This window comes from Oncorhynchus nerka, linkage group LG9b (assembly GCF_034236695.1).
Source record: "Oncorhynchus nerka isolate Pitt River linkage group LG9b, Oner_Uvic_2.0, whole genome shotgun sequence".
In the NCBI taxonomy this organism is placed as follows: Eukaryota; Metazoa; Chordata; class Actinopteri; order Salmoniformes; family Salmonidae; genus Oncorhynchus; species Oncorhynchus nerka.
In genome coordinates, this window is record NC_088424.1 from 16,360,833 (window position 1) to 16,432,921 (window position 72,089).

Sequence of the window (72,089 nt, forward strand, 5' to 3'; positions counted from 1 at the left end):
CGCAGAAAGAAAGAACATCAGCCAGAGCAGCGTGATATTATCCTTCCGCAGCATATCATTTTCTCGGAGGCGTAGCCCACATTTTTTAAGCTTTTACACGTGTTCCAAACTTCAGATAGGACAACAGGCGCTGATGTGAGAAAGCATGAGCAGTAGGAGCACAGCGCAAAAATCTAATTATGAGAGAAGAGGAAGGAGATTCCACCGCCCCAGGGACCGCGTTGTCTTTTATAGCTACACCCGCTCTATCCAATTAGGGCAGTGCAGGCTCGATCTGACCCAGGATGCTGCTCCCTCTGACCCGGGAAATTCGGTTGTCCTCAAGGCCTACTCTCACCGCCTTTGACCAAGCTGTTAAAAGGTATCGACAGTCATGGGTTAGGTTTACCCAGCTATTCTCAGCCACAATAGCCTTGGTTACCCCACTGAAGACACCGAACTAGGCTACAAACACTCTGCTGATTAATTGTAAAACACATAGCTTACATTTGCGTCTTCATAAACTGGAATTTGTTTACTTTCTCTGTGTACCAATGCATGCCAAATATCTGACCATGCTTAATGGGGAGAAAATAATACGAGTGGAAGTGGAATCTGCACGAGCGCATTTAGGGATTGTGGACCTTTCCAGTCCGTTACTTTGACGCGCTGGCTCGATGCGCGGCCACTATCACAAGCGGGCAGAGCGCGCGCGTTTGATTTGCCTCAAACGCCACGGTGATATGAGCCTCGTCTCGTGGCACGGATTCGGGGGGGGGGGGGGGGGTTAAATGTAGAACAGAACAATACGTTGTTCGTCGTCAATCCAGGTTGTTTATTTCAAAGCATCGCTGTAGCAGTGCGTGGTGCAAATGTTAAGCGTATGTTCTCATTGCGCACATCTCCACAATCCTGCTAGATGTAATTTATGTTAGTTCTCTTGACTGATCAATTCTAAGGGTTCGCCTTTCGCCATCTCGGTTTGTAAACTCAGCTCATATAGGGTCACTGAGGGGCTGAAATCAGACCAACCCTTTAGCTCTGAACATACAGTATTAGCTTGCTGCTCTCAAGGGACAACTTCCCAAGGCAATGGCATAGGAATGCCACTCAGACCATGGCTCTGAGTAGGAGCATATAACTTTGGGCTTGATTATGGTTAACTCGTTTTTTTTTTTTTTTTTGTAGACCAGTCAATGCTTAGACCAAGGTCTCTTTTCCAGATGAGCCCTGTGTAGCACCGCAATACACATTCAAATAGAATAAGCACATTAAACTACACATTCGAATACATATTAAAATATACGTTATCATACACAACAATACACGTAAAGCAAAACACAATCGTAAAAAAACAGACACATTCTTCAGTAAAAAGGTCCCCTAACAATCATCTGATATGCCCTAGAGGCACCAATTCCTAAATTTTTAAAGTGCATTGTAGATCATTCAACACATAAAGTGCAAAAAAGAAGAAGCAGATCTACCCAACTCAGTGGAGATCAAACGGATCTCCAGAGTTAGTCATCCCTGAGCCCTGGTCCAGTAGGCCTTACAGTAGGTTATAAGGTAAGGTATGGCGAAAGTTTATGCAAGATGGTTTTATAGACAAACGAGTGCAATGCATCGATCTACAAGACTTCAAGGAGGGCCAGCCCACATCTTGATACAAAAAGCAATGATGTGCACTGAAACTATCTCACGTACTAAAGTGCAATGCGCTATGATAAACTGCACCCAATGACTTCAATACAGTCCCTTCTGCATTCATATAGACGATATCGCCATATTCAATAAGCAGAATGAATGTTGACTGAATTCATCGTTTTCTGCTCTTTAACGACAGACAGAACCAGTTTCTATAGAAGAAGCCTATTTGAATTCTTAATTTATTAACTAATTAATCAACATGCTTTTTTGAAAGATAGCTTTTCAACAATCCAGATGATATTTATAGGGGCACCGTCCAAAGTACATATGCATAAATCATTAGATATGTGATGTGGAAATTAACATACACTTGTTTTTAACTGTATTAAGTTCCAATTTCAGTTCAACAAATGCTTGGCGGATTGAAGCTCTGACAGAGCCTGGTCAGCTGTGGGGGCAATAGCACACCACAGTGTCATCTGCATACAGGTGATTATATTTTTGATTTTTTACAGATAAACCAATATTGTTAATGTAAATAGTAAATAGTAAAAAGAACCGGACCAAGAATCGATCCCTGTGGGACACCCTTTGTTATGTCCAGAAAACCTGATTTAACGCCATCAGTAAATACACACAGTCCTTTAAATCATTTTCAAATCAGCTGCATGCAGCCTGGTCCAGGCCAATTGATGAAAGCCTCTAAATTAGTAATGAGGGATCCACAGTGTCGAAGGCTTTAGACAGGTCAGTAAATAGGTCTGCACAATGTTTATTTTTATCCAAACAATTAAGAACTTTTTTTTTTTAAGTAGCAGAGATAGTACTATGACCTGGTCTGAAACGTGACTGGTGTACATTTAGAATACATTTAGTAGTTAAAATGATCTAAGTTGAGTATTTACCAAGGATTCTAGGAGTTTTGTTGGCAAGAGAGTTAGGAAATGGGGTGATAGTTATTTGGGCCACAAGGGTCACTACCTTTGTAAAGGGGGAGTATATTGGCCGCCTTCCAGACCCTGGGGATGGTACCAGAAATAATTGTAAGGTAAACATTTGTGTTAAAGATTCTGCAATCCGAGGAGGATCAAGCTGCAGCAAGAAAGGACCAAGCAAATCAGTCAAAGTGGATCTTGGACAAGGCATCTAGCACATGACAAGAAGAAAGTTGTTGAAATTAAAAAATGTTTCACTGATGTTAACGGAACTTCCATTGAGCCAACTATAGGCTGGGAGAACGGGTCAGTTAAACCACAATTTCTTTCAAAGAAAACAAAAAAATCCCTACAATGGATAAATGTGTACAGTATTTTGGCTTATGGCCACATCCATAACCAAAAGCAACATTTTGGGGTGATAGTGATATTTAGAGAACATGATGCCACAAGGGTTGATTTCACATACTGTATGTAGCCACCATTCCCCCTTTTTTCACTCTGTCACACTTGAAGATATTGTAATGAGCAATGTCAATGTCCTTATCCAGGAATCAAGCCATTCACCCACGTCTCTGTGAGAACCAAAATATCTGGGCTCGTGTCATGCAAGAAGTTCCATCTTTGACATCAAACTTTGTACGTTGATATGTAACAACCCAAGTCATCTGTGTGATTTGTAAACAGCATGGGTATCCATATTATTTATGGTAGTTGATATAATAACACTGGACAAGCTTACCACAGTGGCCTCCTCAATTGGGCTAACAGTAACAGAGCTAACTGTGGAATTCAACTTGATGGTCACAAGATTATTAATGACAATGCCCCTGGAAATCTGTAGCAGTATGATGATAACGCTGTGCAATAGTGGGAATGGGAAAAGTTAACTGAGCAGGGGTTGGGCTGTTTTTGAGTCAATGCTATGACAAGCCTATGACATACACTACATGACCAGAAGTATGTAGATACCTTCTTGTTCGAACATCTCATTCCAAAATTAATGGGCATTTATGTGGAGTTGGTCCCCCCTTTGCTGCTATAACAGCCTACACTCTTCTGGGAAAGCTTTCCACTAGATGTTGGAACATTGCTGCGTGAACTTGCTTTCATTCAGCCACAAGAGCATTAGTGAGGTCGAGCACTGATGTTGGGCGATTAGGCCTGGCTCGCTGTCTGCGTTCCAACTCATTCAAAAGGTGTTTGATGGGGTTGAGGTTAGGGCTCTGTGCAGGCCAGTCATGTTCTTCCACACCGATCTCGACAAACCATTTCTGTATGGACCTCGCTTTGTGAATGGTGGCATTGTCATGCTGAAACAGGAAAGGGCCTTCCCCAAACTTTTGCCACAAAGTTGGAAGCACAGAATCGTCTAGAATGTCATTGTATGCTGTGGCATTAAGATTTCCCTTCACTGGAACTAAGGGGCCTAGCCTGAACCATGAAGAACAACTCCAGACCATTATTTCTCCTCCACCAAACATTACAGTTGGCACTATGCTGTCGTGGCAGGTAGTGTCCTCCTAGGAAGCGGGATTCAGGAAGTGTGATTCATCACTCCAGAGGACTCGTTTCCACTTGCTCCAGAGTCCAATGGCGGCAAGTTTTACACCACTCCAGCCGATGCTTGGCATTGTGCATGGTGATGTTAGGCTTCTGTGCAGCTGCTCGGCCATGGAAACCCTTTTTATGAAGCTCCTTTCGAACAGTTATTCTGCTAACGTTGCTTCCAGAGGCATTGGAACTCAGTAGTGAGTGTTGCAACAGGGGACAGACCATTTTTACATGCTTCAGCACTCAGCGGTACCGTTCTGTGAGCTTGTGTGGCCTACCACTTCGCAGCTGAGCCGTTGTTGCTCCTAGACATTTCCTCTTTACAATAACAGCACTTACAGTTGACGGGGAAGCTCTAGCAGGGCACAAATCTGACTAAGTGACTTGTTGGAAAGGTGGCATCCTATGACGGTGCCACGTTGAAAGTCACTGAGCTCTTCAGTAAGGCCCTTCTACTGACAATGTTTGTCTATGGAGATTGCATGGCTGTGTGCTCATTCTTTCATATTTGTATGTACAGTACAGTTGAATTAGATCTTTAGAAAAAGGAAAGGCACTGTGATACAATATATTTTTGTATCTGTGTTTAAAAATATTAACTTTCTTTAAAACCTCTAGGGCTCTATTTTAGCAAACGTAACACTAAGTGCAGTCGGTAACATAAATCTAAGCACAGTCGGTAGCGCTATAGGTTCAGCAGTGTGTCAGAAATATCTTTGCTATTTTCACTATCACAATTATTGGCGCAGTTGTGGGTGTGTGGAGGCTTGGCCCCACATTGGCCAATCAGAACGTGCTCCATGGTGAAATATGTGGTTGCTTCAAGTTGTGTATTTACAGTCTTTTATGTACTGCCTTGGAATTAATTCCAATGTCGATGTTAGTCCGTTTTAGTTTGTTAAATGGCTTACAGAAATGAAATTCCAAAATGTAGACCTATCTTTGCTAAACACGTTAACGTGAACCCATTTGCTGTCCACATTGGTCCAAATAGTTGCATGACTTCAACAGCATTCACACTAATATAGGGGCTAGGCCTACTGTAAATTGCATTATGGCTGAGCATGTACATGCAAAACATTGTCAATAAGCAAGATTCAATGAATTATTGATAAGGCCTAAAATGAGAACGAATAATTCTAACAATTAAACGGAAAACAAGCCATTTTTACAGGTTACAGATACCTTCTAAATACGAGATTCACAGGTATTCGCCAACGTAGCCAACATCATGGAGGGGGTATGAGGAGGGGGGGTTACGCAGGTCCAAATCTGAATTTGCATTGCCAAAATAATGTGGGCCTGCCTAAAATGCAAAGATTAAAAGGGAATGTCGGCTCACTGTTTTACTCCTCTCAAACTTAATATTTTAATATAGTGATTAAGATTCATTTCCAAGCCGTCTCAGGAACCAAACCCTTTATCGGCTGTATTGACTACTACACGATTGCATTGGGCAGACAAAAAAAGGCTTTTTTTGAGAGGAGGGGGCGCTACGCTTGGTTATTAATCAAATAAAAGGAAATGTGGAAAAAACATGTTTTTATGTTTCTAAATACGAAATTTATAGGCACATTAGGCTACCCTTGTTCCACGCACATATGGGCGGTCTGCGTCACAGCTGGATGGGCTGCGTTTCCTCTGTCAAAATTCATGCCATAATCAACTGTGACACTGCTAAAACTAGCTTTTAGTTAGTCTTAAATATCCCTATCAGCGCTGCCTGAAATTAGCACTTTAGATCATGTTTTTAATGGCACACCTCAAATATTTCCAACCCGCCCTTCTGACCAAAATCAAGCTGATATAAGACAGGTAAATTGCCGAACCTGGTGTTAGGTCTGGAAATGCTAGTGCGGCAGTTTTGACAAGAGGAAATGGCAAACTAACGTGGGTTTGACACTGACGCTGCCTTAACGCCAGCCGAAAATAGAACCCTTAGAGGCAGAGCATTCTACAATGACATGGCTCTATACATAACTGAGCAACGCATTGAATCTGTTTTTGGTTTGGGTACTGTTAAGAAACCCGTGGTGGCGTGTCTGGTGGGGTATGTATGTTCGTTTGGAGTGTATGCAAATAGATTACACAAGTGCTTAGGCATTTTTCAACACACAACTGTTTCTTAAAAAGGCTAGAAGAGAATCAGTCAATTTCTCCATAAACGTAAACCATGAAAGACTATCATGCATGTTTATGATGTTAGTTCTGTGTGTGTAGTTCAGGGCAAGGTGTGCTGCTTTGTTTTGGGCCAGCTGCAGCTTTGCTAGCTCTTCTTTGTGGCACCTGACCATGTTACCGGACATTAATCAAGATGGGATGATAACAGAGCCTGAACAACTAGTACAGTTGATCTTTGTGTCAAAAACTCAGAACATCTTTTAATAACTTTATTGTTCATTATTGTGCAATAACACAAACAAACCTCTTGTTGACTAAAACACCCCACTCAGAACAGGTTCTCTGCCCATGCATGTTTTCATAATTGTTAAGTTTATATGTCAAATGTAATGATTTGTCTCTTTCTACATACACACATGTTATCAAAGACACAAACACACACACTATCCATTCCACCGGGCCTTTTAAGTGTCTCTTACGTTCTGTGGCATGTGGCGTGTGCCATGTATAAGGCCCTTCTGGAATTGATCCTGATTGGACCTCACAGGAGGAGATTCCGGCCTTCCGATGACCCACACTTTGAGATGTTCCCCCCCCATCATAGGCAGCCCTCTTCTGCATCCCCCACCCTGATCCCCTCCTGCTTCCAGTGTCTCATTTTAAAATGTTGAGGAGGGGGAACAAAATTAAAGAAATTGTAGCTGAAGGTTTCACAAAATCACTAGCAGGTCCGCGAAAGGTCCATATTGAAGTTTTCCTGGATTTTCCGACTGTCAAAACATCTCTCTGCAGCATTGCCTCACGGCCAGCCAGCCCGCCAGACAACCCAACCCCAGGGCTCAGAGTTTCCTCTCCTTTACTCTACTCTTCAAAGTTAAATCTACTCTTTGTCGTTCAAATTCAAGTCCAAATCGTCTGTGTTCAATTTCTCCTTCCCTCCTCCTCCTTCGCCCATGAACTCTATGTAAGGGTCCTCCTTTTGTGCACTGTTGACAAAGCCCTTGAACAGGGGCATAGCCAGGAAGGAGTAGAAACCAATGACAAAGCTCTTGAACAGGGGCATAGCCAGGAAGGAGTAGAAACCAATGACAAAGCTCTTGAACAGGGGCATAGCCAGGAAGGAGTAGAAACCAATGACAAAGCTATTGAACAGGGGCATAGCCAGGAAGGAGTAGAAACCATTGACAAAGCTCTTGAACAGGGGCATAGCCAGGAAGGAGTAGAAACCAATGACAAAGCTCTTGAACAGGGGCATAGCCAGGAAGGAGTAGAAACCAATGACAAAGCTCTTGAACAGGGGCATAGCCAGGAATGAGTAGAAACCAATGACAAAGCTCTTGAACAGGGGCATAGCCAGGAAGGAGTAGAAACCAATGACAAAGCTCTTGAACAGGGGCATAGCCAGGAAGGAGTAGAAACCAATGACAAAGCCCTTGAACAGGCGGCATAGCCAGGAAGGAGTAGAAACCAATGACAACGCCCTTGAACAGGGGCATAGCCAGGAAGGAGTAGAAACCAATGACAAAGCTCTTGAACAGGGGCATAGCCAGGAAGGAGTAGAAACCAATGACAACACCCTTGAACAGGGACATAGCCAGGAAGGAGTAGAAACCAATGACAACGCCCTTGAACAGGGGCATAGCCAGGAAGGAGTAGAAACCAATGACAACGCCCTTGAACAGGGGCATAGCCAGGAAGGAGTAGAAACCAATGACAAAGCTCTTGAACAGGGGCATAGCCAGGAAGGAGTAGAAACCAATGACAAAGCCCTTGAACAGGGGCATAGCCAGGAAGGAGTAGAAACCAATGACAAAGCTCTTGAACAGGGGCATAGCCAGGAAGGAGTAGAAACCAATGACAAAGCTCTTGAACAGGGGCATAGCCAGGAAGGAGTAGAAACCAATGACAAAGCCCTTGAACAGGGGCATAGCCAGGAAGGAGTAGAAACCAATGACAAAGCCCTTGAACAGGGGCATAGCCAGGAAGGAGTAGAAACCAATGACAAAGCGGATATAGAAGTAAGCGTTGTCGCAGGACGTCCTGGGGTCCTCAGCCATCGGGGTTGGGGTTGTGATGGGCATGGGGAGGGAGGATGATGAGTTCTTCTAGGAGGATCTTCCTGCATTGGGAGAGTAGTGCAAGAAGCAGGGAAATAGAGATGAGAGGGAAATAGAGATGAGAGGGAAATAGAGATGTAGGGAAATAGAGATGAGAGGGAAATAGAGATGTACGGAAATAGAGATGAGAGGGAAATAGAGATGTAGGGAAATAGAGATGAGAGGGAATTAGAGATATAGGGAAATAGAGATGAGAGGGAAATAGAGATGTAGGGAAATAGAGATGAGAGGGAAATAGAGATGAGAGGGAAATAGAGATGTAGGGAAATAGAGATGAGAGGGAAATAGAGATGTAGGGAAATAGAGATGAGAGGGAAATAGAGATGAGAGGGAAATAGAGATGTAGGGAAATAGAGATGAGAGGGAAATAGAGATGTAGGGAAATAGAGATGAGAGGGAAATAGAGATGTAGGGAAATAGAGATGAGAGGGAAATAGAGATGTAGGGAAATAGAGATGAGAGGGAAATAGAGATGTAGGGAAATAGAGATGAGAGGGAAATAGAGATGTAGGGAAATAGAGATGAGAGGGAAATAGAGATGTAGGGAAATAGAGATGTAGGGAGAGGATAAAATAAAAATGGTATCAAAAGTATCCAATGGTGGAATGAGAGACGATGAAGAAAGAGTCCTAGAGAGAGGAAGACTGTGGAGAAAGACGTGCAGAGGGAAACTAAGAGAAGGGGTAAATGGAGAGATAGAGGGTGAAGTGACGACACAGCTGCATTGGGAAAGGAATGTTGTTCCTAACCTGGCAGCTCTCTGACACTGGATTAAGAGGCATTGCTGAGATGAATTCCACTTACCACCCTTACCAGTAAAAGACCATGGCAGCTACAGGGCAAAGTTCCTCCGGGCAAAATATCAGAGAGAGTTCAGTCTATCAATTATGATATAAACATGGTTGAATTGTCATACTGATAAATGTCACTAGGCTAAAATAGCATACACACACCATGCAGAAAAGTCATGCCAGATCAATGTATCCTTTTTAGCTTTTTGCCTTCAATCATTACTTTGCTTTACCCAAAACATTGATCAAAGCTTATTTTTCTTTCTCCCTCTTCCCGCTCTATCTTTCTCTAAAATCAACGATTATTCACTCCTCCCTCCCTTTCTTCTGAAACACCTCCTCCCCTTCCTTCACTTTCTATTGGAGGGCCGGGAGGCTGCAGGAGACTGGCGTTGTTGTCAGCTCCGGTCAAGTACTCTACACATTTCAAAGAGTGTTGGGGTCAGGGGTTAAGTTGTCTCCAGTGTGTGGCTGCTTGAGTGACACTCTGCTTCAGAGGAGGCCTTTGGCTCCTACTTCCATTGTGTTCAACAAGTTAAGCACTTGTAAAAATAGTTTGCAGAAGGACTAAGAAAACAGTGGAATGGTATCTCGCCTTGATCTCTCAACGTTAACGTTCGAGCTTGGACACACAAGTAAACATTAACACGCAGCCATACACACTATTGAAAATAAACACACAATGTAGGAAAACATGCACACGCACAGGAAGATGTATGAACTTATACATGGACACACACACACACACCATATAACATGAGTGACTCTGCCAGCTGCATACACCTGATCCCTGGATCCCCCCGTCAGAGAGAGAGAAAGAAAGAACGAAAGAAGATGAGAAGAATGAGAGAGTGATAAAAACACCGATATCCATAACTTGTGAAGTGTCAGACAACTGGCTGAGTGTTTTTCTTTCTGCCAGGGCGCTGGGATCGGAACGTTTTGCCCTCTGAACCCCATGGGTGCCCCAAATGGTGCCCTATGTCCTAGATAGTGCACTACTTTTGACCAGAGCCCCTTTTAGTGCACAATCTAGGGAATAGGGTGCCATTTGGGACGTGAACGCAGTCTGAACCCCAGTCTGAATCCTAGAGAGACAGTGGCAGTGACTAATGTCCCAGTGTGTCTGTGGTGTTGTGTTTAGATCGTTTACAGGGTGCTCTGTTTTACTCATTACGGGTGTGAAGGGTCCCCCGGGGAGGAGGAATTTGTCCGAAAGCGGTGTTTATGAAAGGGAGTATATTTATGAATGAGTCAATGTGCCTTTAAAGTGTTAGGGAGCCACTGTGCTGCAGGGAGAGAGAACATGAGTGGATGAGAGGCACCGACCGACTGTCTGTCATCAGTCATAGAGAATGCTTGTTCTTAGACCACAATAAAAACATGTTCTATGCTCAATTCGCTTTCGTGCGTGTGTGTGTGTGTGCGTGTGTGCGTGTGTGTGTGTGTGCGTGCGTGCGTGCGTGCGTGTGTGTGTGTGTGTGTGTGTATAGGAATGGGGTGAGTGGGTGGCAGATTGTTCCACTTATTTTTCTTGGAAAACAAAACATATCTTATTGCAGGAAAAACTGTAGTTTCCAATATGGATACTTGAAATATGAATGAAAGAGTGGAAGTCCTGAATGAAAAACTCAATTCTGAATTTCGGTAAAGAAAGGCAGTGGATGGTCACTTGGGACATTGCTCTGTTGGCTTGAGTTCCCTTTGTTTAATACAGTTACAGTATCTCAGTGTTTCTTAACCTTGGTCCTGGGGACCTAAAGGGCTGATTGAAACGATCAACTCATCATCAAGCTTTGATGATTTGAATCAGGTGTGTAGTGCGAGGGCAAAAACAGAAATGTGAACCACTTTGGGTCCCTGGGACCAGGATTGAAGAACGCCGCAGAGTATCTAAATCAGATGTACCTAAATGTAGAGGTCCTGAATGGGCAAGTAATCTGTTCTCAGTAATCTCATCAATGACATTTACCCAAATTCAGAACTAGTTCATATCTTATCATAACTCGTAGTTAGCTAATATCTGTACTGACATTTTTCAGGACATAATCAAAATTGTGAAGCCCATAGACGGTATGGTAAAGACAGACACACATTGGTTTGAAATAAATGAAAACACTTCAGCCTGTACACATTTTTATATATTTTATTATAAATAGTAAATAGTGCTGCATTTGACACGAGACATATTAAAACACAAATCATCTTATGCAGTCATAAATGAAAATGATATATGTATACAAAAGAAACAAGGCAGAAAAAGAAAGGTTTGATTTACTACTAACAGAGAAGAGGTGGACTGAATAAATACTAAATGAATGAGAGTGGTATGTTTTACCAGGTCCAATTTACACTTGATTGGACTGTGACTGGTAGCCTGGGCCTGTATTCACAAATTGTATCGGAGTAGGAATACTGTTTTGCCATTTTCATCATAACTAATATGATTATATGGACAGGAGGGACCTGATCCTAGATCAGTACTCCTACTCTGAGATACTTTCTGAATATAGGCCCTGGTCCTACTCCAATTTCTTCTCAAATCTCCCATTGAAATCAATGCAAGGTTTATGCAAAAGTCCAAGCTACCTGTACGTGCACAGATCTTGTGTTAGGATGATTCTCGCTTCAAAGTGATCCGTGCAACCCAGCTACCATTGTTTTTGCTCAAAACAATATGGATTACAAAAAGGATGTAGTCAGTTAATTGAGGAGATTGTTATACAGGGATGTGTCAATTCATTTCATCTGAGGTTTGAATGTATTGCACTTCTTTGGGTTGCAGCAGCTTCCGTCTACTACAGTATATTTCTCTCTCTATCATCCTAGTTGGGTGAAAGACTGTCCAGACCTTCACTGTCCAGACCTACAGTACATATGCTTAGAGTCATTTTTACAAATCAAATTGATGGCAGTTTTTCTTCTCCTGATAGAACACATTTAATTTCCCCAAATCATATCAAATAATACAAAGTCTCAGCACGCAGTATTTCCCAAAGACATTGTGAGTGCCTTTACATAGAGCATTGTGGCTGAGTGAGCGGTGTGCCTATTGCAGGTCCATACATCATCCTTATGCCTCGGGATTGTGCCCTAAAACCTTATTTTCCTCCCTTCATCACAATATACCCTGAAAGCACATCCATGGAAGGAAAACTGTTTACCCAGTCCTCTCCCACTCTCTGCCACTTATTACAAATCAAAGGCAGAGTGTTGAATGAGTGAATGTGTTTTTTTGTTGGGGTTTAATTCACTCATTTTTTTTTATCCTCTTCTTCTCCTTCTCTCCATTTATTTTTCTCGTCAAGCATGGAGAGCGAGGCGTGCTTGGTTTTCGGAGCATGAAGTGAAGCGCGAGCGGGGCGAGTGCCAGGTAACTAGAGAGGGCTTCCCCTTTGGTCCTGATTATCCCATTGAGTCAACCCTCCCCCTCACATCCCAGAATCCCCAAAACAACCCCCTTCCCTCCATCTCTCTGGGTTGTCCCTTCTCCTCTGGGGCTGGGTGGGGAGAAGGCAGAGGGGGGAAGAAGAGAGGAAAGGGGTGTGCTCCAGAGTTGACTGTCGGGTTGACCAGAGATCTCATCCACTCCTGGCCATGGTGGGGCTTCAGATAATGAAAGGCACCTGAGAGAAAAGGAGAGAGAGAGGGGAAGGGTTGGAACTGTTCTCCATTGGGTTTCATGTCACTCTCTACCTCCTGTGTCGGGGAAACATCATGCCTGATGAGTAAGGAGGTAAATAGTGGGTGAGAGGGATGAGAGCAGTGAGAGGTGGAGAGAAGGGAGGGGTTGAGGGAGTTAAAGAGAGGCAAGGAGTGTGAGGCAGATCTGGGGCTTTTCCCTGTGGCTGTACTGTACTGTACTGCCTGCCCTTGCTGCGTTGGTCCTGGCTGTGGCTCTGCTCCAGTGATCAACAACAACTCAGACTGCATCTGACCTGCACAGAAACACATGGTTCTAATCCCCGCCTGCCAGAGGCCATTTCGCTCCCCGTTAAAAAGGCCCCCTCTCAAACCCACCCTCCACCCACCCCTCTCTTACCAACCCCCTACCCCTGCGAGCTGCCTGCACACAGGTCCCGAGCCAAATTAATGACATCAAGATGCCGCCACTGATGGACCAGTATACACTACTAAACATGTGGCAGTGTACCTCACCCCCACCCCACTAACTCTACTACCCCCCCCCTGCCTGTCAAACATGTTTTGGGGAAGCCGCCCATTTGATTTGGGGAGGTATCTTTGTTACCCAGGGGTCATTACATGGCTAGGTGAGTGAGCGGAGGGATTGGTGGTCCAGCTCATCACACGGGTCGTGGAAGGTCACAGGCTGATGGTTATGGGGGAGGCCCCACTGACATACCTCTGTATCGGGCCACGTGGATATATGGCGTGGGTAAGTGCTTGAAGGTAATAGTAATGTAAACCGAAGTGCCCTCTGGACTACTAGCCGTGCCTCTGACATACATGTAATGTCACAGCCTGATTTGAGAGCGTGATTCAAGAGGTTCATTCATCATGTTGGCCTTTGCAATTAACGTGGGTTATGATTCTGAAAACCTAAACCTTGAGTATGGTCTTTAATCATAGGAGACTATATACCGGTATATAGAAATGAATGGAGTTAGTATACCTCTAATGCTAATCTAATGTGTCTTTTATACAGGCATTTAAGCAGAATTTTCTTTTCAGAATAACTTACAATCAATTGCATTCAAATAAAAAAGGGATAAAAATAACTAATACACAAATACTTTTAAAAAAAACGTTACCAACAACCACATGACTAGAATATCATTGCACATAAAACTCCCATGACCCACCTTGCTCTGTCCATACTGTCCGTACTGGTATGAGGGGTGGTGGTCCATAGCGTAGGCTGGGGAAGTGTAGGTGGGCGGGCAGTAGGACTGGGAGTTGGGCAGGGTGGGCATGCTGGTCAGGCCTGGCAGACCCTCCAGGCCCCGCTGGGAGCCGTGGCAGCTGGCTGCCATACCACCCCCGGGCTCCATCCCACCAGTCAGGGGAGAGAGGGCAAAGTCACTCTGGTGGCTAGGCTGGTGGGGCACTCCTCCCGGGTTCAACAGCCCCATCACCTGGAGAGACAGAGGAGAGAGGTTAGAATGGAATGGATTGTGGTGGGATACAGTGGAAGAGAGTAGAGTATCGTAGAATGTGGTAGACATGAAGAATAGAGAAGGATAACATTTAACAGAATACTTTTTCTCATACAGGTTACGCAAGTTTCATTTGTTCACAAATAGATACAGTTGAAGTTGGAAGTTTACATACACCTTAGCCAAATACATTTAAACTCAGTTCTTCACAATTGCTGACATTTAATCTTAGTAAAAATTACCTGGCTTAGGTCAGTTAGGATCACCACTTTATTTTAAGAATGTGAAATGTCAGAATAATTGTAGAGAGAATGATTTATTTCAGCTTTTATTTCTTTCATCACATTCCCAGTGGTCAGAAGTTTACAAACAATCAATTAGTATTTGGTAGCATTGTCTTTAAATTGGTTAACTTGGGTCAAACGTTTTGGGTAGCGTTCCAGAAGCTTCCCACAATAAGTTGGGTGAATTTTGGCCCATTCCTCCTGACAGAGCTGGTGTAACGGAGTCAGGTTTGTAGGCCTCCTTGCTCGCACACGCTTTTTCAGTTCTGCCCACACATTTTCTATAGGATTGAGGTCAGGGCTTTGTGATGGCTACTCCAATACCTTGACTTTGTTGTCCTTAAGCCATTTTGCCACAATTTTGGAAGTATACTTGGGGTCTTTGTCCATTTGGAAGACCACTTGCGACCAAGCTTTAACTTCCTGACTGATGTCTTGAGATGTTGCTTCAATGTATCCACATAATTTTCCATCCTCCTGATGACATCTATTTTGTGAAGTGCACCAGTCCCTCCTGCAGCAAAGCACCCCCACAACATGATGCATGATGCTTCACGGTTGGGATGGTGTTCTTCGGCTTGCAAGCGTCCCCCTTTTTCCTCCAAATATAACAATGGTCATTATGGCCAAACAGTTCTATTTTTGTTTCATCAGACCAGAGGACATTTCTCCAAAAAGTACGATCTTTATCCCCATGTTCAGTTGCAAACCGTAGCCTGGCTTTTTTTATGGCAGTTTTGGAGCAGTGGCTTCTTCCTTGCTGAGCGGCCTTTCAGGTTATGTCGACATAGGACTCGTTTTACTGTGGATATAGATACTTTTGTACCTGTTTCCTCCAGCATCTTCACAAGGTCCTTTTCTGTTGTTCTGGAATTGATTTTCACTTTTCACACCAAAGTACGTCTCTAGGAGGCATCTCTAGGAGACAGAACACGTCTCCTTCCTGAGCGGTATGATGGCTGCGTGGTCCCATGGTGTTTATACTTGCATACTATTGTTTGTACAGATGAACGTGGTACCTTCAGGCATTTGAAAATGGCTCCGAAGGATGAATCAGACTTGTGGAGGGCTGCGCTGATTTCTTTTGATTTTCCCATGATGTCAAGCAAAGAGGCACTGAGTTTGAAGGTAGGCCTTGAAATACATCCACAGGTACACCTCCAATTGACTCAAATGATGTCAATTAGCCTATCAGAAGCATCTGAAGCCATGACATTATTTTCTGGAATTTTCCAAGCTGCTTAAAGGCACAGTCAACTTAGTGTATGTAAACTTCTGACCCACTGGAATTGTGATACAGTGAATTATAAGTGAAATAATCTGTCTGTAAACAATTGTTGGAAAAATGACTTGTGTTATGCACAAAGTAGATTTGCCAAAACTATAGTTTGTTAACAAGAAATTTGTGGAGTGGTTGAAAAACGAGTTTCAATGACTCCAACCTAAGTGTATGTAAACTTCCGACTTCAACTGTAAGTACATCCCTTACATGGCTTAATCCATGAAGACAAACGTACAAATAGCACGTACTGTATCTTTTGCACACGTAACACGTGCTTTTGCTCATGCAACATCATTTTTCACACATAACATACTTTTGTATAGCTCATGCATTGATGTCAAAAGGACATATGCATGAAAGTTCAATTTGAGCGATCGTATTACGAGTTGGGGTATGTACAGAGTCACACAGTACATATTAGGGATGCTGACTGTGTCAAAGAGGACGAGAGGAGAGTTCAAGATGGAGGAAGAACAACAGGGATTGACTGGTGAATCTATTACAGCAGTAAAGTTGTGTTACTAATCCTCACCGGGCCTAAAAAAAAAGATGTCAGTTCGCATCAGAGAAAACGTCTTTCAACTCAGTCTCGGGAAACATTAGATGGATTTTCCAGGAATATATATTTGTGAGGATTTCTGACATTTTTTGAAGGCTGTTAGAAAATACCTTAGGGTCCTGTAACAAACGGTACATCCGACTACCCATAAAAAATAAAATCATCTATACAAAAATCACGCAACGTCTTTATGAGTCTTCAACTTGACATGTATGCCTACTCTTCATTGACAGACAACTGTAACCCTGTTGATTCTTACTGACCATGACTATGTAACTTGGTTCTGTTATATTATACATAGTTTCTAGAATAACCTCTCCTATCCTTCTTTTCTTTCCTCTCTTCTCCTTCTTTACTCCTCTCCTTCTTTCCTTTCCTCTCCTCTCCTGGTTGTGACCATATGAGACACATTATACTGTGTTCACCCAGACACATGGTTCCTGTTACATCATTTCCTAAGTGACAGACGGACGGGGGAGCCCGCATCGGTTCGGGATCGCACAGTTCTGGCCCACTACACCGCTAAATAGCATTTTCAGAATTACTCTGTGGAGTTTTTACTGTATCCTATGGAATGGAATCGAAAAGGTTGTTCATGGAGGTTATTTACTACGCTAAATGTACATTTGTCATGAAACATGTTATATTTGACAAACATAGTAAAAAGACATTCACAATACAAAACCTATGGTAAATTACTTGTGAATTAATTTCGTCGTCAGAGTCTACTAGATAAACCAGATGGTGTGTTTAACATGATAAAATGTATGAATGACCGTTTATGTGTTTGGACAGTATACTAAAGGAGAAAAACAGACGTGAATCCTTCTTTTTCTCCCTCTCCCTCCCACCCCCATCCACTCCGTCTTCTCCCTCCTTCTCTCTCTCCAGCTTTCTCATTTGATGCCCAAATTCACTGTGTCCTTATGGGGCCTACATGGAAAGGCCACAGGGTACGTGGGAACAAGGAGTATGATTCTTTAACACATTTCCAATAAGTAAGTGTGTGTGTGTGTGTGTGTGTGTGTGTGTGTGTGTGTGTGTGTGTGTGTGTGTGTGTGTGTGTGTGTGTGTGTGTGTGTGTGTGTGTGTGTGTGTGTGTGTGTGTGTGTGTGTGTGTGTGAAGCACTTTCTGTTAGGGGTTAAGAGGTCTCCTTGGTGATACATCGTGAACAGCTGCATGAGAGTTTGTGTGTGACGAGATATCGCCAAAACGGAGGGGAAAATAGGTGGAGTTAGTGACCGTTAAAAACATACAGCAAGAAAGAGAGGGAGAAAGAGGGAGAGATAGACAGAGAGGAGGGGAGAGAGAGAAAGTAGATATAAACAGGCACGAGAGTGACAAAGGTAGACAAGATCATGAAAGAGTGACATATATAGAGAGAGAGAGCGAAAGCGAGACAATACTGTGAGAACTAAACCGAAAGAGACACTTTAAAAAGAGGCAGAGAAAATGGCAGAATGCTGAACTAATGGTGAATAATTGAAGGATAATCGTGTTGCTTCCCCACCTGGCAGCCGCACGCACGCACACACACACACACACATATATGCCCGGACAGCCACACACACACACACACACACACAATATCTGTCTGAGAGTATGTAATTTACAGGAGCTCTGTCAGAGGAATCTAACCTTACGCGTCTCAGGAACATGCTGATGTGTGACTGACTACAAATGGGAAACACATGGAGGTCAACACATCCCATTCATCTTACAGTGTGTGTGTGTGTGTGTGTGTGTGTGTGTGTGTGTGTGTGTGTGTGTGTGTGTGTGTGTGTGTGTGTGTGTGTGTGTGTGTGTGTGTGTGTGTGTGTGTGTGTGTGTGTGTGTGTGTGTGTGTGTGTGTGTGTTTGCCTGTGAATGCCCGTGCATCTGTGTATGTTTGAGTATATGTGTGGGTTGAGGGTGGGGAAATATATGGAAAAAAAAAATTCTGAATGGAAAACCCAAATGTTGGCATGTTCACAGGGAAAAGTGTAGATAACAATACGTATAGATCCTTATTACATGTGGACATTGTACTGCCGTCATGGCGAGAGCATTTAACCCATATTTCCTCCGATTTGAGGTCAGATACGGGATTAGAGGAGAGATAACTGTATACAATCCAATTGATACGGTTATCTGATCAAAAAAAACCTGTGTGCATGTGTGTGTTTACATGCATGCCTGTGTGTGTCTGAGACTGTTTGCGCACTAGGGCCGACCCCATTTAGTCCACTGGTCCATTGTTTGGCTGTTTTTCAACCAAGATTTTTTTTTGTCAAGCAGTGGCAAATGATATATTAAAACAATTACGGCACACGAGACACCTGTTTGATTCACTCACTCCTGTCTGAGGGGACTAATCCATTGGGGAGGCCGCAGGGATGGCACTCCAGTAACACCAGTAGTACATTTACCAATAATTACCATCATTTCTCATCTACAATGTTTGTTTGTTACGGTCCTTTCTGTTAATGCATTCAATATATTATTATTACAGTCTTACCGATGTCATTGTAGAAGTGGACACGTTGTTTGCAGAGCGCACAACTTAGGCTACAAGTTTGGGTTCATTTCATTCCATTTACGAGTTGTCCATTTATTCATTGTCTTTTGTTTGGAGCACTCCCGTCAATGCTGAGTAAGGACACGCACCTGATTACGCACAGAAGTAGGCCTAGGCTACCTGGCCTGCACGCAAATGTAGGCCTATAAATGTGCCCATTTGGGGATCTGATACTATTTCTGATTGGCTTAACTCACCATCACTGTGGAGCTTCTCAAAGTAGGAGAGAAAGAGAGGGAGTGAGACAGAGGTAGAGAAAAGAGAGTGGAGAGATAGACAGATCGAGAGAGGGGGAGAGAGAGAGAGAAAGTAGAGATAAACAGGCATGAGAGTGACAAAGGGAGACAGAAGAGAATGAAAGAATTACATATTGACAGAGAGAGAGAGAGAGAGAGAGAGAGAGAGTGAGAGAGAGAGAGAGAGAGAGAGAGAGAGAGAGAGAGATAGTAGTTGATACGTTTCAAGTTCCTTGCAGACAGGCCATGCATAGCCAATGTGATTCATAGGATATTTATTTTTATCAATGTTTTTATTTGGATTTTTACATTTTGGCAACGGCAATTTAAATATACATGACCAGTCAAAAGTGTGGACACACCTACTCCTTCAAGGGTTTTTCTTTATTTATACTATTCTCTACATTGTAGAATAATAGTGAAGACATCGTCAAAACTATGAAATAACACATACAGAATCATGTAGTAGCCAAAAAAGTGTTAAACAAATCAAAATATATTTTACAATTGAGATTCTTCAAAGAAGCCCCCCTTTGCCTTGATGACAGTTTTGCACACTCTTGGTATTGCGAAGGTCAGCTTCAGGATGGGTGTCGGAAGCAGGTTTTTTTTTCCGGTTAGGCTATATTGATCTCTGGCTCCCTCTTTAGTAATTGTGTGTCTTCATTTTTAATTGCAGTGCTTAAAGCATCAGACCAGCTCAGTAGCCTGCATATAGTTGATTTTAATCAAACATATATGGAAAAATACACATACATTTTTTTTTGTCAAATCGGGTGGCTAATATATTTTTTGTTAGGGAAGGTCCTAATGTGTCTCAGCCTATGTTTGCCCGTGCGTTCACGTTCACGAGCTCCATAAGTATTTGGACAGTGAAACATATTTTGTTGTTTTGGCTCTGTACTCCAGCACTTTAAAAATTATACAATGACTATGAGGTTAAAGTGCAGACTGTCAACTCTAATTTGAGGGTATCTTCATCCATATTGGGTTAACCATTTAGAAATTGCAGCACTTTTTGGACATACAGTGGGGCAAAAAAGTATTTAGTCAGCCACCAATTGTGCAAGTTCTCCCACTTAAAAAGATGAGAGAGGCCTGTAATTTTCATCATAGGTACACTTCAACTATGACAGACAAAATGAGGAGAAAAAATCCAGAAAATCACATTGTAGGATTTTTAATGAATTTATTTGCAAATTATGGTGGAAAATAAGTATTTGGTCACCTACAAACAAGCAAGATTTCTGGCTCTCACAGACCTGTAACTTCTTCTTTAAGAGGCTCCTCTGTCCTCCACTCGTTACCTGTATTAATGGCACCTGTTTGAACTTGTTATCAGTATAAAAGACACCTGTCCACAACCTCAAACAGTCACACTCCAAACTCCATTATGGCCAAGGCCAAAGAGCTGTCAAAGGACACCAGAAACAAAATTGTAGACCTGCACCAGGCTGGGAAGACTGAATATGCAATAGGTAAGCAGCTTGGTTTGAAGAAATCAACTGTGGGAGCAATTATTAGGAAATGGAAGACATACAAGACCACTGATAATCTCCCTCGATCTGGGGCTCCACGCAAGATCTCACCCCGTGGGGTCAAAATGATCACAAGAACGGTGAGCAAAAATCCCAGAACCACACAGGGCGAACCTAGTGAATGACCTGCAGAGAGCTGGGACCAAAGTAACAAAGCCTACCATCAGTAACACACTACGCCGCCAGGGAATCAAATCCTGCAGTGCCAGACGTGTCCCCCTGCTTAAGCCAGTACATGTCCAGGCCCATCTTAAGTTTGCTAGAGAGCATTTGGATGATCCAGAAGAAGATTGGGAGAATGTCATATGGTCAGATGAAACCAAAATATAACTTTTTGGTAAAAACTCAACTCGTCATGTTTGGAGGACAAAGAATGCTGAGTTGCATCCAAAGAACACCATACCTACTGTGAAGCATGGGGGTGGAAACATCATGATTTGGGGCTGTTTTTCTGCAAAGGGACCAGGACGACTGATCCGTGTAAAGGAAAGAATGAATGGGGCCATGTATCGTGAGATTTTGAGTGAAAACCTCCTTCCATCAGCAAGGGCATTGAAGGTGAAACGTGGCTGGGTCTTTCAGCATGACAATGATCCCAAACACACCGCCCGGGCAACGATGGAGTGGCTTCGTAAGAAGCATTTCAAGGTCCTGGAGTGGCCTAGCCAGTCTCCAGATCTCAACCCCATAGAAAATATTTGAAGGGAGTTGAAAGTCCGTGTTGCCCAGCAACAGCCCCAAAACATCACTGCTCTAGAGGAGATCTGCATGGAGGAATGGGCCAAAATACCAGCAACAGTGTGTGAAAACCTTGTGAAGACTTACAGAAAACGTTTGACCTCTGTCATTGCCAACAAAGGGTATATAATAAAGTATTGAGATAAACTTTTGTTATTGACCAAATACTTATTTTCCACCATAATTTGCAAATAAATTCATTAAAAATCCTACAGTGTGATTTTCTGGATTTTTTTCCCTCATTTTGTCTGTCATAGTTGAAGTGTACCTATGATGAAAATTACAGGCGTCTCTCATCTTTTTAAGTGGGAGAACTTGCACAATTGGTGGCTGACTAAATACTTGTTTGCCCCACTGTACCCCCCCCCCCATTTTAGGGGACCAAAAGCAATAGGATAAATTCACTTATATGTGTATTATAGTAGTAAAAATGTAAGTATTTGGTCCCGTATTCATAGCCGCAATGAGCTACATCAAGCTTGTGGCTCTACACATTTGTTGGATGCATTTGCTGTTTGTTTTGGTTGTGTTTCAGATTATTTTCTGCCCAATAGAGATGAATGGCAAATCATGTACTGTGTCATTTTGGAGTCACTATTATCGTAAATAAGAATAGAATATGTTTCTAAACATGTCTACATTAATGTGGATGCTACCATGATAACGGGTAATCCTGAATGAATCGGGAATAAAGGTGAGTGAGAAAGTTAGTGGCATAAACATCATGATATTTGCGCATCTGTAACTTTCTCGCCCGTCATCATTCACGATTCATTCATGGTCCATTCATCATCCTTAATCATGGTAGCATCCACATTCATGTAGAAGTGTTCACCCGATATGGATGAAAATACCTTCAAATTAAAGCCGACAGTCTACCTTTTCACCTCACAGTCATTGTATCTTTTCAAATCCAAAGTGCTGGAGGACAGAGGTAAAACAACAACACGTGTCATTGTCCCGTTACTTTTGGAGCCACACTGTATGTGTGTCTAAGCCCGCGTGTGTATTCCTCCAGCCTTTCTCCTCTGTGATTGAAGCCCATGGCGGTTCCTGGGGGTGTCTCTGCTTCTCGGTGGTTCCGGGGATTAAGCCTCATCGGGGTGCAAAGCCTGGCCGCTTGCTGCACTGGTGAGAACAGATTCCTCTGGTATGCCCCGGATCAGCTAGCCAGACGTCTGAGACCCCACACCCCAGGGAGATATCCCACAGTACACTGGGGCAGGCTAGACTGGTCCCCTAAACCTTCATGTTTTACTACCAACCGAAGCACTACAACTCAGAGCATAGGCCGAACTACTCATAAAATAGGGCTAACTCGGAGTGATGATGTATTCCTACACCATATAACCAAAGGGTAACCATTCACAGAGCTACAAAAAAAAAACACATTAATTGTTTTTTCATGGACTAAAACCTCAAATAACTTCTAAACGCACCAAGAGGTGTCATTCAGCACTGTTTCACGATCAGACAGCCCAAAAGAACGATATACTGTAACAACCCACTGGGCAAAAACTGGTTACATCAACTAGGTTTCCACGTCATTTCAAACCAAAAATTCTGTCATGACGTTGAATCAACATGGAAAACTGATTTGATTTGAAAAATATAATCAACGTAAAGGAAACGTAATGGTTTTTCTTTTACCCAACCAATTATTTGGTTGATTTCCCGTTGAATTGACATTAGTTGACAACCCAACCAAACGTAAATCCAAAACTAGACGTTGAACTGACGTCTGTGCTCAGTGGGAATCCACAGTATTGAGGATTTTCTGTGTAGACATTGCAGAGTTTATCTAGCTTTGTGTGTGCGTTTATTTGGTATGTCTAATTGTAAAGTTTTAAAGGTTTTTATCCACTCACTATAAATGTCATAAAATGTATTAATTCGTATTTCATCTCTTTTATTATTTCAAAGTTCCATCCAGTCTGAAATGCAAATGAGCATATTCCAATATGCATTAAAAAAAACTGCAGATGAATACATGAATTAAAACAAATTAGTCAACAAAGTGAGTCATTTGCATAAATTACACACCGCATTACTAAAGGATAGATTCCTTCATTCCAATCAATTAGCACACTGGAACGTTTCATAATTGCAATTCAGGACGGACGCATACATTCCAGACGTGTGCGTTTGATCGTGCATGTGCACGTGTGCATGTATGCTTCCATATGCAAGCTAAGATAGCCACTCTCTAAAGGGAAAGATCCTCTCAGGGAGGCTGGGGGTGAAAAACAGCTATGAGAGAGAAGCACCTTTGGCCTCCAAGCAGAGTAAAAGCAATCGAATGGATTTGTCCTCTTAGGAGAGAAGAAGGCATCTACTGACCGTTTGCGTGCGTTAAGTCGACTCTACTCAAGTGGTGGCTTGTGGCTAGTCAGCACCAGCTTGTGAAGGAACCAATGTGTTTTACTGCTGTTCTCAGTTTAAGTAGTCAATTATTGTCCATTTCCCAAATGGTTTCACGGATCACCAGGTTGTGTTGTCCTGCTGTCATTTGCTGATGAAAATGACAAGCAGACACACACACACACGCCCTCAGGGTTCCCCTTGTCACAGAAATAGGAAGAAGTGCTCTCTCTCATGGGGCGAGGACCCAGCGTGCATTGCGTGGGGCCTGGCCACCATTTGTGGCGGTTAAAAGCTCGTTTTCCGCCTGTTAGGACGGCCCCCTCACGGCGTACGGAACCCGCTATGGCCTCTAATGACTGTGTAATCGGCCATAATTGTATTTTCCGTTTTCATTTGTGTCATCTTCCATCTGCCACTCTTCCTCTTACTATCGTCCACTCTCACACTCCCTCCATCTTCTACTGTCTCCTCTCTCTTCATGAAACATTTGCATAGCACAAGTCATCCCTATTGAATGCATCTGACAAATGTATGTCAAATCCACTCAGTCACCGAGCTAATACATCTACCGAAAGTTATCAAGAACAAACCCCCTAAACAGGGTTTACCATTCCGATGGTATAAAATTGAAACTATGGAATCGACATGTTGCATAGCAAAACACTTATGTTTGTGCTGCTAGCTACAGTCATGACATTGAATGACTGACCTGCGGTGAGAGGCCGTTGCTAATGCTGGGGTTGACTGGGTTGGAGTGGCCAGGGGGAGGCACAAAGCTTTCTGAGTAGCCTGAGAAGCCGTGGCGTCCGGAGGACAGGCAGTAGGCCGAACTCCCGTCCTGGGTCCCCACTGAGGAGCCAAGCCCACCCTGGTGCACCGAGGTGGGGGGGAGAGGCTGAGGCCTGTGGACCGTACTGTGCTGCTCTGACACTGCTGAGAGAGAGAGAGAGAGAGAGAGAGAGAGAGAGAATGGATTAGGACTAGGCTATTGATCTTGAGTCAAATACATCACATCTGTAGATGACCTCTGTTAATATAGAATGAGATCACAGAGAGAAGTGGAAGGTGAAGGTGTGCTCACTTTGTGAGATGGAGGTGGGAGGGTAGGGGGTGTCTGACAGCTGATATGGCTGCAAGCTCGACATGGCCGAAGGTGGGAAACCGCCGGGGATCAGGTGATTAAATGCCATTAGCTGATTGGCTCCTGCCTGTTTCCTCCACCTGGCTCTCCTGTTGCTGAACCACACCTAATAAAATAAAATGGAAGACGTGAGAATCTATTCTTGTGAAAAATAGTACATAGAGTGTGTGTGTGTGTGTGTGTGTGTGTGTGTGTGTGTGTGTGTGTGTGTGTGTGTGTGTGCAATAGACATGCCTAAAGTGTGTGAGAGTATTCAATGTGTGTGTGCCCGCTAACAGTATGTGTATGTGTGTATCTGTGCTGTAGCCTCAAGCAGAACAGACAGATAGAGATCTGAACATCTGGTGCACTTTGAAACCACAGTGACATTACGTCTTTGTCTAACTCAGTCACAGGGTTTACATTGACAGAGGTCCCCAATTACATTCAGCCGTGGGACGATTTGTCCTTGAGTGGATGGTCGGGGGGGTGGGGGGGGGGGGGGAATATACAGTTGAAGTCGGAAGTTTACATACACCTTAGCCAAATACATTTAAACTTAGTTTTTCACAATTCCTGACAATCTTTAAAAAGTTCCAAGTCTTTAATAAATCTTCTTAGGGCTAAGCCGCTTTTTTTCTCAAATTCCGCCTGAATACGTGCCCAAAGTAAACTGCCTGTTGCTCAGGCCCTGAAGCCAGGATATGCATATAATTGGTACCATTGGAAATAAAACACTTTGAAATTTGTAGAAATGTTAAAATCATGTAGGAGAATATAACACAATAGATATGGTAGGAGAAAATCCAAAGAAAAACAAACCAGCATTTTTCTTTTAAGAGAGACCAGGCGCTTACAATGGCAAGTATAAGGACATACTCAATTTTAGCTCCCAGGATGCAATTGATATGGCTTCCACATGGTACAGTCTTGTTTGCCCGCGCCATGAAGACAAGACACACGTGCTAAAATCGGTTTCCTATTGAACATACTTCTTTCTGTAAGAAATATTATAGTTTGATTACATTTTAGGGTATCTGAGGAGTAAATAGAAACATATTTTGACTTGTTGAAACCAAGTTTAGGTGTAGATTTTCGTATTCCTTTCTCTGCATACTGAACGAGTGGATTACTCAAATCGATGGCGCCAAACTAAACAGACTTTTTGGGATATAAAGAAGGATTTATCAAAACAAAACGACACTAAGTGTTATAGCTGGGACCCTTTGGATGACAAATCAAAGGACGATTTTCAAAAAGTAAGTGAATATTTAATCGCTATTTGTGAATTTATGAAACCTGTGCCGTTGGAAAAATATTTTGTGGGGCGCCGTCCTCAAACAATCACATGGAATGCTTTCGCTGTAAAGCCTACTGTAAATCGGACAGTGCAGTTAGAGACACTTGTATGTAGCTAAATGTTTAATATCCATAATTTGTATGATTATATTTTTAAATTCCGCATCCTACAGTTTCACCGGAAGTTGTCCCGCTAGCGGGGACGCCTAGCCCCCTAAGCCATTTTGCCACAACTTTGGAAGTATGCTTGAGGTCATTTTCTATTTGGAAGACCCATTTGCGACCAAGCTTTAACTGATGTCTTGAGATGTTGCTTCAATATACCCACATAATTTTCCCTCCTCATGATGCCATCTATTTTGTGAAGTGCAACAGTCCCTCCTACAGCAAAGCACCCCCACAATATGATCTTGCCACCCCCGTGCTTCACGGTTGGGATGGTGTTCTTAGGCTTGCAAGCAAGCCCCTTTTACCTCCAAACATAAGGATGGCCAAACAGTTCTATTTTTGTTTCATCAGACCAGAGGACATTTCTCCAAAAAGTACCATCTTTGTCCCCATGTGCAGTTGCAAACCGTAGTCTGGCTTTTTAATGGTGGTTTTGGAGCACGGGCTTCTTCCTTGCTGAGCGGCCTTTCAGGCTATGTCGATATAGGACTCATTTTACTGTGGATATAGATACTTTTGTACCTGTTTCCTCCAGCATCTTCACAAGGTCCTTTGCTGTTGTTCTGGGATTGATTTGCACCTTTCGCACCAAAGTAAGTTCATCTCTAGGAGACAGAAGGCGTCTCCTTCCTGATGGGTATGACGGCTGCGTCGTCCCAAGGTATTTATACATGCGTACTATTGTTTGTACAGATGAACGTGGTACCTTCAGGCGTTTGGAAATTGCTCCCAAGGATGAATCAGACTTGTGGAGGTCTGCATTTTTTTCTGAGGTCTTGGCTGATTTATTTTTAATTTCCCACTGTGTCAAGCAAAGAGGCACTGAGTTTGAAGGTAGGCCTTGAAATACATCCACAGGTACACCTCCTATTGACTCAAATGTTGTTAATTAGCCTATCAGAAGCTTCTTATGCCATGACATCATTTTCAGGAATTTTCAGCTGTTTAAAGGCACAGTCAACTTAGTGTATGTAAACTTCTGACCCACTGGAATTGTGATACAGTGAATTGTAAGTGAAATAATATGTCTGTAAACAATTGTTGGAAAAATTACTTGTGTCATGCACAAAGTAGATGTCCTAACCGACTTGCCAAAACTATAGTTTGTTAACAGTACATTTGTGGAGTGGTTGAAAAACCAGTTTTAAACTTCAACTGTACTTAGAAATAATTTGAACACTGCAAATTAACGTCAAGAATCGCAAACAGTTTTTGACAAAAACAAAATCCTTTCAAATCTGGATCCCACTTGGATACGATGACATACAGTCTGCCTCTCTATTTATGCGTGGGGATATTGGGGAACAGACTCAATTAAAATCACTTTGAGCTGATTTCCTGGGGATTTTACAGTCTTTTATGTCCAACACTGAAAATGATATACAAATGTAAATATATTCTTTGTATTTTTTTGTTTTGAACACTTGGGGGCCTAATTAAAATCTCCAGCCCATGGGTCGCCTGTTGGGGAATCCTGACAAACCCATAAACCAATGAAATCACTTTAATGGCTTAATAAAGAATCTCTAATTCTGGCGTCTTTTTTAGTTGCTTTTAATAGATATCTTTTTACAAAAGATGTCAAAAAAGGAAACTTTTATATCTGAGAATACAGTGAGGCCTGTGTGTGTGTGTGTGTGTGTGTGTGTGTGTGTGTGTGTGTGTGTGTGTGTGTGTGTGTGTGTGTGTGTGTGTGTGTGTGTGTGTGTGTGTGTGTGTGTGTGTGTGTGTGTGTGTGTGTGTGTGTGTGTGTGTACAGCTGACATGTGACTGATGTCTGGAGGGGGTGAATGGCACCATGCCAGGCCAGCTTAACACCCATATTGCACATATCCCCAGGAATCTCCAGCCCGGCAGATCACAGAGCAGTCGCAGACCAGATTGGGCCCCTGGGACTGTGGACAAAGACCTCCAGAATGTGTGTGTGTATGGGGCGGCAGGGGTTAAAGACATCCCAGTACAACTGGTGTCTGTGTGTGTGTGTGTGTGTGTGTGTGTGTGTGTGTGTGTGTGTGTGTGTGTGTGTGTGTGTGTGTGTGTGTGTGTGTGTGTGTGTGTGTGTGTGTGTGTGTGTGTGTGTGTGTGTGTGTGTGTGTGTGTGTGTGTGCATCTGAGCACGTCTTTACTAACCTGAACTCTGGCTTCTGTGAGTTTGGCCCTCTGAGCTAGCTCTTCTCTGGTGTATATATCAGGGTAGTGTGTTCGTTCAAAGGCTCTCTCCAGCTCCTCCAGCTGCTCGGCTGAGAAGGTGGTCCTACTGCGGCGCTGTTTCCTCTTTAGTGGCAGGCCCGGCTCGGAGTCCACGTCCGAACCCTCGTCTGAGTGGCTGGCTGCAAACACATAACAGATCATGGTTATTCTGATTGGCCGGTTAGAAAAACGAAACAGGAAAGCTGTTATTTTGAATGGAGGAGGGGGGCAACAAAATGTATTTCTAAGACTTGGAATGTAAAGTAAACCCTTGACTTTTATTAGAGAGACACACAGAAGCAACAGGTGTCAAAGACTTGGGATAAATCCTACAATGTAATGTAATGACTAGGGCCCATAGTATGACCTGGGTAGCTCCTGCGGTCAGGGAATAATATATCTAGTTCTCGCCCACTATGATGTGACCTTAGGGCTTTCACAGGGTGGGATCACTTTAAATTGATCCTCAACTCCCCCTTCTAAACTCCACACAGGCCCCAGTGGATCCTAAGGTGATCAAAAGAGAGCCCAGAGAGACCAGTAGTCCGTTTAAACATGGATTAAAGGAGTCGTATACCTGTTGGCCAAAGTAGGATATCACCATTTTGTATGAAAATGTAATCCCAGATTGTGTCTTTCATCTGTTTGCTCAGTTGAGGGCTGCTGGACAGCGGGACAGAGAGACAGAAGGGACAGAAGGACAGAGGGACAGAAGAATATAGAGAAAGACAGATGGACAGAGAGACAGAGGGACAGAGGGACAGGAGAATATAGAGAAAGACAGATGGATAAAGAGACAGAAGGACAGAGAGACAGAAGGACAGAAGAATATAGAGAAAGACAGATGGACAGAGAGACAGAGGGACAGAAGGACAGGAGAATATAGAGACAGACAGACGGACGGACAGACAGACAGACAGACAGACAGACAGACAGACAGACAGACAGACAGACAGACAGACAGACAGACGGACCGACGGACAGACGGACAGACGGACAGACGGACAGACAAACAGACGGACAGACAAACAGATGGAGGGATATAGAAACAGACAGACAGAGGGACAGAGGGATATAGAGACAGACAGACAGATAGAGGGATATAGAAACAGACAGGCAGAGGGATATAGAGGCAGACAGACAGAGGGACAGAGGGATATAGAGGCAGACAGACAGAGAGACGGAGAGGGCTTTTAAGGCCTAATTCAGCAGAAGAGTGGTGAATGAAGGCTTGAGGCTGGGAGACTGAAAGACTAAAGCAGCGTATGGGGGGAGGCTAGCTGTCTATTAAATAATGATTAGGGTCCTCAAACTAGCGTGACAGCCACCCATTGTCCACCATTACGTGTCTGCAATGCACTCGTCACACACACACACACACACACACACACACACACATAAACGTATACACACACACACATGCATCTGTCTGCTGTGTCTAGAACCTCTGATTTCACGCGTTGCTTTTTCTCTATAACAATGTTTCCAACACAGATGGCTACAGACAGAAAGGGTTAAATTCCATTCCCTTGAGCTCTTTGCCTGAGGGACCTTCTAATCATGAAGTCTGACAGAAGGTGGGACAGAGCTTTAAATAGGGGTCTGTCTGAGTCTGTGCTTGTATGTCTCATAGACCCAAACATCCACCTAAAAGCAGAGGCAAATCCAGTTATATTGTAATAATAGTATTACCCATACCAAGACCACCTCGTGTCTCTCAGTGAGGCATCAGAGAGGAGGAAAGAGCTGGAGAGAAAGAGAGAGAATATGGTGTGGATGCATGGTTAATGGAGGTAACCTCTCCTCTACGCTTCTCCTCTCTTCAGCTCTCTCTTTCTCCTCCCTCTCTCCTCCCTCTCTTCAGCTCTCCCTCTCTCCTCGCTCTCTCCTCTCCTCTCCAGATTTAGGTTTAATTAAAAGTAGAGAACCAGGCAGGCAGGGGAGCGGGGCTCCCGTCTCTCCCGTCTCCTCAGTGCCATTCTCTGGAGCCGAACAGGAAATGCTTGTGCTGGTTGCCAGTGAGAGCCCATCCAGGCATTACACAGGGATTTGAGCTCTGGGAATTCTGCTGTGGCTCTGGAGCGCCGAAACAAGATTCCAACGCAGGGAAGAGCTCTTTATTAGATTCAGACCAGGGGCACCGGACAGAGCATTGAGAGCAGAGAGACTCATGGGAGATTTGTTGGATGTGAAGAGTAAATATCCATCAGGGCAGAAAGTTTTGAGCCATGATTTGGAATACTGGTCTGGCTGGGATGTTTGTGTTACTTTGACAGCAATGTTGAGGAGAGGTATGTACACAGCATCAACCCTAACTGAAAAACTGATCAAGTATAGTAAATCATTTTTTTCTGCAGTGAATTTTACATGAATTCTATTGTTATGCTATTATGTCCTAAACTATCAAATAGTCTCAAATTCTGCCCCCAAATTATTCTGCCCCAAAAGCAACTATACTTGTTACTCAAAACATTCACAGAACAAGAAACGGATTCATTAAGCGATAAACAAGATAAAAACCAAACAAACCAATAAACAAATACACACATCATGGTCATTGCCATTTAAAGGATAGAAGAAAGAGAGAAAATGTGACAGAAAGAGAGCTGAAAACAAGCTGAGAAGAGCTAAGAGAAAAGAAGGAGACCAAAAGAAAGCTGAAAATTAGCTAAGAAGAGAGAAAAGCTCCCCAGCAGCACTGTATCATGTTAACTGCAGGGTGGGGGTGCACTCCTCTTTTCTCTCTCTCTCTCTCTCTCTCTCTCTCCACCCCTCTCTCTCTCTCTCTCTCTCTCTCTCTCTCTCTTATTAGTAACTACCGCGAAAACACTCCATCACGGCCTCTACTTTAATGAAAAATGACAGTGTTACTTTTGTCATCCTTTTGGCCCTCCTTCTCTCTCGTTCTCTCCATCTCTTTCTCTCCGTCTCTTTCTCTCCATCTCTCTCTTTGGGAGTGTTATGGCCCGGGTTCCTTTGTATGGCGGAGGGGAAAGGCCTGTGGCAGGGCTCTATTGGGCTGATTTCCACGCTCCATCTGTAGAATCCATCAGGGCTGCCCCGGCCCGCATTCAGGGCCCTGTCACCTGCCCAGCAGGGGAGTGAGGGAATGGGGGTCTGGATGGGTGAGCGAGGCAAGGGGGGTTGTGGGGGCACAAAGAGGGCCAGAGAGGGGCCACTGGGGCTGTAGAGGGGCACAGCAGGGGAGCACCCCCCCACCCCCCCATCCCACCCCAATCCCTCCCACCTTCCATCTATAGCCAGAGGGGCATGGGGGTTGGTGGGGGCATGGGGGTTGTGGAGTTGAGAAGATGAGGGGGTGGGGGTAACTGATGGGAGCTGAATGCACCTGGAGAAGATAGACAGAGGTGAAGGGGTGCTACGGAGGGAACGAGAGAGAGAGAGAGAGAGAGAGAGAGAAAGAGAGAGAGAGAGAGAGACAGAGAGAGAGAGAGAGAGGGGTGGAGAGAGAGAGAGAGAGAGAGAGAGAGAGAGAGAGAGAGAGAGAGAAGAATAAGAAGTACAAGTGGGGTTGCTCTCTATTCTGCTCCACTCATTGTTAAAACTGTCCCTTCCACCATGTCCATTTCCATTACTCCACTTCCCTCTTCCTCCCGCCACAACCAACCACGTTCCGATGCCCGTGGCGGATGACAACGAGAGGGCAACATTGACGCAAACGCAGGAACCTAGAGCAACAGGGTTCCCACACATTCCCATCAACAAACAGGAGAAGAGGATACTGAACACACAAGGGGACCTCCTCACTTCAACACTCAAATCAAATTTTACCCTGGAGCTAGGGTGCTGAAAATACAAAATACTCCACAGTTTGGCTGTGCCTCTGACAATAATCTAAATTAACGCAAAAATTGATTATTTTCCCTGAGGAGGAAATTGGTTTTGCTGCTGAATTAGCCACTAAAATAGACATTTAAACAAAGCAGGACCAGGACGTGTAAGGCCAGTAGATAAAGGATTCATTGAATAAGGTTGACAGAGCGACACAGTAAGGATAGATGGATATGTAGATTTCAACAGGTACGTAGTTTGTGTTAGACAGTGCTTCCCTCTCGAGCATGAAACACACCGAGAATCTCACTGCCAATAGATACTTATCACAGTGGGAGGCCATTCCTTCTTTTGCTAGAACAAAAGCGGTAACTGCTGGGTGCCAAACCACTGGCGACGAATCTGACATTTCTACTTTTAGAATCGCAATGCACGTCAGTAGCCAACAACTTGACTTTGAGCCAATCAGAGAGCACGAATCCCCACGTGGGGGGAGCCAACAGGAGTGACAACAAAAAAGAAAAAATAGGGGGGGCATGAGCCAGTCACAATTAATATGCAATTTAGGCTATGGGATGGGAGCTAGCTAAGTGCACAGATGCAATGCACACAACACTAAATACTTCCTCCAAACTATCTAACCACTGTAGCTAATATTTACATTATCATTAAATCACAATGGATTCGTTTCCATGAAAAACTGCCTGTGTTAGCTGCCGAGTTAGCGCAGTGTCTTTGGTTAGGACATCTACTTTGTGCGTGACACCAGTAATTGTTCCAACAGTTGTTTACAGACATATTATTTCACTTATAATTCACTGTATCACAATTCCAGTGGGTCAGAAGTTTACATACACTAAGTTGACTGTGCCTTTAAACAGCTTGGAAAATTCCAGAAAATGATGTCATGGCTTCTGAAACTTCTGATAGGCTAATTGACATAATTACCTGTGGATGTATCATAATTACCTGTGGTGTACCTGTGGATGTATTTCAAGGCCTACCTTCAAACTCAGTGCCTCTTTGCTTGACATCATGGGAAAATCAAAAGAAATCAGCCAAGACCTCCAAAAATATTGTAGACCTCCACAAGTCTGGTTCATCCTTGGGAGCTATTTCCAAACACCTGAAGGTACATCGTTCATCTGTACAAACAATAGTACGCAAGTATAAATACCATGGGCCATCATACCGCTCAGGAAGGAGACGCATTCTGTCTCCTAGAGATGAACATACTTTGGTGTGAAAAGTGCAAATCAATCCAAAAACAACAGCAAAGGACCTTGTGAAGATGCTGGAGGAAACAGGTACAAAAGTATCTATATCCACAGTAAAATGAGTCCAATATCGACATAACCTGAAAGGCCGCTCAGCAAGGAAGGAGCAACTGCTCCAAAACCGCCATATAAAAGCCAGACTACGGTTTGCAACTGCACATGGGGACAAAGATTGTACTTTTTGGATAAATGTCCTCTGGTCTGATAAAACAAAAATAGAACTGTTTGGCCATAATGACCATTGTTATGTTTGGAGCCAAAGAACATCATCCCAACCGTGAAGCACGGGGGTGGCAGCATCATGTTGTGGGGGTGCTTTTCTGCAGGAGGGACTGGTGCACTTCACAAAATAGATGGCATCATAAAGAGGGAAATGATGTGGATATATTGAAGCAACATCTCGACATCAGTCAGAAAGTTAAAGCTTGGTCGCAAATGGTTCTTCCAAATGGACAATGACCACAAACATACTTCCAAGTTGTGGCAAAATGGCTTTAAGGGCAACAAAGTCAAGGTATTGGAGTGGCCATCACAAAGCCTGACCTCAGCTCTGTCAGGAGGAATGGGCCAAAATGCCTGAAATGTTTGATCCAAGTTAAACAATTTAAAGGCAATGCTACCAAATACTAATTGAGTATATGTAAACTTCTGAAAGCTGAAATAAATCATTATGTCTACTATTATCCTGACATTTCACATTCTTAAAATAAAGTGGTGATCCTAACTGACCTAAGACAGGGAATTCTTTTACTAGGATTAAATGTCAGGAATTGTGAAAAACAGAGTTTAAATGTATTTGGCTAAGGTGTATATAAACTTCAGACTTCAACTGTATGTATAGTGTAATTGTGCATTGATGTGTATACAGGGCTCATCTGCGAAAGATACCGTGGTCTCAGCATGACTCTCTTCTTAAATAAAGTTTTTTTTAAAAGTCGTATAAAAATGTATATGCCGTTTACACAGAAACCCGCGCTAACACATGCAGACACGCCCACAACGATTTACAGAGGACTGACATTGCCAAAAGCACACACACAAACCTTAACTAAACTAAATGGTTTATGGATCCAGGAAGCAGACAGGTATGGCACACACACGGAGATGCAAACCGTCAGACTGTCGCTGTCCATTACAATCACCTCTAGCAGAACAGTATTTAACAGTAGAGAAAAACCTCCACACAGACCAGACCTCAAATAGGGACTGACTGGGCTTGTTGACTGTGTCGAGTCCAGTGGCCAAGACACACCCTGGCAAGCATTCCCTCTTCACCCTACTCTGAGATGTTAACACGAGGAGACACATATTACACACACATAGTGGCTGACACACACATACACACACACAGAGTCACGACTCGCCAATACACACACACACACACACAAACACGCACAAACACACACACGCAAACACACCCGTACAAAGAGTTGCCAATACACACACACAAACACACACACACACACAGTCACCAATACACACGCTCTGATTTTGCAATCTCAGAATAAAGATGTAGAAAGAGAGGGAGAGAGGAAGAAAAAGAGGCAGATTGAAGGAGACTGATGGAGAAAGAGATTAGAGAAAGAGCCAGAAGGACTGAGCCGGATAGAAGGAGAGAGAGAATCCAGAAAGAGACAGAAAGCAACAGAAAAAGAGAGATACAGTAGGTATAAATAGAGAGAAAGGGTTTAGAGAGAGGGCCATATGGGGCTGTTTATGACGGGGCTGGTCGTAGGGCCGGGCGGCCCTTCCTCTAGGGGCTCTTAATAGAGAGCGTAATTGAGATGCTGACATGTGTTCCCCTGCACCCAAAACAAAAGGCAGAAGAGACAAATTAACTAGTTATTTGCACAGGGAAGTAGATCTGGCCCTTTCAGAGAGCAGGACTGGATGGCCGACTCACTGAATAAAACAGTACATCATCGCCATGGAGGCGTGACAAGGAAAAGCTAGGGCTAGACCCAGCAGATGCACACAGGGTATAATGGTTAACTGACAGCTTATGGCCCCAGCTGGAGTTAACAGTGTGGTGAGAAAAGGAGGAGAAAGAGGGGAGGATGGGGAGGAAGAGGGGAGTGGGGCCTGGCTCTCACTTGACTTGCTAAGGAGCCCCCAGGAGTCTGTTGCAGCTGCCTGGGAATGAGGGAGGAAGGGACGAAGGAGGAGGGATGGAGCAGGGATGGAGGGCGAGAGAGCAAGAGAGAGAGAGCGATTGGAGAGCGGGCTGTGGAGATCACACACAAAGAGAGTCAGCTATATGACGTTAAAAAGATGTATCACTCTCTGATATAGCTGAAGTGGCAAAAAGCCCCAAACGGCCCTGTGCAGGGCATTATGTGGGCCCAGTGTGGGGCATCTTATTATTTAGTTCCAGTGGGGTGGAGTGAGGTGACAGTTTCACGGTGGCATTGCCACCCCCAAAGAAGGGACAAAGCAGTGGCACAGTACCCATGCAGGGCCACATGAACAGGCCAGTCTGCCACACGCTCCCCCCCAGCACCGACCCACCCTGGCCCAGCCGCCCAAGCCACCCGCTCCCCAGGTGCATAATGGGCCTACTGGGCCTACTCTCATAGTCTCACACCAAGCAACCACCAGCATCATTCCAATTCACTTTAGCTTTACACATCCAATAATATCAGAAAAACCTACAAGATTCCTATAATATTGGATGACTATGTAATATGTTCTATAGCCCAGAGAAATAGAGCGGGAGTCCATTAGCTGTCATGGTGAACTAAACATTATTTTAACCTTCTCTTCCTGACGAGGAGATAGTTTTAACAGGCAGTGACCCTAAGTCGCCCTCTGACCCTGCCAAACTACACCCCCATGTACTGTCATAAAGGGGAGGGGGCAGGAGAGGAGCGGAGGTGGGCTGCTGACCCCTTTACAGGCCAACATCACCCCTCCACAAAAACTTCATAGGCAGTGAACGGCCAGAGTTCAACCACCGTGGCATTCCTCAGTTTCTCTTCTTTTCCATAACACATTCTCTAGGCTGTGACGTGTCTTTCTTTCTGTTTCTCCTTTTACTGGTTAGTCTGTCTGTCCTGGTTTCTTTATCTTAAAGTTCGGATCTTTTTTGAATTTTTTAGGCATATCTCATCGTGCTTGGATAATGTTCGCGTCTAATCGAGATGCATCAAGACGCGAAAACAAAAGCAGACTTTTTTTTTTGTTGCTCTTTTCCGTGAGAAAACACGACTAAAAAGAGCTACGAAATGACTCTACCGTGTCCATTCCATTCTGCGCCGAACTAAACCGCTCTTAAAAAATAATAGAAGCAAGGCTAAACCAAGTTAAGTGATTGACAACGCTGTCTGGCTTTACTCAATTAACTATCTCATTGTATCGAAACCTTTTTTTGACAGAACTCCCCTCGCCCCTCACCCCCCTCCCCCCCGACCTCATTCTCTCCGAACTCCTTTATCCTCCACCATCACAGAGTTTTGCTTAGCTAATACTTCCAAGGAAATAGAGCATTCCCCTTGACCTTCTATTGGTCACTCTTCTCTTTCTCTCTTCTTCTCTCTTTCTCTTTCAGCCACTTCAAACTGTCTCTCTGGGCAGTGGGGAGAATGTGACGGGAGTCCATCAGCGACGAGAGGCAGGCCCAGGGCAGGACCCCGCTCCCTCACTTCAAAGTTGGCCTGCATTCATTAATTGTCCTTTGAATTAATATCACAGTCCTCACAATGCGGGTGCCAGCACAGAAAGAGGATTTAATGAAGCATAGAGCCTGTATTCACTTGCAGATAAACCAGTGTGGATTTTCTTGAGAGAAAGTCTTGAGAGTGATGCTTTGACATAGGCTGAAGTAAATGTGGTGTGTATAGCCAGGGTGAGAGGAGATAAATAAGGGAGTGAATAGGGAGGGGGATGCTTTTCAATGCACCGCTAACATACACTACATGAGCAAAAGTATGTGGACACCTGCTCGTTGAACATCTCATTCCAAAATCATGGGCATTAACATGGAGTTGGTCCCTCCTTTGCTGCCATCACAGCCTCCACTCTTCTAGGAAGGCTTTCCACTAGATGTTGGAGCAGTGCTATGGGGACTTGATTCCATTCTGCTACAAGAGCATTAATGAGGTCGGGCACTGATGTTGGGCAATATAAGGCCTGACTCGCTGTCGGTGTTCCAATTCATCCCAAAGATGTTCGGTGGGGTTGAGGTCAGGGTTCTGTGCAGGCCAGTTAAGTTGTTCCACACTGATCTCGACAAAGCATTTCTGTATGGACATCACTTTGTGCACAGGGGCATTGTCATGCTGAAACAAGAAAGGGCCTTCCCCAAACTGTTGCCACAAAGTTGGAAGCACAGAATAGTCTAGAATGTCATTGTATGCTGTAGCGTTAAGATTTCCCTTCACTGGAACTAAGTGGTCTAGCCCGAACCACGAAGCATTATGCCTCCTCCACCAAACTTTACAGTTTGCACTGTGCATTGGGGCAGGTAGCATCCTCCTTGCATCCACCAAATCCAGATTTGTCTGTCGGACTGCCAGATGGTGAAGCATGATTCATCACTCCAAAGAATGCATTTCCACTGCTCCAGAATCCAATGGCGGCGAGCTTTACAACACTCCAGCCGACGCTTGGCATGGTGATCTTAGACTTGTGTGCGGCTGCTCTGCCATGGAACCCCATTTCATGAAGCTCCAGACGAACAGTTACTGTGCTCATGTTGCTTCCAGAGGCAGATTGGAACTCGGTAGTGAGTGTTGCAACTGAGCACAGACGATTTTTACGTGCTATGGGCTTCAGCACTCAGCGGTCCCGTTTTGTGAGCTTGTGTGGCCTACCACTTCGCAGCTGAGCCGTTGTTGCTCAACAGTTTCCACTTAACAGCACTTACAGTTGACCGGGGCAGCTGCAGCAGGGCAGAAATTTGACAAACTGACTTGTTTGAAAGGTAGCATCCTATGACAGTGCCCTGTTGAAAGTCACTGAGCTCTTCAGTAAAGCCATTCTACTGCCAACGTTTCTCTATAGAAATTGCATGGCTGTGTGCTACCTGTATACACCTGTCAGCAACGGGTGTGGCTGAAATTACTGAATCCACTCATTTTAAGGGGTGTCCACATACTTTTGTATTTATACACTACCATTCAAACATTTGGGGCCACTTAGAAATGTCCTTGTTTTTGAAAGAAAAGCAAATATTTTGTCCATTAAAATAACATAAAATTGATCAGAAATACAGTGTAGACATTGTTAATGTTGTAAATGACTATTGTAGCTGGAATATCTACATTGGCGTACAGAGGCCCATTATTAGCAACCATCACTCCTGTGTTCCAATGACACATTGTGTTAGCTAATCCAAGTTTATCATTTTAAAAGGCTAATTGTTCATTAGAAAACTATTTTGCAATTATGTTAGCACAGCTGAAAACTGTTGTACTGATTAAAGAAGCAAAAAAACTGGCCTTCGTTAGACTTGTTGAGTATCTGGAACATCAGCATTTGTGGGTTCGATTACAGGCTCAAAATGGCCAGAAACAAATAACTTTCTTCTGAAACTCGTCATTCTATTCTTGTTCTGAGAAATGAAGGTTATTCCTTGCAAGAAATTGCCAAGAAACTGAAGATCTTGTACAATGCTGTGTACTTCTCCCTTCACAGAACAGCGCAAACTGGCTCTAGCCAGAATAGAAAGAGGAGTGGGATGCCCCGGTGCAAAACTGAGCAAGAGGACAAGTACATTAGAGTGTCTAGTTTGAGAAACAGACGCCTCACAAGTCCTCAACTGGCAGCTTCATGAAATAGTACCCGCAAAACACCAGTCTCAACATCAACAGTGAAGAGGTGACTCCGGGATGCTAGCCTTCTAGGCAGAGTTGCAAAGAAAAAGTCATATGATGCTCCAGATACTCAACAAGTCTAAAGAAGGCCAGTTTTATTGCTTCTTTAATCAGTACAACAGTTTTCAGCTGTGCTAACACAATTGCAAAATAGTTTTCTAATGACCAATTAGCTTTTAAAACGATAAACTTGGATTAGCTAACACAACGTGTCATTGGAACACAGGAGTGATGGTTGCTGATAATGGGCCTCTGAACATCAATGTAGATATTCCATTACAAATCAGCCGTTTCCAGCTACAATAGTCATTTACAACATTAACAATGTCTTCACTGTATTTCTGATCAATTTGATGTTATTTTAATGGGAAAAAATTGTTGCTTTTCTTTCAAAAACAAGGTCATTTCTAAGTGACCCCAAACTTTTCAACGGTAGTGTACATTCTCTAAGTATGCAAGCCAGGAGAATCTGGACGTCTCTTACTTAATAGCTGAGCTTATGATTTTATAAAATGGTTCGCAGGAAACGACAACACACTACAGAAGTCAAAAATAAGGTACAACTTCGAAAAACCGAACTTTCATTTGAACTTGATCCAAAAAAAACACCAGGAGAAATCCAAGTGGAAAAGGTTAAGACCAAACACATAAGTTAATCAAAAATGTGTATGACACTAAACTGCCTCTATGTTTGACTACTTGTGATGACACCAAACACCAAATGATCTGGGATACATCATTTATTCATCTATTGGTGTTAATAAAAACTCTCAGCCCTGAATGAATTCTGATCCCTCCATCCAACATCAATCTCCAAGAAAGAGCTGCTATACTCCAGGTATTGTGAATTTGGATTTCTGGTGTGGCATACTGTCACAGTACAGTTAAATTGGGTTTATATAAGTAGTAATAACCCAGGCAGGGAGACAGCCAGTGATCGCACACAGAGTCAAGACCCAGCTATTTCTCTTCTCTATCCCAGTGCCTGGATTTCTCCACTGCTCTGCCTGGAGGCAGAGATGGAAAGTAGTTGGTAGAAAACATTCCACTGGTCGCAATGAGGCACTGTTGTTTGTTATGACTGGAGATAGTCTCTCTCTCTCCATCTCTCAATCCCTCTGCTTCACTAAGACAGCGTAGAAACGCACGGACCGCTGACAAATATACAACGTTATAGAAAATCAATGCCTAACTTCCCTAAAGGTTTCCGCTGTTGTGTCTGAGGTTTTTTTTTTTGGGGGGGGGGGGGTTCCTGACATGGTCGGCTATTACTGAGTGAGTGAGAGACATGCGTTTATTGAAATTTCTGAATGCCCTGGGAGAAAAGACATTATGAAACATTCTAATTGGTTTATAGGGTTTGTGGAAATACACAAATCATAGCGGCCATTGATATGATTCCCTATAGATCTAGCTTCAACCGAATGATTGCAGTTTGCATATTACGGTCTATGCATGCCACGTTTAAAAATGGCTCTCACTTTTTTCTGTTTCTCTGTTCTCTCTCTTTCCCTCTACTCTTTCTCTCTCTCTCTCCCCCCCCTCTCTCCTCTCTCTCCTCTCTCTCCAAACTCTCTCAGTCCATGCCAAAGTAGTGGGGAGCCAGTTTTCCCATTTTATTTACACAAACAAAGTCCTACTCAGTTTCTTTGACAAAAGCAGCTAAATCTTTCATGTTTTGTCAGCACTTGATTCCTCCTGTCCCCCTGGCTATTTGCCTGCTCCAGGACAATGGAGCCAGGAGAATGGGAGCAGATTTTGTGAATGTGCCTCAATGAAACCAATTATTACATGTTGACTGCGTTCACCATGGCAGATTTGAAAGAACTGGGCTTATTCAATTTGGCACCGCGGGATTCCCTTTCAAGATAAGTTATCCCTTTGACTGTTTGTATTTCTGAGCTTTTCTTTTTTTCTCCCCCCCAAACCCCCCCATTGTCATAAATGGAATCTGCAAGAGTAGGCTACTCCTCTTTCATGACTTTGGTTATTTTAATTAGCTAAATGAGGCTAAAGGGGTGTCCGTTGGTGTTATAGTCATAAACAGAGGAAGGTGGTGTCATTCATTAGGAGGCAGTTAATGTGCCAGTATTTATTGATTAATTAACATGAAACCATTCATTCAGTTTAGGAGACCACTTCCATGCTGGTATCATTTATGTAATTTGCTCATGCAAGATTGACAAGGTTGAGCACTTTCTGCAGACAAATTTTGCACCAAATGAATGTGTTCATACTAATAGAAAGTATTTACTGTCCCCAATTTCTTTCTTTTTTTTCTTTTTTAACTACTGTTAAATAATTGGTCAATCACCATAACATTCTTAATTATATATAAATAATCGAATTTATACATTTAACATTTTGTTTCCCCTGAACTCAACTATACCTCTTAAACAGGAACTGCAATCGTTTAACATCAGATTCATTTCCTGATTAAAAGCGCAACATTTACCATTTGCTTGGGGGCATCCTTTCCCAGAATGCTCTAGGTGCCCTGTAATGTCATGCAGATCTAGTAGTAGCTACCTGGTCCCAGTATAGCTACTTTATCCCACTGAACTCAACAGTGGCCTTTTCCCAGACAAATAAATCAAAACAGAGCAGCTTTGATCTCTGCACTTAAGGGTAGCCAACAATGGAGGCCGTGGCGAAAGAGGCAGAGAGAAACAGTCCTCTCTCTCCTGCAACAATAGCCTCTACAAACACCTACTTAATCAATATTTGGCCAGAAGACACCCTCTCCATACCCAAGACAGCCTTTTCACATTCTAATGAAGAGCTTTAAAGGAAAACGAAAACAACAAGATCAACTACTTCCACAGGCACACACAAGAGGATAAGAGAATTACATATGGCCATTGCAGACTGAGGGAAAAGGGAAAGTAATCATTGGACTGTGTTTGAATTGGAATATAATTTGAGTAGACAACATTTCAGATATGCCATTATCAACACTTGAGTTTACTCTGAGCTAATGAGTTAATGTTGTCATTGTGGATAAGATTAAGATGATTAGTCTGGCAATGTAACAAGGGGTCGAGGTACTGAATTAAAGGAAAATACGTTGACAAATTCTTCCCAAAACACTCAACTATATTTCTTGAATCTAAATAACACATAAAAACAACAACTTTTTGTCCGTTCAGACGTTTGGCATATTTTAAAATAAATAGGCTGTAAATCATACTGTGATACATCTATAGGTCGTAATAACAATTTAATGTAACTTGTTGTGCACACTTGTTGCAACGTTTTATCATGCCTGGCTGTTCCTAACTTACAATATCTATATCCTAATCATACACCTCTCTCACAATATCTGCAAGCCTGTATAATCTATCTAAACAAGGCATCATCAGCACGAATAGATAACAGAGAAAATGGAGGGGAATAATATCAGATATCGAAACACAACCATAATCAAAAGAGTACTATCACATCTCCATAAATGGGCTATAGATTGTGATGGACAAATTTGTCACAACCCCGCAGGAAAAGTATTAACCAAACTGAGAGAATACATTTTAAAAGGTTAACAAAGTAAATTGCCTATCCTGATCTGTATTCGCGATGCCTCGCCTGGAAAAGGGCAGGAAAGCGGCTATACATGTGGCATGAATGCGCGCGCCGCGGGCGAAGAGGACCGGGCGGGCTTTGTCCCTAGATGAAAGTGGGAAGAAATAAAAGGTTTGAGTTTAATCTACTAGAAAGGGTTTACACTGCGATGACTGATGTAAGGAGTAGTAAGCAGACCATGCCTCCTGCGCAACGAGTCTAAACACATGAGTAAAAGAGCGATAAGAAAGCCTAATCATTTGAGGATGCTTGGAAAATGTGTTTTAAAAAATGGTTGAGTTCTTCAGATATGTATTTGCTATAAGTGAAAAGACTTTACCCCCCCCCCCCCCCATAATAATATGTAAAACAGGCAATGTGTCCCTTCCGAAACCTTGTTATGAACTTGGAATAGGCTTTGCTCACATTTCTAAAATTTTATGTTTAAAAAAGTCAGTTTCTGAAAGTATAGCCTACATTCCTGAAAAACCAACAGGTCACCAAGCAACAGGTGTTCGGGGAAAATCCAGGTCATAGGGAGAGATAGGATGCTGTCTCGTTCTCTCTGAGTCTGAATAGCAAACCCATCTCTTGACGCTGAAAAAGTTTCCAAATGAACATTTTGTCGTTGAAAACGGCCATTTTCTCTCGGCGCGCAGTCTATAAAACCGGCCGGAGTTGCCCATTGGTGTTATCTGAATTATTCATCGCTCATTGCGGGTCCATAATGTCTTCTCCCAGCCTTTTGTCAGCGCATTTTTTCTCCCTTTCTCTACACATTTTGAAAAGCTTTGGCGTCTTTTTGTACACCACTGAGCCGCTTGCTATAGCAGGCCTTTGTGCGCCTGAAACCGAAGTGTGAGTCTCAATAGACTCTCTCGCCTTTGTCCGGCAAGTTCATCCTCAAGTGTCCGATTGTGTGCGGAGGAACCGTCTTTTTTATGGGGGACGGAACAGTTGGGCAAATGTTTGATCAACTTCATATGGAAACGTTTGCCTTTAGCAAAAGTTTCGTTTAGTATAAACACAGGCATGCAACTCAAAAGTCCATATTCATAAAGTTAGGCTAGGCCTGTATTGCAGAAAACCACCAAAATAGTTGTTATTTTCAAATGCTTAAATATTCGTTTTTTAAAATTCAATATCTATCTCATATCTGCACAACAATCATTCCGCTTGACAAACCAACCACAAAAAAAGTTAAACGCAGAGTCACGCGTCCATTTTTTTTTATTTAGTAAACGATTTAGGTATTTAATTAAATAGTAATGGTCCATGATTATATTTCCATTTATCGCATTATATGGGTATTCTAATTCAATTCTGCATTTTTTTCTCTGCACATTATGTAGGCCGTACCCATCTGAATTTAGTGTAATATGCAGGTTATTTGCTAATTCAGCATCTTCAAGAGACAACAACACATTTGTAATATTCCCCATTTCTCCCAATTTTCAACTGTCTCAAGTGGCCAACGAATTAACCGACTTTTTAACAACTTCTAAACAACATCTCAGCACATATTGTATCACAACCAAATATAGAAAATAGAGAGGAAAAGAAGCATTCCATACTTCTGAAATAAAAATTATTTTCTAAACCAAAATTGCACCCTTGTCCAATAAGGAAACCGTGGCCTTACAGTCAACATCGCCAAAGCTTTGCACTGCTTTTGATTAAAACCATTACTCACATCTATCCCCGAGGATGCCGTCGATGCTGTGTTTCGCTCGTCTTTCGTTCTCTTCCAATTCCCTTTTCTGGATTTCATCATCGTCCTCCTCATCTTCTCCTCCAACTCCCCCGAATTTACAACGCATGATACGGCTGATTGAACTCACTTTCAAAGTAAATACATAAGTGATCAATTATTAGTAAAAAATCATGCTTGAATTGATGAAAGTGCCAACATCCAATGCATATTGTCTTAGCACCTGTTGATTGGTTTTCACCTCGCAATAATGTTTCACAAAATTCTATTTATATCTGTTTATATTTTCAAACTTTCAGAATGTTTACAGTTGTTGCAATAGGGGTGTCATTTTTATATGCTTTTATGACTTTAGTAGACCTATAGGCTATCTTCTCCTGCACTTTTTACTAGGCGTATGCAAACGCATAATATTTATGTAGGCTTATACGATTTTAGTTAAGTAGCGTACATTTACATATTGGACACTATGCTCTGGTTAAGATAATTATAATATATGTTTGGTTTGTAGATCTTTAAGGTATAAATTATTAGTTAAAAAATGTAAATACCCGAGGGGATGTTGTTTCTGTCGCAGATCCCGTCTTTGAGTAATTTATCCCTGATTTCCCAGCTGAACATGCCCGGGTTGTCTTTCTTGTATTCCTCGATCTTCTTGTCCACATCTGGGGTTGTTGTCTGCTTCAAGTGGCAAGGATGCAAGGAAACATTTCATTAGGCCTGTGATTGCAATTGCACATTTATTTATTTTAATTTTAAATTAGGCTACACTGTGCCTAATAGGCTATACAGTTCTGTTGAGTTTTATCTTTTACCTGATCGTTTTCAAAACCCATGTTTTGACAGTCTGTATTAATATGGTGCTAAAAGTGCGCATAAAATAAGGTCTTATAAATTAAATATGTATTCGGAATAATGAATAGCATATGACAATAAATTATACCACACAAAACTGTTAATTATTATATATCATTTTAGTTTAACGGCCTGTCATCCCCAATTACATGTATCCTGTTAGTGGCATGTTGAGGTGCAGCCCATTAAGTTGGGCTTGACAGAGACATCGCTGCTATACAGTCCGGTTCTAGGACCCTCACCTTGGGTTTGCTGCCTCCGATGGACCCGGGCCTGATGGAGCCTGTCTCCTGGTACCGGCACAAGATTTTGGACACGCATCCATGGGAGACTCGGAGCTGGCGGGAGATGACACAGGGTCGGATGCCGTGGTGGGCCATCTCCACGATCTTGTGGCGGATGTGGTTGGGCAGGGGTCTGCCGTTGATAAACATCCCACCGAGCTGGTTCACCCGGCCCTGGCCTAACGGGGTAGAGACTGGACGGAGGGAACGCATTTCATTCAATAACAACAACAAAAGTCAACCCCAGCAGCAAAAAAAAAGCCTAAACAATCAGGCCTATATTTATTTATTCAACGTTTATTTATCCTATCTCAGTGAAAGGGGCTATATTTTTCAAGAGAGACCTGTTGCAATAAAATATGTTAATAACATACCATTTGATCTCGGTCTTTTGCTAAATGTTTAATTGTTCTTGCTATTACATAGGTTAGACTTAATGGATGGTGCACAATGTAAATCAATGTAACATTTATAACAAGAGCATTGTTGATGTTTTGATATCAACTGCTACTATGTTAATTCAATTGAACCAGGGATTGCTACAAACTGTTTATGGCTTAGTAGGCTAGTGTAGGCTACTTACAGTTTCCAATAGGCAGCCAACACATTTAGGGAATACATCAACTTTGATTCACTTGTCAAAATGTTAGTTCATGTGTAGGCCTACTGTTAATTGTCTGTTAAAAGGCCACACTAAGACAATTATTTAGATATGAACAACAGTTTTGCAGCTGTTCAAAGTTGACACAATATCAACACTTGCTTTCTGATTGAATCATGAACAAACAAACAAAATCTTCCAATACGCAAGAAACATGCACTTGGTTCCATTTGCAATAGCCTACCTTCCAGAGAGTAGCCTCCCCGCGGGTAGTTTTGGTGTGGGTTCGGGCGCATCATCCTCGGTATGCCCCCCGCTAGTGCTGTCATGTCTCCTAAAACTCCGCCAACGATGCCTTGCTCTCGACCAAATCAACACCAACCCGTAAACTTCTGAAATATTCTGGGATCCACAAAAACGTATAGCTTAAAGGCCTACACGTTGGCTTCGATGGAGCAACAGGACAGCCTCCACGGGTTGCTTCGTCAAAATAACAACATGCAAGAAAAACCACAAGTTAAATCCTTGGAGAATGGTGCATTTGTCGATATTCAACGTGGAGTGTGAAAATATTGACAAAGCAATGTTTGCCTCTGTTGAAAGTAAAGGCCGCTTAGTTGGAGTTGTTGTTGACACTTTATCTGAATTGAGAAGATGGGTGGAAGTGAAACATTTTATAAGTTGTTGCTCTCCTTTCTCCTCAGTCCTTCCAGGCCTCTGATTGGCTTAGAAAGGCGAATCCCAGGGGCGCTGAGGGTGCATTTTGATTGGCCGATTGTTTTCTGTAGTGACCTCACGGGTCCAAGGCGTTGAGTCTTGTGGTGCTCCCGAGCTTTTGCTTTCACAGAATCTGATCCACGATCAGCCCTCCAGTCATCAACGGTAAAGGCTATATGGTCCAACCATGTTGATGGATGAAGATGCGCCTTTTAGTGAAGGCTACGCTACCCCCTGTAAGTCACCAGTCACCAATGTATTGCTTCATTATGATGTGACTATTTCATAACAGAATTGCACATACACCATTTTCTGCCTGTGAAAGAACACACACACGAACATACACACACACTCACACTGTTTGCTATGCACAGTGATTTTACAAACAGGGATTTATTGTAGTATTTAGACAGTAGTGCACTAATTAGAATAGAAGGAGCTATGCGACCCAGCAGGGTGTGACGCCTGGAGTGCAGTAAAGTTGTCTGTGGCGAAAGAAAGTACAATTGTGTGAAGACATTATTTATAACTTCATGAGTGTCAAATGCCCCCCTTCTTTTATCACTCTCTCTCTCTATCGCACACGCGCGCAGACGCACTTCCACATGCACGCACACACATACACACAGCCACCCCAGCTAACATATATGTTTTGTTTTTTTAAGTTGTGGGAACTTGTGTTTTGATTTCACATTGGTTGTGGGAACGAATCCACGTTTCCTTACTGGTAAAACTGAACGTTTTTTAAACATTCCGAGAACAGAAGTGAAAATGTTGCCTGTTCTGCGTAAGTTAATTTTTAGGTTGCAGGGAGGTTCTGAGAACGTTTTACTCTGGTTCTGAGAACGTTTTCCTGGGAGGTTTTATTAACGCTCTGAGAACGGTTTTTGAATAACTTCCTTAATACTTTCACTGAATGTTTCAATACGACTTTTAATAACACTACTATCTTATTTTGGATTCACTTTTTTTTAAACTCCAAGCACAGATAGGACACATGGAAATTCATTTCCATAGGCATCAATCATGCAAGTACATTTCTTTATTATTGTGACACGGAATCACTGAGATTCAAACCTACGATCTTATGTTCGCTATCCATGGAATTAGTCCACTGCACTATGAAGATGGGGATAGCATGCAATGTTCTTTTAAGCATACGATGCTGTTAATTTTTGTCTATTCAAACAGAACCCATTTCAAAAGAAAGCACTCATTATTAAGATCAGGTGTGGCCAATTCGTGGGCGCAACCGACACACTTGAACACACTTAACAAGATAGAGGATAGAGAGAGTTTCGTTGATGCTGAGGACTGAATATACATGTTTTTAAATAACATTCGTAGAACGTTCTTTGAAAACTTTTCTTGTGGTTTTTATGGAACGTTGTCTTCAAGTTCTGAGAACGGAATGTATGTTTTTAAGTAACATTCTTAGAATGTTCTCAGAACATGACTAAAGTTTTCTTGTGTTTTTTTGGAGGAAAGTTTGCTTTAAACGTTCCCGAAATAAATTGAGAACATGACTTTAAATAGAGCCATGAGAAAACTGATAGTAAACATTATGCTGAAGTAGCCTACTGAAATTCCCATAAAAGAACATTGTTTCTAAACTTTCTTGGAACAATTTGAGAACATGACTTTAAATAGAACCATGAGGAAAACTGTAGGAAATGGTATGGTGAAGTACTGATGGTACCACAGAAGAATGTTGTTGAGAAGAATGTTCTCTGAACCCTTCGAGAACATTCCCAATGTTAAACCAGTTGGTGAACGTTCCTGGAACATTACCAAAATTTAAATTAAATGTTACCATATTTGAACTTTTAGGAAACGTTCTGTAAAAATCCATAGGACTCTATTGACACACCTGTGAGTCAATCTAATTAACATGATAAACAAATCCCCTTCAAAATCTGCCAGTTTAAGCTAGAGATACGTTTTTGTTGTTGTTACATGGTCTGTGTCCCAATCCACCACATCTGCCTATGTTGGCCTTCAGCATCTGCGGTGGAAAGTGGCAGGGCTACAGCATTGTTTGTCAGACCAGGAGACATCCCTAAAATCGGACATTTGTAGCGACCCCCACAAGCCCCACGGAACTCATCTGAAGTCGGTACCGGTTGATGTGTCAACTTCCGGTTCGTAGCGTCTGAACCGTTTGGGCTACAAACTAATATGACCCCCACTATGGAAAGGGGGGACTCCGTTTTGCTCTACGACCCCACAAGTGTCACAGGACTCATCTGAAGGTTACCCGGGTACCGGTTTAAAATATGAATGGAAGTATGAAGGTAGTTTTGAAGCAACAAAAGAAATTGGTTAAATATGTGTCCAAAAAACGAAATCCCCCTCCCCGGCTTAGACTTTTAGTGGTTAAGGTAATGAAATACCCAAGTTTTTTTTTTTTTTTTTTGTCAAGTTCCTTAATTCCTTAAATGTGCTGAGAATGCCAGCAACTATCCTGCACCGTTCCCAGAAAGTTGTGGGAAGGCAAAAATAACCATAGGGATGACCACGTTCTCACCAAGCTCTAAGAAACATATGGTTCTCAGAACGTTATGTGTGCTAGCTGGGAGTTGTACCCCATTCAGAAGTTTTTGTGGAGGCTCATTGAACAAGTCATGTCAGTCAAAAAGCTTCTCCCATTCACCACTCCAATCAATCAAAGGTATGGAGATCATTCCAAGCGAAGCCATTGAGTTCTAACAAAACAACGATTTTTTTCCCTCCAAATTCCACATTGATACTTACCCTAATATTAGCCTACCCACCGACTGTTAAGGTCACATTTCCAATCAGTGAACTGAACGAAAATACAGTTTTGTATTAGGATACTTATAGGAGAGGTATAAACTACTTACTTGTGATAGGTCGTGGCTGTTTTACGGCCTGGAATATAGTAACCGATCAACAATTCATAATCACATGGCGAAGTGCATGAAAGGGCAACATGTCAAGGCATATCAGTTGATAGAAACTATGAATATAGGCTATTCTGTGTGATTTTACAGGCCTATAGGAATTTAGTCAATCCCAACAGATTGAGCCCTACAACATTACTGTGGTTGACATTAACCACAGTTTAATTTTGTTGCCAAAAATACTTCTATGTATAAACAACAGAAAAGTTCGAGAGTGGTTTTCCTTTTGTATATTGTATGGCATCATTGCCATCTTCACGTCTATGTGTGCGCACCCGGGCGCGCCGCGACCCTTAATAACCGGTGATTATGGAGCGTTTCGGTCCCAGGTGCTCTGTAACCAGATTAGGGCCGTCACCGTGGCGCGAGGAGCCGCCACACCACCGGGCAAACTGGAAGCTCTACAAGGGAGAGCGTCATTAGTTATGATTTTAATTGACATTGCTGGAATAGCTGAACAATAATAAATGCTTCTGATGAGAAGGCCCTATGCCTAAAGCCAATCATAGCCTATTTGCATAATGGTGTCACCTTTTTATTAATGGAAATAATTTAGGCCTGCGTCGTTTTTAGCAATGTCCTTGAGTTGTTCAAAAAGAGCAACTTATTGTTTCTTATTCATATTTCTATATATTTCTATATAAAGTGGCTGTTATTGTTATTATACTTATAATTAATATTATTATTGTAGTCCTTATTATTATTTAATAATAACCATTTGTATTATTAACTTTATTCTCACAATGATAACAACGGAGATAAACTAGTAGTCTTAATAATAATCGTTAACATTCGTATTGAATAACCATCACCTCTACTACGTTAAAATCATTAGGTAAATATTTGGACCATAATAAAGTTAGTTTTTCACTTATCTTTTAACCATGTGGCTGTCGTGTTTCTCACCTGAAATCTAATACATCTAACAGACGAAGAATTATGGTAAGCCAAACGACATTTTAGAGATGGAAATGTGGTATCCCACAGTTAATGAAGGCCTGCATTGACATTCCGCTTTTTGGTAACCGAAAAGTCTCTTCCAAATGTTTTCTTTCTACAGGAACGCACGGACAACGGAACGCAGGAGGGAAATATGGTTTGGACACGGGAGTCCTTTCACATGCAAAAGGAGGAATTGCTCTCTTTCTCTCAGTTCCAACACATAAGTCTACATGCGGAACTTCTTCCATGGTCGCCTAATGTTCGCCTAATTCAACATTAGGACCATGCATGACCCGCGGTTCAACCACACGTTGGTGTAACACATGCGTGCAAATGGTCGATTATTGACACAGAGACACGAGAGTTCATTTGACTGTAGCCTTGTTGAACTGTGACAATTAGCCATGTTTGATGGTCAGAGACACATGCTGCTCAGGCATAGGGCCTATTCAAAATAGGTCAATGGAGAGCGTTAGGCTATTTGTGATCATGAGGATTGTTAGAGCATTTGTTGGTAGGCTACAATGTACTAATATGGTAGAAGTCATATAGAATTGTCACAATATCTGATAATACATGATTGATATTTTGGCATAGGCCTTCAATTAGAAGTTGTAAAAAGTGACATTACCAAAACCATTTGGACTGTTAATTAAGTAGGATGATACAATGATAATGATATACCTAATAATAGGCCTAATAACACTAATAATATGCCTAATAATAAGAATAAGCATACATTGTAAATCAAAACAAATGTTAAAGAAAATAACCTATCTAGAATTATAATCGTAAACATCCAGCGAGATAACTAAAACTGTATCTCTGCAGATTTAAGAAATGGTGTGGCTACTTTTTACAGAAACAACCCCATCATGCAGCCTGATAATGTTTTTCTTCACAGGGTTTGAGGTGGGATACATTCCCCTTTCCTCCTACAAAAATACGTCCACGGGACATAAATGACTTGCTGAAACTCTATATCGTCATAAAAGAGGGAATGGGGCAAAAACAAAGTTATGATACGAATTTTGATTATCATGAAAGGGATACTGGATATCCGTGTCAAATCAATTAGTGAAGGGGAAAATCCAAGTCAGAAACTCGCTCGATCAGTGAGCAAAATGCATCGAAAAATAAAGACCAAAATGCCTGTGTAGAAAAGAAAACGCAGTCGCGTTCAGTGTGCTCAGAACCAAAATAACCTTAGGATGTATCAGAGAGCAAAATAAGGACGAGCAGGCCTTATCTCTGTCACTTATAGGCCGGGAGTAAAGAAGATCATTAGAATACGGGATTTGGTCTGGTTCTGGTTTAAACATTCTGTAATTTTCGATAGGTCCACATCTCATGGTATTTTGATTAATTTATTTCTTGACGAGTTGTTCTTTTAATTATGAATGCTGACTCGTTTGTGGACATCATTGCCAATTGTAGCCTAATATAAATATTATATTGTTCAAAGGTCTAGTGCAATTTTACCCTTTTATAGCAACATTAAATCAGTATAAATCAGAAAGATGTCGCTATTGGAGGTTTGGAGTTTTTCTTTTTGATGACCCCTCTAAGTCAGTATTTACAATGTGGGAACCTTGTCATTCCCACATTACGATGACAGATGACAACTGAATGCCCTGCGTTTACAGTGGGCACTTGTTGTTGTGATTGCTTTACAAACTGTTTTCAGGTCATTCAAATAACTCTGGAATGGTTGTAAAGCCATTTCCCATTTACTTTGAGTGTAAAACCGATTAATTAGCCCACCGAGTTTGCCACTGTGACAGGGGACGTAATTCCCACAGGAAATAATAACATTATCTTATCTACACCAACTCGCAGCCTATTGTTGTGTATACTGTCCTCGAGATATGAAAATATATTAAAACGATAGCATATAGACCTACCAGTATAGTCCAGTCAGAACGTTAGCTATATATGCAGACGTGGGATCTTTTCAAAAAGATTGCAAACAAAGAATAGTTTCTAAGGATTAAATAGTATTATGGTTACACTGTATTTGAACCATTTGGTCATTTGTCAATTAGTTGCTCATATAGCCTGTAAGCTTATTCAACAATGGCTAATTTATCTCTGGTTCTTTGAAATTGTCAATTATATGCAATCTGAGGTTCTACAATTGAAGCTCAAACTGGGGATATTTTGCATCAGTGAGCCTACAGTGGCTTCAGAAAGTATTCATACCCCTTGACTTATTCCACATTTTGTTGTGCTGAATTCAAAAATGGATTAAATGTATGCTTTTCTCACCTGTCTACACACAATACCACATAATGACAAAGCGACAACATGTTTTTAGACGTTTTAACACATTTGATAAAATACATAAATATCTATTCACACCCCTAAGTCAATACATGTTAGAATCACCTTAGGCAGCGAGTCTTTCTGGGTGTCTCTAGGTACCTTGAACACCAGGATTGTACAATATTTGCACACGTTCTTTTTTAAATTCTTCAAGCTCTGTCAAGTTGGTTGTTGATCATTGCTAGACAGCCATTTTCATGTCTTGCCATACACTTTAAAGACGATTTAAGCCCCAACTTTAACTAGGCCACTCAGGAACATTCAATGTCATCTTGGTAAGCAACTCCAGTGTAGATTTGGCCGTGTCTTTTATATTATTGTGGTGCTGAAAGGGGAATTCATCTCCCAGTGTCTAGTGGAAGCAGACTGAACCAGGTTTTCTTCTAGGATTTTTACTGTGCTTAGCTCAATTCCATTAATTTTTTATCCTGAAAAACTCCCCAGTTCTTAACGATTACAAACATACCCATAATATGATAAAGCCACTACTATGCTTGAATATTTGGAGAGTGGTACTCAGTAATGTGTTGTATTGGATTCGACCGAAACATAACACTTTGTATTCAGGACAAAAAGTTCATTGATTTGCCACATTTTGTGCAGTATTACTTTAGAACAAGATGCATGTTTTTTAATAGTTTTAGTCTACACAGGCTTCCTTCTTTTCACTCTGTCAATTAGGTTAGTATTGTGGAGTAACTACTCTCTGAAGGCACTGTATGTGGGACTAGGTGAGTGGGAGAAAGAGAAGAAGAGAGGGAGATGGGTAGAGGGGCATTTGTTAACCCTGAGCCCTCAGGCCATGCAGCAGGATGACTAAGGATGATGACTGGGGACAGTGATGAGTTTGTAGTTTATTGTCCCTATGGTGAACTCATAAGGCTACCTACATCCCCCATTCATAGCCCTCCATCCCTACCCCCAGGCTACTGTGTGAGCCCCTTGGTCCTCCTCCTGTACCCTAAACTAAACCATAAGCCCTCAGGTGACCTTTACCCCAGTAGGAGCCTGAGTCATTCTCTCTCTGATGTTGGCACCTTGATGTCAAATGTCATTGTTAACTGGTTAACTTTGGATTAGTGATACTACTGTAATACTGAATCACATTCTGTAGGCCAATCACGTGCTGTATGTACATTTTATTCAGCAAATGGGCTAGTGTGTGTGCGTGTGTGCATGTGTGCACTTGTGTGTGTGTGTGTGTGTGTGTGTGTGTGTGTGTGTGTGTGTGTGTGTGTGTGTGTGTGTGTGTGTGTGTGTGTGCAATAGACATGCCTAAAGTGTGTGAGAGTATTCAATGTGTGTGTGCCCGCTAACAGTATGTGTATGTGTATCTATGTGTGTGTACGCTCGTGTGTGTGTGTGTGTGTGTGTGTGTGTGTGTGTGTGTGTGTGTGTGCGTGTGTGTGGGTAAGGTCAGCTCTAGCCTTTTGGGGACCCTAAGCGAGATTTGGTTGGGGGGCCCACCAAGCTGGTAAAACATTACTGTGGCCCCTCTCTTGATTGTGGAAGGAAAAATCAAAGTTTAGCAATTTTATAACAAGTTTTATGCAATTCTACTCATGTTGTCATGGGACAAAGATACATTTAAGGAGTTTTAAAGCTAACTTCATGCAATTATATTGCAGCTTCATTATTTTGGGCTCCTGAGTGGCACAGTGGTCTAAGGCACTGCATCTCAGTACAAAGAGGAGTCGCAACAGTTCCTGTTTCAAATCCAGGCTGTATGACATCCGGCTGTGATTGGGCGGCGCACAATTGGCCCAGCATTGGCCGGGTTAGGCCGTCATTATAAATATGAATTTGTTTTTAACTGACTTGCCTAGTTAAATAAAGATTTTTAAAAAATACAAATATCAATTTTGCCATGGGGTGGAGAGATTTTTTGGCAGTTTTAAAGTAAATTTCGTGAAATTCTACACATTTTGCCATGACTTATGCCCTGTTAATTATATCTGAGTGAGAGTGACTAACAAAATCAATGGGGCCCCCCTGGAGGTCAGGGCCCCCGGGCACTTGCCCTGCATGTCCGGTCAGTATTCGGCCAATGTTACTACAAGTTTAGATAATGGGCTAGACTAAATTACCAATCTAAAAATTGTTAGCTGGGTGACTGTCAGTGACTGACAAAACAAGAGGAAATCTGCTGAAACACAACCACAATCTACTATTCTCACTCTCAACAGTAAGTTGAGTCTCCGACTGAGTTCCTTTGGGTCTGGAGCAACTGGTCACTAAGCGACCATTTACGACACTTATTCCTGGAGCCAGCCCTGTGTGTGCCTGTGTTTTCTTCATTTGTGGGTGCACATGTGTGTACAAAAAATACTTATGTGTTGAAGTGCAAATGGAAATGCCCCACCATTTAACCAGTTCTGCCTCTCATTGACCTGTAACTTAATACCTTTCACCATTGTGGGAGTAGATTTCCTCCCATCAACACTGAACCCCATATCTCTCCCTGATCTGATTGTGAATAATGTCATTATTACACCTCTCCACCTAGGGATCTCCATGGAAAACGTGTTATAATGTTGACAATATTGACTTTGACAGGGAATTTATTTCCCACCATGAGAATGATAAATGGGATATCAAGTAAACAATGTGGGTAGCCTACAATATGTGCTTGATGATGTGGAAAACCCTACATTCACAGGAGGTTGGTGGCACCTTAATTGGGGAGAACGGACTCGTGGTAATAGCTGGAACGGAATGGGTGGAATGGCATCAAATACATCTCAAACATGCCATTCCATTAACTCCGTTCCAGCCATTATTATGAGTCATCCTCCCCCTAGCAGCTGCACTGCCTGCATTGGTCTCTTTAGGAGACCAGAACATGGGGCCTCCTGAGTGGTGCAGTGGTCTAAGGCACTGCATCGCAGTGCTAGCTGTGCCACTAGAGATTCGGGGTTCGAGTCCATGCTCTGTTACAGCCGAACGGGAGACCCATGAGGCGGTGTACTACTGGCCCAAAATCGTCCAGGTTAGGGGAGGGTTTTCCTGGCAGTGATGTCCTTGTCCCATCGTGCACCATTGACTCCTGTGGTGGGCTGCTGACACAGTTGCCAGGTGTTTCCTCTGACACATTGGTGTAGCCAGGTTAAGTGGGCATTGTGTCAAGAAGCAGTGCAGCTTGGTTGACCTTTGCCTCTCCTGAGTCTGTACGGGAGTTGCAGCGCTGAGACAAGACTGTAACTACAGTACCAATTGGGGAGGAAAAAAAGGGATTTAAAAAAAATATATATAAAAAAAAGAAGACCAGAACATAAAACAACGCATTCTGTCAGTGTGAAGGCTATAGCCTATAGTAGTGTTCCCTTTGACCCAAGATTGTGATAAGCACATTGGGATTCATACAGCATCACTGAGCTGGACAGGATTCAGTAGTTTTATTTTCGAATGTTGTAAATGTATGAGCCACCGGAGGGTGCCAGTGGTAAGCCTAATTCTTATGTGAGCCTGAGATTGAGGGTGACAATGTAGACATACCAATCAATATGAACTACAAATACACATTCCCTTATTCAATAATGCCAGATCAGAAAGGAGAGAACGGACTTGCAAGCCATGACTCAAGGATCACTTTTATTAAAACGATAACACTTGAGCTCTGACGGAATCAGTGTCATCTGAATGGCTAAATGTACTCTTAAATCTCCATCCGGTACAGCCAGGGACTGGCTACCCCCCTGGAGCCTGGTTCCTATCTAGATTACTTCCTAGGTTCCTACCATCTAGGGAGTTTTTCCTAGCCACTGTGCATCTGCATTGCTTGCTCCTTGGGATTTTAGGATGGATTTCTGTAAAGTACTTTGTGACTACTGCTGATGTAAAAAAGAAAGAAAAAAAGGGCATTATAAAATACATGATTGATTGATTGATTGATTGATTGATTGAAGGGCTACATTCCAGGGTTCGGCTGACTGAGAAACTGCTATAAAACCTTTCTGTCATCAAGTAGTACATAACAGTCAGGACAGAGGAAACATTATTCTTTGTTTAATGTAAATATGGGTGACACATTTGCGTTTAGACAGGCAACCCAATTCTGATATTTGTTTCACTAATTGGTCATTTGACCACTCAGGTCAGCTCTGAAAAAGAGCTGATGTGAAAAATCTGATGTGATTGATCAAAAGACCAATTAGCGGAAAACATATCAGAATTGGGCTGCCTGTGTAAACACAGCCAGAACACACAATCTGAATATGAGTCATGATGACCTAGCCTACATTCATAGTGATATGACAGGCCCACCAGAGGCGGAACACAATACCTGCATTTACACAGTTCTGATCTTTTTCCCAATTATTGGCAACATATCTGATATGATTGGTTAAAAAGCCAATAATTGGGCAAAATATCAGATTTTTGCTGCCTGTGTAAACGTAGCTAATGTGATGCAATACTAAATAGGGCAGACATACAACATATTATTTAATTGGTACAATTATGAAGTGGAATCACTAGCCTGTGAATCAGGCTACCCAAAGGAGTGTATAACACACCTAAGCATATATAATAGGCTATAGCCTACACTTAAACTGATCCCTCAATACATTAATGCATTGAAGTGAATACATTTGAAAGGTAATCTCATAAAACATTTAAATGTCTCCGGTTGGCATTGGACATTGGACGAGGAAGAATGTCCGGGTTCCGGGTCAGGTCTGTATCTCAGCCAGCACACCAACCACGTGATAACAACAGAGAACATGGCCATGGTGCTGGCAACACTGGTGCTTTCCACCCAACATGGTGCTGAAATATGTAACACAGTGGTGCGCAGCCTGATCACAATAAAGAAACGGAGACTCTTGACTATTTCTAAAAAAAAAGAATATGACCATTGTTTTGGTTTGTGCAAATAAACTAGGCCATGCAAATATGCACCTGGCAGGAGGATAGATTAGGTGTTATGCAAGGGTTATTCGTTTAAGCATGCAACAGATCTAAACGGGTTTATTAAACCTGCATAATCTGATATAGCCTAATCTGGCACTATTTCCAGGTTGTGCCAGTGCTCCAGTTGAGCCCCAGATCCAAACAGCTCTACCGGGGAAACGACTCTAGTCTAGATTCTGGTTCATGCCAAATTGAAGCAGCGGGAGAACCGTGAATGAATGCAGTTCTGTCCTATCCGCTGTGTGAGAGAGAGAGAGTTCCAGGGGCCGCTTCCTCTTTACCGCGACGGAATTACCACATTAAATTACCCTCATGATCGTAGACCTATTATTGTATTCTAGCACTATTCTGGTATTTGATGCTGTCAAAACCACGCAGAATGGCGGGAATGGAGCTCCCTGCGTCTGTGTAAACCCGAGGGAGAGGCGTTGGAAATCATCTGGTCACATCATAAATTATTTTGAGCAGCCTAGGCTTTAAAGCATGTAGGCGAAACATGCCCTCTCTGTCGCCACCGGAGTACCGGATACACAACCTCCCCAACAACATTACAGCCACCGACGCTTATCCGTTCTACATCCAGGATGACAGTCTCCCGCAAGACAGCCTGCCACCGTATCCTCCTCCTCTGCACCCAGCGCTCACGGCGGCGTACCACCGGGAGGAGGCGAACGCACGAACCATACGAAATAGCCGGAATGTAGCTGTGTCTAGAGGTAAAGCCGCTTCCGCGGAGTCGTATGACAGTGCAGAATACGAAAGCTGTCAGAACTGTAGGCGCATCACACTGACCACAGGCTGTGTGAGCGCCATTTCCGCCTTCGTCTCGACGCTTGTGCTGCTGTTTCTGGGACTCATAATCTTACATAATTTCAGCAACCCCACATCTCCAGTCGGCCCTGTCTGTGTTGCTAATCAGCACAATGCGAAAACACCTGTGATGTGTAATGAGGAGCAACCAGATGCTGCACTTGACACCTTTATGGAATTGCTTATTCCGTTTACTAATAATGCACCCATTAAGACATTTACTGTAAAAACTGTTAAATCTGCGTGGATTGATGATGAATAGAAAAATTTGATGATTGAGAGGGATGAGGCAAAAGGAATGGCAAATAAGTCTGGCTGCAAGGCCAAGTGGTAAACATACAGTAAATTGAGAAATCATGTGACTTAACTGAACCAAAATAAGAAACTATGAAACAAAGATAATTATATAAAGAATGATAGTGAAAAGCCTTGGAGCACCTTAAATGAACATTTTCATTGAATCAGATGGCTCATTCATCTCAAAACCCATTAATATTGCCAAATACATAAATAGTTTTTTAATTGGCAAAATTAGCAAACATAGGCATGACATGCCAAAAACAAATTCTGAACGTAGAAATCCCTGCATAACTGATCAAATTATGATAGACCAACATTAGAATTTTGAATTCTGTAAAGTGAGTGTGGAAGAGGTGAAAAAATTATTGTTGTCTATCAACAATGACAAGCCACCTTGTCATGGAAAATTGCAGAGGATGATAGCTGACGATATTGCCATCTCTTCCATATAAGCCTACAGGAATGTGTGTGCCCTCATGCCTGGAGGGATGCAAAAGTTGTTCTGCTACCCAAGAATAGCAAAGCTACCCTTTACTGGCTTAAACAGCCTACCAATTAACCTGTTACCAAAAAAAAAGGTGTTTGACCAGATACATTGCTATTTCACAATAAAAAGATTTTCAGCATGTTTATAGGAAAGGGCATTCAACATATACGGCATTGACACAAATTACTGATGATTGGCTGAGAGAAATTGATAATGCAAAGAATGTGGGAGCTGTTTTGTTAGACTTCAGTGCATCTCTTGACATTATTGATCATAATCTGCTGCTGGAAAAATGTGTGTGTGATGGCTTTACATCTACTGCTATATTGTGGATTGACAGAACATAGACTGTGTTCTTTAATGGAATCCTCTCCAAACATTATCCAGGTAGAGTCAGGCATTCCCCAGGGAAGCTTTCTAGGCCCCTTACTTTTTAAAATATTTACTAATGACCTGCCATTGGCTCTGAGTAAAGCCTATGTGTCTATGTATGCTGATGACTCAACACTATACACGTCAGCTAGACCAGCAAGTGAAATCACTGCAACACTTAACCTTTCTAGGGTACGTGGGACGGTAGCGTCCCACCTGTCAACAGCCAGTGAAACTGCAGGGCTTCAAATTCAAAACAACAGAAATCTCAAAATTAAAATTCCTCAAACATACATGTATTTTACACCATTTTAAAGATACACTTGTTGTAAATCCAACCACAGTATCTGATTTCAAAAAGGCTTTACGACGAAAGCAAACCAAATGATTATGTTAGGTCAGAGCCAAGTCACAGAAAAACACAGCCATTTTTCCAGCCAAAGAAAGGAGTCACAAAAAGCAGAAATATAGATCAAATTAATCACTAACCTTTGATGATCTTCATCAGATGATACTCATAGGACTTCATGTTACACAATACATGTATGTTTTGTTCGGTAAAGTTCATATTTATATAAAAAAATCGGAGTTTACATTGGCGCGTTATGTTCAGTAGTTCCAAAACATCTAGTGATTTTGCAAAGATTTATTTACAGAAATACTCATAATAAACATTGATAAAAGATACAACTATTATACATGGAATTTTAGACCCACTTCTCCTTAATGCAACCGCTGTGTCAGATTTAAAAACTTTACGGAAAAAGCACACCATGCAATAATCTGAATAGGGCGCTCAGACGACAAAATCAAGCCATACAGATATCCCCCATGTTGGAGTCAACAGAAGTCAGAAATAGCATTATAAATATTCACTTACCTTTGATGATCTTCATCAGAATCCACTCCCAGGAATCCCAGTTCCAACAATAAATGTTTGTTTTGTTCGATAATGTCCATAATTTATGTTCAAATTCCTCCTTGTTGTTAGCGCATTCAGCCCAGTAATCCAACATCATGACGCACGAGCAGACGAAAAGTCCAAAAGTTCCGTTATAGTGGGCATGCTTTTCATCCAAAATTCCCAATGCTGCCCCCTACCCTAGAGAAGTTAAGAGCTGCAGTCAGTTTCAGAATGGGTGGCAAGAAATAAGTTAGTGCTAAATATTTCAAAAACGAAATGCATTGTATTTGGGACAAATCATTCACTAAACCATAAACCCAAACGTAATCTTTTTATGAATAAATTGGAATTTGACCAAGTTAAGGACACTAAACTGCTTGCAGTGACCCTGGAGTGTAAACTGTCATGGTGAAAACATATTGATGCAACAGTAGCTAAGATTGGGAGAGGTATGTCCATAATAAAACACTGCTCTCTCTTCTTAACAACACTATCAATAAGGCTGGTGCTACAGGCCCTAGTTTTGTCACACCTGGACCACTGTCCAATCCTGTGGTCAGATGCCACAAAGAGGGACTTAGGCAAATTACAATTGGCCCAGAACAGGGCAGCTCGCCTGGTCCTTAAATGTACATGGAGAGCTAACATTAATAATATGCATGTCAATCTCTCCTGGCTCAAAGTAGAGGAGAGATTGACTTCAACACTACTTGTATTTGTGAGAAGCATGTTGAATGCACAAAGCTATATGTTTAAACTACTGGCACACAGCTCAGACACCCATGCATACCCCACAAGACATGCCACCAGAGGTTGCTTCACAGTTCCCAAGTCCAGAACATAATATGGGAGGCGCACAGTACTGACAACATAATCCAGTGTTTCTTTGGAGAGGGAATCCCAGGCAAGGCCGTTGACAGACGGCGCGGTGACGTCAGAGACTACCCAGAACAGGTTACCCTAACTCCACACTCGAGTGCATCTTCTCTTGATGCAGATTTGGATTAGTTATGATTCCCATGGGAGTGGATTTTTTTAGGACGCAAGCGAGGGAGAAGAGGATACCCTCAATGGCCTAACAGGGATCAGCAGCACCACCGACATGGAAGAAGTGTCAGAGGGGCAGGAAGAACAGAGGAGCAAGGCCCCTATTGGACACGCAGTCAGAATGCCTGAGTGTGATCAACCGTTCTTCACGTGCCATCACCACTTCATGTGAGTTGGCCTTGAGTAAGGGTTTATCTTTTGTCCCCACTTTATCGTGTAATTACTTTGACACCACAACAGAGTTTCAGAAATTATTTTGTACATTGAGACTTAGGGAGACTTAAGTGTCCAAATGTGGATGTGTCAACTATGTCACACCCTGATTTGTTTAACCTGTTCTTGTGCTTGTCTCCACCCCCTCCAGGTGTTAACCATCTCCCCCATTATCCCCCGGGTATTTAAACCTGTGTTTTCTGTCTGTCTTCGCCAGTTCGTCTTGTATGTCCCAAGTCAACCAGCGTGATTTTTCCTGTTTTTCCTGCCTTTTCTATTCTCTTTTGTTAGTCCTCACGGTTTTGACCCTTGCCTGTTTTCTGGACTCTGTACCCGCCTGCCTGACCATTCTGCCTGCCCTGACCTCGAGCCTGCCTGCCACACTGTACCTCCTGGACTCTGAACTGGTTTTGACCTTTTGCCTCTCCACGACCGTTCTCTTGCCTACCTCTTTTGGATTATTAATAAATATCAAAGACTCAAACCATCTGCCTCCTGTGTCTCCATCTGGGTCTCGCCTTGTGCCCTTATAAACTATGGGTGAGACAAGTGTTCAGACTATGGGTGAAACAATAGAGAATGACATTTCCCACAGAACAAATACTCCTTTTCAAGCCAAATCCAACTTTTGTATATTTATTTCTAAAACTCAGTGTGGTGTCCCTCCCTGCATATGTACGCGATTCTATGGACATGATTAACACCCTCAAGACAATGCACAATATCAATGGAGAGATGTGTATGGCTTGCTTTGATGTTGAATCCCTGTATACTAATATCCTCCATCGGGGAGGCCTAGAAGCCATGGTACACCGTCTTAGTCAACGACCCACTGGTACACCGTCTTAGTCAATGACCCACAGGCACACTGTCTTAGTCAATGACCCACAGGCACACTGTCTTAGTCAATGACCCACAGGCACACTGTCTTAGTCAACGACCCACTGGTACACCGTCTTAGTCAATGACCCACAGGCACACTGTCTTAGTCAATGACCCACAGGCATACTGTCTTAGTCAATGACCCACAGGCACACTGTCTTAGTCAATGACCCACAGGCATACTGTCTTAGTCAATGACCCACAGGCATACTGTCTTAGTCAATGACCCACAGGCACACTGTCTTAGTCAATGACCCACAGGCATACTGTCTTAGTCAATGACCCACAGGCACACTGTCTTAGTCAATGACCCACAGGCACACTGTCTTAGTCAACGACCCACTGGCACACTGTCTTAGTCAATGACCCACAGGCACACTGTCTTAGTCAACGACCCACTGGCACACTGTCTTAGTCAACGACCCACTGGCACACTGTCTTAGTCAACGACCCACTGGTACACCGTCTTAGTCAATGACCCACTGGCACACTGTCTTAGTCAATGACCCACAGGCACACTGTCTTAGTCAACAACCCACTGGCACACTGTCTTAGTCAACGACCCACTTGCACACTGTCTTAGTCAACGACCCACTGGCACACTGTCTTAGTCAACGACCCACTTGCACACTGTCTTAGTCAACGACCCACTGGCACACTGTCTTAGTCAACGACCCACTTGCACACTCCCTAGCACTAAGTGTATTGAACTTGCTGAGATTATTCTGACTAAGAACTTTTTCACGTTTGAAAATTACATGTTCATTCAACAGAAGGGAACTGCTATGGGTAGTAAAATGGCACCGAATTATGCCAACCTGTATGTGGGGTTGTTTGAGAATAATGTGATTTTCAGCCTTAACGATCCATTATTGTGCCATATCAGACTCTGGAAACGCGTCATTGATGACGTATTCATTCTATTCCAGGGCACAGCAGAGGAACTTAATCAATTCCACACCTTCATTAATATAAGAAGTGAACATTTGAAATTCACCCTCACCTTTGATGCAGATGACATTTTAATTAAGAGGGAGGGGGGTTGATTTTAGCATGGATCTATACAGGGAGCCGATGGACAGGAACTCTCTGTTACGAGGCGACAGTTTCCACCCTACACCCCTAAAAAAGAGCCTCTCCGTTAGCCAATACAGTCGCATACGCAGGATTTGTAGTACACAGTGTGACTGACAAGCAAGCCGACTATATGGATGAGCGTTTCAGACAGCGGGGTTACCTAGAGGAATGGCTGCATTCATATATGCATAGTCACTTTAACCATATCTACATGTACATACTACCTCAATCAGCCTGACTAACCAGTGTCTGTATGTAGCCTCACTACTTCTATAGCCTTGCTGCTGTATATAGTCTGTCTTTTTACTGTTGTTTTATTTCTTTACTTACCTATTGTTCACCTAATACCTTTTTTGCACTATTGGTTAGAGCCTGTAAGTAAGCAGGCTCATCACAACATTAGCTCTTTGAGATATAATGGCATCGAACATGTTAAGACTCCTAGGAGGGGGGGGGGGGGATACTGATCATCTAGTATTCAGAAGAGAATTGTATTGGATTCACCATTTGTGTACCATGTCTCCTAGAGGTCTGAACCAAGAGTTTGATATGAGACCATTTCTTACATGAATAAGTCACTTTGATTGGTCTTGCCTTCCAGGTTACCCACTTTTTGTAAATATATATTATTTTCTGGAACTACTACATGTACCTATCTCATTATTATTAAATTATTAGAGATACACAAATTGTTTTTGCATCCACCATGTGTCATGTCCGCAATGGCCATGTGAGGTGAAATGTGTATATTTTGGGATGTCACCACTCAGTTTGTTTGTCCGGAAGAAGATCGGTTGCGGATCGAAACGTTGTCAATAAATCGGTGAATTGGGAGCTTTAAAACGGTGCATGCCTTTTTGTTCTATACTAGTATTCTTAATTAGTCTAGCACCTATGTTTTTAAGGATGTGCGTATGACCACAAACTTAACATACGCACTACAACACACATATACACATGGATTTTGTGTTGTAGATACAGTGCCTTTGGAAATTATTAAGAACCCTTTACTTTTTTCCTCATCAATCTACACTCAATAAATACCCCATAATGACAAAGATAAATAGGTTTTTAGATATTTTTTCTCATTTATTAAAAATGAATAAATTGTAGAATAATAGTGAATACATCCAAACTATGAAATAACACATATGGAATCATGTAGTAACCAAAAACTGCTAAACAAATCAAAATATATTTAAGATTTTAGATTCTTCAAAGCCTTGATGATAGCTTTGCACACTCTTGGCATTCTCTCAACCAGCTTCACCTGGAATGCTTTTCCAACAGTCTTGAAGGAGTTCCCACATATGCTGAGCACTTGTTGACTGCTTTTCCTTCACTTTGTGGTCCAACACATCCCAAACCATCTCAAATGAGTTGAGGTCGGGTGATTGTGGAGGCCAGGTCATCTGATGCAGCACTCCATCACTCTTCTTCTTGGTCAAATAGCCCTTACACAGCCTGGAGGTGTGTTTTTGGGTCATTGTCCTGTTGAAAAACAAATGATAGTCAAACTAAGAGCAAACCAGATGGGATGGCGTATCACTGCAGAATGCTGTGGTAGCCATGCTGGTTAAGTGTGCTTTGAATTCTAAATAAATCACAGACAGTTTTATCAGCAAAGCTACCCCACACCATCACACCACACATGCAGAGATTATCCGTTCACCTACTCTGCGTCTCACAAAGACATGGTGGTTGGAACCAAAAATCTCACATTTGGACTCATCAGACCAAAGGAGAGATTTCCACTGGTCTAATGTCCATTGCTCGTGTTTCTTGGCCCAAGCAAGTCTCTTCTTCTTATTGGTGTCTTTAGTAGTGGTTTCTTTGCAGCAAATCGACCATGAATTCTATCAGGTATGAAGGTAAGACCCAGATGCAGAGAAGGTCAAATTAACAATGGTTTAATAATTCAACAGGGGCAGGCAATAGACAGGTCAAGGCAGGTAGGGGTCAGTAAACCAGAGGTGGGGGCGAAGGTACCGGTCAGCAGGCAGGCTCAGGGTCAGGGGCACGCAGAGAGGTCAGGCAGGCTCAGAGTCAGGACAGGCAAGGGTCAAAACCAGGAGGGTGAGAAAAAGAGAGATGATGGGACCAGAGATGCTGCCGCGTTCTGTCTCCTAGAGATTAATGTACTTTGGTGCGAAAAGTGCAAATCAATCTCAGAACAACAGCAAAGGACCTTGTGAAGTTGCTGGAGGAAACAGGTACAAAAGTATCTACAGTGCCTTGCAAAAGTATTCGGCCCCCTTGAACTTTGCGACATTTTGCCACATTTCAGGCTTCAAACATAAAGATATAAAACTGTATTTTTTTGTGAAGAATCAACAACAAGTGGGACACAATCATGAAGTGGAACGACATTTATTGGATATTTCAAACTTTTTTAACAAATCAAAAACTGAAAAATTGGGCGTGCAAAAATTTGTCAGGTTTCTGCACCTCAGCGGAGGCGACCGGTCCGCTCCAGATCCCCGGGATCATCCCTGTGGTTCGCGTCCTGCGGCTGGAGCTGAACCCGCTGGGGAGGGGGTTCTGTCACGTATGCTCTCTCTCCAGCACTCTAGGTCGTCATGCTCCCGCCCTTACCAAATCGACAGGGTCCCGCACCTTAGCAGAGGTGACTGGTCCGCTCCTGATCCCCAGGATCGGCGTCCTGTGTTCAGCCATCGGGGAGGGGGCTCTGTCACGTGTGCTCCCTCTCCGGCCTTCTACGTCACCAGGCTGCTCATTTATGGCACACACCTGTCACCAGCGTTATGCTCATTTGCGCATAATGAAACTCACCTGGACTCCATCCCCTCCTTGATTACCTGCCATTTATATGTCACCTCCTTTGGTTTCTTCCCCAGTCGTCATTGTTTCTGTTTCTGTTCCATGTCGGTGCGATGTTTGTGTTTCTTGTTTTGCTTAATGATATATTTAAATGTTTTCACTCCCTGAACTTGCTTCCTGACTCTCAGCGTGCATCGTTACCGGTATTGTGTGTAGATTGTTAAGGATTTATTCATCCATTAAATAATAAGGCTGTAACATAACAAAATGTGGAAAAAGTCCACAATTTTTTACGTTACAGCCTTATTATTTAATGGATGAAAAGGCACTGTATGTGGTAGTGGCCTGAGGGGGACACACTTAATCTGTTGTGAAATGTAATATAATGTTTTTTATTATATTGTATATAACTGCCTTAATTTTTCTGGACCCCAGGAGAGTAGCTGCTGCATTGGTAGGAACTGATGGGGATCTATAATAAACACCTGGAAGAGTAGATGCTGCCTTGGCAGGAACTAATGGGAATCTATAATAATCCCCAGGAAGAGTAGCTGCTGCCTTGGCAGGGACTAATGGGGATCTATAATAAACACCAGGAAGAGTAGCTGCTGCCTTGGCAGGGACTAATGGGGATCTATAATAAACACCAGGAAGAGTAGCTGCTGCCTTGGCAGGGACTAATGGGGATCTATAATAAACACCCGGAAGAGTAGCTGCTGCCTTGGCAGGGACTAATGGGGATCTATAATAAACACCAGGAAGAGTAGCTGCTGCCTTGGCAGGGACTAATGGGGATCCATAACAAATACAAATACCTCCTGCCTACCACTCATCCCATCCAGATAAATGCTTACACCAAATGTGTGTTATGGAATTTTTTGCATTTAATTTATTGACCAAAGTAGGCGACAAATGATAAAATAACTTATTTGTCTTTAGTGTAGACAGTCTGGACCAGTTTCATAGCTAAATATTGAGTGTGTAGATAGAATGTGATTTCATAGTGTGAGGGGTGTGGGCTTCTCAATGTCTGTGTGTAAAACCTGAGGGTGCCTGCCTTATACTAATTTATAAACATTGGTGGTTCGAGCCCTTAATGCTGATTAGCTGAAAGCCATGGTATATCAGACCATAGACCTTGGGTATGACAAAACATGTATTGTTACTGCTGTAATTACATTGGTAACCAGTTTATAATAGCAATAATGCACCTCTGGGGTTTGTGGTATATGGCCTATATACCACGGCTAAGGGCTGTATCCAGGTATGCTTAAGAACAGCCCTCAGCCGTGGTATATTGGCCATATACCACACCACTTCTGGCCTTATTGCTTAAGTACACTTATACTGTATAATCAAAGCCCCAGGCTTTAGGTCACACTCAGACACACAGATATGCATTTGAAATCAGACATTTACATACACTGTGGCAGGGTAGCCTAGTGGTTAGAGCGTTGGACTAGTAACCGGAAGGTTGCAAGTTCAAAACCCCCGAGCTGACAAGGTACAAATCTGTCGTTCTGCACCTGAACAGGCAGTTAACCCACTGTTCCTAGGCTGTCATTGAAAATAAGAATTTGTTCTTAACTGACTTGCCTAGTAAAATAAAAAAATATACATTTAAACTCAGTTTTTCACAATTCCTGACATTAATTCCTAATAAAAATTCCCTGCCTTAGGTCAGTTAGGATCACCACTTTATTTTAATAATGTGAAATGTCAGAATAATGCCTATTCCTCCTGACAGAGCTGGTGTAACTGAGTCAGGTTTGTAGGCCTCCTTGCTCGCACACACTTTTTCAAATCTGCCCACACATTTTCTATAGGATTGAGGTCAGGGCTTCATGATGGCCACTCCAATACCTTGACTTTGTTGTCCTGAAAGCCATTTTGCCACAACTTTGGAAGTATGCTTGGGGTCATTGTCCATTTGGAAGACCCATTTGCTATCAAGCTTTAACTTCCTGACTGATGTCTTGAGATGTTGCTTCAGTTTATCCACATAATTTTCATTTTCCTCCCTCATGATGCCATCTATTTTGTGAAGTGCAACATTCCCTCCTGCAGCAAAGCACCCCCACAACATGATGCTGCCACCCTGTGCTTCATGGTTGGGATGGTGTTCTTCGGCTTACAAGCCTCTTGCATTTGCAAACCGTCGTCTGGCTTTTTATGGCGGTTCTGCAGCAGTGGCTTCTTCCTTGCTGAGCGACCTTTCAGGTTATGCCGATATAGGACTTGTTTTACTGTGTATATAGATACCTTTGTACCTGCTTCCTCCAGCATCTTCACAAGGTCCTTTGCTGTTGTTCTGGGATTGATTTGCACTTTTCGCACCAAAGTACGTTCATCTCTAGGAGACATAACACGTCTCCGTCCTGAGAGGTATGACGGCTGTTTGGTCCCATGGTGTTTATACTTGTGTACTATTGTTTGTACAGATGAACGTGGTACCTTCAGGCGTTTGGAAATTGCTCCCAAGGATGAACTTGTGGTCTACAGGTCTACAATTTTTTTTCTTTTGTCTTGGCTGATTTCTTTTGATTTTCCCATAATGTCAAGCAAAGAGGAACTGAGTTTGAAGGTAGGCCTTGAAATGCATCCACAGGTTCACCTCCAATTGACTCAAATGATGTAAATGAGCCTTTCAGGAGCTTCTGAAGCCATTACATAATTTTCTGGAATTGTCCAAGCTGTTTAAAGGCACAGTCAACTTAGTGTATGTAAACTTCTGACCCACTGGAATTGTGATACAGTGAATTATAAGTGAAATAATCTGTCTGTAAACAATTGTTGGAAAAATGACTTGTGTCATGCACAAAGTAGATGTCCTAACCGACTTGACAAAACTATAGTTTGTTAACAAGAAATTTATGGAGAGGTTGAAAAACGAGTTTTAATCAAATTCATATCTAATATTAGGTTGTATCTGACAATTTGGAGGTAAATTAACACCATACTTTGAATAAAGACTTTAAGACATTGTATGCTTTTATTGATTTTCTTGTTATTGTATTTTGCCAATATCACAGTGCTGAGTAGCCATCTCTTTGATAGGTGAACCTCAGGTACAGATCATCATTATGATGTCAGTCAGCCTCCCTGTCAGCTTGGAGTGTTGGGTCAAAGTACAGGTTAAGTGTTAAGATTCTGACCTAGCCTCTGAAGGAAGTGTGTGTGTGGGATGTTGTAAAGAAAGCTGACGTGTGTGTGATGTGTGTGCGTGCATGTGCATGTTCATGTATCAAATCAAATGTTATTTGTCACAAGCGCCGAATACAACAGGTGTAGGTAGACCTTACAGTGAAATTCTTACTTACAAGCCCTTAACCAACAATGCAGTTTTAAGAAAAATAAGTGTTAAGTAAAAAATAGATATGTAAAAAATGTAAATAATTAAAGAGCAGCAGTAAAATAACAGTAGCGCGGGATACCGGTACAGAGTCAATTTGAGGGGGCACAGGTTAGTTGAGGTAATTGAGGTAATATGTGCATATAGGTAGAGTTAAACTGACTATGCATAGATAATAAACAGAGAGTAGCAGGAGCATAAAGGGGGGGCAATGCAAATAGTCTGGGTAGGCATTTGATTAGCTGTTCAGGAATCTTATGGCTTGGGGGGTAGAAGCTGTTAAGAAGCCTTTTGGACCTAGACTTGGCGCTCCGGTACCGCTTGCCGTGCGTTAGCAGAGAGAACAGTCTATGACTAGGATGGCTGGGGTCTTTGACATTTTTAGGGCCTTCCTCTGACACAGCCTGGTATAGAGGTCCTGGATGGCAGGAAGCGTGGCCCCAGTGATGCGCTGGGCCGTATGCACTACCCTATGTAGTGCCATGCGGTCGGAGGCCAAGCAGTTGCCATACCAGGCAGTGATGCAACCAATCAGGATGCTCTCGATGGTGCAGCTGTATAACTTTTTTGAGCATCTGAGTACCCATGCCAAATCTTTTCAGTCTCCTGAGGGGGAATAAGCTTTGTCGTGTCCTCTTCATGACTGTCTTGGTGTTTGGACCATGATCATTTGTTGTTGATGTGGACACTACAGCCCGTAGATGAGAATAGGGGCGTGCTCGGTCCTCATTTTCCTGTAGTCCACAATCATCTCCTTTGTCTTGATCACGTTGAGGGAGAGCATGTTATCCTGGCTCCACACAACCATGTCTTTGACCTCATCCCTATAGGCTCTCTCATCGTTGTCAGTGATCAGGCCTACCACTGCTGTGTTGTCTGCAAACTTAATGATGGTGTTGGAGTGGTGCCTGGCCATGCAGTCATGAGTGAACAGGGAGTTCAGGAGGGGACTGAGCACATACCCCTGAGGGGCCCCCGTGTTGAGGATCAGCGTGGCAGATGTGTTGTTACCTACCCTTACCACCTGGGGGCGGCCCATCAGGAAGTCCAGGATCCACTTGCAGAGGGAGGTGTTTAGTCCCAGAGTTCTTAGCTTAGTGATGAGCTTTGAGGGCACTATGGTGTTGAACGCTGAGCTGTAGTCAATGAATAGCATTCTCACATAGGTGTTCCTTTTGTCCATGTGGGAAAGGGCAGTGTGGAGTGCAATAGAGATTGCATCATCTGTTGATCTCTTGGGGCGGTATGCAAATTGGAGTGGGTCTAGGCTTTCTGGGATAATGGTGTTGATGTGAGCAATGATCAGCCTTTCAAAGCACTTCATGGCTACAGACATGAGTGCTACTGGTCAGTAGTTATTTAGGCAGGTTACCTTAGTGTTCTTGGGCACAGGGACTATGGTAGTCTGCTTGAAACATGTTGGTATTACAGACTCAGTCAGGGAGAGGTTGAAAATGTCAGGGAGGACACTTTCCAGTTGGTCAGCCCATGCTCAGAGTACACGTCCTGGTAATTTATCTGGCCCTGCGACCTTGTGAATGTTCACCTGTTCAA

General features: G+C 42.7%; 1 protein-coding gene across 2 annotated transcripts; it reads right to left on the reverse strand.

The window, feature by feature from the left end:
- Positions 1 to 11,296: 11,296 nt before the first annotated feature.
- LOC115114343 (paired box protein Pax-3-like) lies at positions 11,297 to 47,136 on the reverse strand. 2 transcript variants are annotated; one of them, XM_029642494.2, is made up of 9 exons: positions 46,736 to 47,136; positions 45,849 to 46,084; positions 45,303 to 45,429; positions 44,734 to 44,880; positions 28,541 to 28,740; positions 24,905 to 25,070; positions 24,533 to 24,756; positions 13,971 to 14,243; positions 11,297 to 12,773 (listed from the first exon to the last, which is right to left on the reverse strand). In XM_029642494.2, exons 1-9 carry the CDS (start codon positions 46,818 to 46,820, stop codon positions 12,756 to 12,758), a joined length of 1,476 nt encoding a protein of 491 aa, XP_029498354.2. In that variant the 5' UTR covers positions 46,821 to 47,136; the 3' UTR covers positions 11,297 to 12,755. The 2 variants fall into 2 exon arrangements, with proteins under 2 accessions (XP_029498354.2, XP_029498353.2); XM_029642493.2 differs by having other exon boundaries at positions 45,303 to 45,432.
- Positions 47,137 to 72,089: the final 24,953 nt, after the last annotated feature.

Coding starts and splice junctions, on each gene's coding strand:
- LOC115114343 (XM_029642493.2), bottom strand. CDS start 46,820: ATGACAGCACTAGCGGGGGGCATACCGAGGATGATGCGCCCGAACCCA. Junction 46,085..46,735: donor GGGAGGCTACTCTCTGGAAG/GTAGGCTATTGC, acceptor CCCTCCGTCCAG/TCTCTACCCCGTTAGGCCAG. Junction 45,433..45,848: donor TCGGAGGCAGCAAACCCAAG/GTGAGGGTCCTA, acceptor TGCCACTTGAAG/CAGACAACAACCCCAGATGT.